Here is a 69963-nt window from a genome sequence, read left to right as displayed (position 1 = left end):
GTTCGTGGAATGCTGATTCATCTGACCACAATACACGTCTCCACTGTGTGATGGTCCATCCTAGATGCCTCCGAGCCCGGAGAACTCGACGCCACTTCTGGACATGGTTAACATGATGCTTCTTTTTTGCACAGTAAAGTGTTAAGTATAATTCGTGCAGTAACTCTGTATTGTAGAGCTGATAAAGGTTTGATAAACTAATCCCTCACCCATGTGGTTATATCAGCTAGTGTTGAGTGGAGGTTCTTGATGCCGTCTGAGGGATGGAAGATCACGAGCGTTCAGGTTAAGCCCAACTTTTTATGATTTGGGGTTGTGTAGTGTTATTATAATGCAGCAAAATGAATCAGACAGACACAGAGACCTTGGCTGGTACGATCTTAAGTGGGTGATCACTGACCGTTATAAAACCAGGGTACATTTTCTCCCGGAAATCTTGCGCCTGTGTTTTTAAGACCGTGTTCCCGTCATGGTCAGTAAAGGTCACCTGACCCTTTACTATATCTAGAACCACACGGACTTTCTTAATGCCGGGCGACATAGCTTCAGCTTTAAGGCTAGAAAGAGATAACGGGCAGTTTGACTGGTTTTCTTCTTCTTTGGCAGATTCTTTGACAACTCCAAGAAACCAGTACTCACACTGGTCTACCTCCACCTCCCAGGCGTGAGTTCCCGAGTCGTATCCCTCCGAGCCCAGGATGTGCCAGTGGTGTTTATTTTTTTTTAGATTTGGAGCTGTGTGTAATGCTGGTTAGATCTGGAGATACTTCCACGTTTACCTTTTTGGTGTTTGGGTCCAGAATGACAGGATCTGATGGAGGGAAAAATAAACATTTTATTAACATTTTATTATAAATAATACTCAAGTTAATAAAACTCAAATGACTCCCAGATACCCAAATAACTTCCAAATACTCAAATGACTCGCAGATACCCAAATTACACCCAGACACCCAAATGACTCGCAGATACCCAAATGACTCGCAGATACCCAAATGACACCCAGACACCCAAATGACACCCAGACACCCAAATGACTCGCAGATACCCAAATGACTCGCAGATACCCAAATGACACCCAGACACCCAAATGACTCGCAGATACCCAAATGACACCCAGACACCCAAATGACTCCCAGATACCCAAATGACTCGCAGATACCCAAATGACACCCAGACACCCAAATGACTCGCAGATACCCAAAGGACATCCAGATACCCAAATGACTCACAGATACCCAAATGACACCCAGATACCCAAATGACTCGCAGATACCCAAATGACACCCAGACACCCAAATGACTCCCAGATACCCAGACACCCAAATGACTCGCAGATACCCAAATGACACCCAGACACCCAAATGACTCGCAGATACCCAAATGACACCCAGACACCCAAATGACTCGCAGATACCCAAATGACTCGCAGATACCCAAATTACACCCAGACACCCAAATGACTCGCAGATACCCAAATGACTCGCAGATACCCAAATGACTCGCAGATACCCAAATGACACCCAGACACCCAAATGACTCGCAGATACCCAAATGACACCCAGATACCCAAATGACTCCTGGACACCCAAATGACTCCCGGATACCCAAATGACTCCCAGATACTTAAATGACCCAAATGACTCCAAGACACCCAAATGACACCCAGATACCCAAATGACTCCTGGACACCCAAATGACTCCCGGATACCCAAATGACTCCCAGATACTTAAATGACCCAAATGACTCCAAGACACCCAAATGACCATGAAACACAGAGATGGTCGATGAAATGTAACCCTGCCCCCTGCACAAACACACTTCCAGACCAGACACTCACATTACCCAAAATTCCCCAAACACACTACAAGAACATGGGTTCGCAAAGCAACTCATGGATGAAGCTTGTGGATGTCCACAAACCATTGAAAAAAGTGACCCCGCACTCACAGACGTCCTTCATCTTCTCCCACACTCTGAATCTCAGGTTCCTGGAATGTTTGACCTCATCAATCCTGTGTCCTGAGGGGAGCTGTGGATCTGGCACTGGTAGCTTAAGTCTGAAACACACACACACACACACACACACGTCTTTTTACTTTATGAACTAATTACAAAGATTGTGATGTCCGATCTCCAGGTCTCTCCCCAGATGCCGCAGAGTCTTGGCTTCGACTAGACCACTCGAGGACATTCGGACACCTGGTCTGAATTTTTTATCTGTAAATATTTACCCAGAAAGGGCCTGGGTTTGAGTCCCAGATACCCAAATGACTCCCAGACACCCAAATGACTCCGAGATACCCAAATGACTCCCAGACACCCAAATGACTCCGAGATACCCAATTGACTCCCAACTGACCCAAATGACACCCTGACAACCAACTGACCCAAATGACACCCGGACACCCAACTGACCCAGATGACATCCTGACACACAACTGACCCAAATGACTCCGAGATACCCAATTGACTCCCAACTGACCCAAATGACACCCAACTGACCCAGATGACACCCTGACACCCAACTGACCCACATGACACCCTGACACCCAACTGACCCAGATGACACCCTGACACCCAACTGCCCCAGATGACACCCTGACACCCAACTGACCCAGATGACACCCGGACACCCAACTGACTCTCAGATACCCAAATGACCCAAATGACACCCAGATACTCAACTGACCCAAATGACACCCAGATACTCAACTGACCCAAATGACACCCAGACATCCAACTGACCCAAATGACACCCAGACATCCAACTGACCCAAATGACACCCGGACACCCAACTGACCCAAATGACACCCGGACACCCAACTGACCCAAATGTCACCCGGACACCCAAATGACACCCGGACACCCAAATGACACCCGGACACCCAACTGATCCAAATGACACCCGGACACCCAACTGATCCAAATGACACCCGGACACCCAAATGACCCAAATGACACCCAGACACCCAACTGACCCAAATGACACCCGGACACCCAACTGACCCCCAAATGACACCCGGACACCCAAATGACACCTGGACACTCAACTGACCCAAATGACACCCGGACACCCAACTGACCCAAATGACACCCCGACACCCACCTGACCCAAATGACACCCGGACACCCAACTGACCCAAATGACACCCGGACACCCAAATGACTCAAATGACACTTGAACACCCAAATGACTCCCAGGCACCCAAATGACCAAAATGACTCCAAAACAAACCCAAATGACTCCTGGATGTATTTAATTTTATAATTTAATTTTAATTTTAATTTAATTCCTAATTGATGTATTTACAGAAACACGTTACCTTGTCTCTGTTTCTTTGAAGGTCTAAAAAAGAGAAAACACGACCGTGAGGGATGATCCCATCTTTCTTACAAGGCAAAAAATAAGAAACCCAAACAAAAACACGTCTTACACGAATAAAATGACTGTTATCACCACCCACGATCGTCTTAAGGTCCTGTAGCCGTTTAGACAGATCAGAAATCCACCCTCTGATCTCCACGATCTTCTCGTCTAGCATACAGATCTTCTCCTTTTCTTCCTTTCTTAGCGCATCTACTCTGTTTTTTTGCTCCTCTGTGAGGAACTCATGAAGCTTCTCAAACTCCTCATTGATCTGCTTCTCTACTTGCTTGGTCTGATCCTGAAAAACACAAGAGTCGCTCGTGTAAAGGGTTCGTTTTTTTCCCTCCAAGCACAAAAAGGTAAAATGTAAATACCTGAAGTTCTGGAATCTTGGACTCATAAAGAGATTTTTTACTATTCAGGTCTTCTAATTTTGTTTCAAGTTTCTGCAACGGACGTTCAAGTTGATTCTGCAAATAAATGATGAACAGATCTGATTAAGTCTTAAAGGTGCTGCACACATGTCGGAGGGGGCGTTAACTTTATATTCTGTAAATATATCAGTTATACAGTGAATTTGATTCTACCATGTCCGGGAGTCATTTGAGTCATTTGGATCATTTGGGTGTCCAGGTGTCATTTGGGTCATGCAGTCTTTTCTTTCCACGACGAACGGCTGTTATGAAGCTCGTTTCAAATGACTCGTAAACAAGAAGTTGGTGGAAAATGGTGGAATACCCTACGTAGTGCACTTCACAGGAACAACCGGGGTGAATGGAACGCTCCTACAGAATCGGTGCTAATGGTTGAAAGACGCTTTCTGAACCAATCAGAGCTTCTGATTGTAACTGTTAGTAAGAAATGCTGTTATTTGCATTTATTCAGTTTGCGTCACACAGATGACGTGGTAATGAAACGCTCGATCGGCTTTCTAACCACTTCCTGTTTTACTTCACCACCGGGAAAAGTTTGGAGGTTTTTAATTATAAGCACGTTTACAAAATAACGGATTCTGTTCCTAATGGGACGCACGCTTATAAATGTAATAGCATCTGGAAGAACAGAAGCTCAGGTAAGCAGCGGTTATGATTGTTTTTGCTGTGTTTGGGATTTTGGCCACTGTGCCGTGATTTATCGAGCGCTTTTGTTCTGTAATGAAAACAAAACGTATCAGTTGAAGCTTTTAACCGGAACCTTCTTGTTACAGAAATTACATTCATTTACACAATGAGGAGGAAAGTAAAGACACAAAGTAAAACGGCTAAATACACTCGCTAATCTGTTGTTGTTTTTATCTGAACTTACAGATTATTTCTTTATTTCTACGCTACATTTACAATATATGTTTTGTGTAGATTATATTGACTCGGACTTTGTGACTTGTGAACATCTCTGCTTAGTGGTGGTGGGTCTCCAACCAATGAGCTTCTGGTCAATAGTTCGGTACCCTAAATGTGTCAGTGTGCTAACACTGTCCATTCTGACATATATTCTAATATATAAATATTAAGGTATCGCCACGGCAGATCTGGTCTGCATACCTCCGGAGGTTAGCCAATCACGTCCGTGCACACGCCCATCCATGCGATACCACTGAATCCACAGATCTCGGCAGTAGTGGGCTAGTGCAGTTTGCAGACCAAAGAAAATTACACTCATATTAAATCTTTAAAATAATTGAACTCTAAATGAATACGTCACCCTGTAGTCCTCCGCCACTTTGGGGATGGTGTAGAAGGTGTGTTTTCGATGGTCCTGATCCATACAGTTTGAACACACCAGCTTTTGGTCATCATTGCAGAACATCACACATTTCTCAACATGAACCAGACACACCAGACCTTCATTCTCTGCTGAGTTCCTGCGCTTTTTAATCTCCTCGCAGACGGCCTTAAGGTCCTGGTTTCCGATGTAAGGCCGTTTTGCTGCTTTGTTGCAACGCCGACATTTATTTTCCCCCTTCTGATTCAAGGTTTTATCCAGACAGGCCCGGCAGAAACTGTGACTGCAGGGCAGAATCACAGGATCCGTGTAGATTTTTTTACAAATACCGCACCTAAGGTGTTCCGACAGGTGTTCGTTGGTCGACTCCATGGCGGAGCGCTACGATGTTTTGACAGGAATGTTTTCCTCTACAGGTTTCACTTTTACTGAAATGAAACTTAGAGCACCGGACTATTCAACAAATGACTGACAGCTAAAGTTAAAGTTACCGCCCCACCTTAAAAACCGGAATAACCCGGAACATGCTGGAACTTCCACCCTTCCCAAAAGGCTTGGCTCAAGAGTTAAGAGTGTCTTTTGGAACTGTGCCAATTCTGAGGTCAGACGCAGATCCTAAAGGTGTACAGTGGGGTTACGCCAAGACTCGGCACCGGCCCTTGTGGTTCCTCCATACCAAAGTCACCAAACCAAGTCTTTATGGAGCTCCCCAAACCTCCTGAAACAATCAGTGGTTAGTGTGGCTACAACTCCTGAAGTTGAAGGCAACTGGACGTTCTAAAAGCTATTGGGGAGTTCCTGGTATTAACCTCTAGTGGGGCGTCACTTGGAGGTGAGACCCTCAAAAGTCGTTGATCCTATTGACTCCCATGTTGGCAGGGTGGGTAAACATCTCTCAAACGAGCCACACCTTGGCCCACAATCAGCGATTATTGTGGCTATAACTCCTGAAAATGACAATTAGAAGTGGTGACCACATTCCCTTGGTTATTGACCTGCCTGGAGTAAAATTGTGGCCCCTTTGTGGTCCCATGAAAAATGCAACCGAATCGGCTGGTATTGTCTTGGCATTGTGACGCCTCCCGTTCTATTTCAGGAGCTGCAGCGTGGGGTCGTTTGCATCCGAGGTTCCTCGTCAGTGAAAAGAGGAAGTTGGCATTTCATTTTTTTTTTGTTTTTTGAATATGCAAACGAGGACACAAGACTGTCCGGTTACGGCAGCAGAGATCCAGTGACCCAGTGGTGGGTAAGGTGGCCGGACATTCGGTGCGGATGAAGATCAGAATGGAGATCCTGCTCATCTTCATCCTCTTGATGGTCTTAGGTAAGGACGTCCACGTCATTATGCAATATTATCAGCACGAGCGCTGAACGATGGGAAGCTGTGCTCATATCTATAGTTGATCTTCCGGTAGGTTCTGAAGCCTTTGATACGGTGACGGTGTACGCAGGAGGAGAAGTTCTCATCTGGTGCAAATACAACTCCAAATACCAAACTGAAAAAAAAAATTTCTGTAAGGATAATTGTTCTGAAAAAATATGGATGGAAGCTAATGAATGGACGAATACAGGTAAATACTCACTGCTTGATGACAGAAACTCCAAAGAGCTCCGGGTGTTGATGAAAGCGCTCAGTGTAAATGATTCTGGGACATACCACTGTGGGGTTAATGACACCCACTGTGATGTTAATAACAGGTTATGTACAGTACAACTGAATGTTATAGCGGGTAAGTATTGCCAGGATTTTAACTAGTTTAACACGCAGCGTTAATAAAATGCGATGTAGTCACACAACCAATTTTGGTTCAATTTTTTCTTTCATTTTTGGAATGATTCAGAAACCAGGCGTTATTTTCACCCTTGGTGTGGGTGCTCAGGACCACGCCCGGTATCTGTTCTAGATGGCTTTGTAATGCCAGGCTTGTTCTCACACATGGGTAGCTTCTGGATCGTAGCTACGGACACCGGACAAAGATGTTCACTGGGGTCAGGGGTCTGTGCAGGCCACCAGAGTTCCACTGGAGTCTTTGCTTGGTGGACAGGGGCACAGTCATACTGAATTCTGTTGTCCCAAAGTGTGGTGCATATATGAAACACCTGAGATCAATAACTAAACGAAGTGTCCACATACTTTATCTCCTGTTAAGGACCTGCATTGTCATTTCACCACATATAATCTGACCTGAATGTTGATGATTGACAGATTCCCAGTTTGAGAAGATCATCAATGTAACGGTTCCCCCAGGAGGAGATATGAACATCACCTGTCCATTTCCAAAGGACCTCACCAGCTGCCCAAAGTTCTTCTGCAAGATTTTGGACGGTGGTGAATTTGCTAATACAACATTGGTTAAAGACCTGGGCAGGTTTACTTTTACCGACAAAAAAACAACCTTAAACGTAACCTTAAAAAACGTGAGTACGCTGGACTCTGGCAGATACTGGTGTGGAGCAGAATACTGGGAAACCAATCATGGATACAAGCTCTACACCACGCAGATCAACCTCAGCGTCAGCGGTGAGTATAAAAGACCAAGTCTGAACATCGTGGTGTTCTTGAGATCCCTGTGACTGGATGACCACACTGGATGAGTGTGGTCACCCAGATCATGGTAGTCTTGTTTGTTTGGGTTCTAAAAGCTATGTGGGAGTTCCAGGTATTTAACCATTTGTGGGGCGTCACTTTGAGGTGAGACCCTCAAGAGTTGTTGATTCTAATGACTCCCATTTTGGCAGGTTGGGGCAACGACTCTCAAACGAGCCACACCTTGGCCATTGTGACCCTACAAGAGGTTAAATACTTGGAACTCCCCATTAGCTGTTAGAACTGAAGAAGCCTTTTGGATGTCTGTCTTCAAACCCAAGAAAGACATCCAGTTGCCTTCAACATCAAATATTAGCAAGGTACCTCAATGTTCCTCCATATTCAGGAGGCTATTCTTTCCAAACACCTTTAAGGTACACTGGAGGAGACAAGGAACCACCCTAGAACAAGGAAAGTGGTACCAAGACCAGGCAGACTGGACCAAAACCTAGCGATTAATTTCTTTACACAGCACTCAAGACTTGGTGACACCAGGAGGAACTCTAGTGGAGGAACTCTAGTTGAGGAACTCTAGTGGAGTCAATTATTAACAGTGCCTGAACGTACGAATAACCTTTTGACTGAACATGCAAACATTCCCACAAAGACTCCCATTGTTTTGTAACCGGTTGATAAACGAGCAAATGGATGGGTGTCCACGATCTTCTGGCCATATCGTGTCCTTCTTGGTCTTTCGTTTGAGCTCCTGGTTGATTGTGTCTTTGATTGTCTTTGTTGAGTAGATTGAAACCTAGATTGCAATATGAAGCCTAAAGTCATTATTCATGGCCAGTGGTTGTGACTGTTGGACTTCCGCATCCTTAGGCGGCATAGAGGAACACAGTTAGTACGTTGTTCTCTGCTCTGTGGTTCCGATGAACAAATGTATTCAAAACGTTAAATGAGGAACTGTGAGGAGCCTAAATTAGCAACAGAACTAGATAAATATCGACCACACCCAAATTAGAGCCATCATCTTCAGCTGAAGTCTTGTATCGAGCAAGAATGAAGAAAAATTCTATGAGAACGCCTGGCTCACAGTCTACAATTCATCACAAAGGTGTTTACTTGGGTTGGGGTCAGGTAGCTGTTCAGGCCACTAGTGTGAGTTCCTCCATGCCAAGCTCATCCAGTTACGTCTTGAAGGAGCACACTTTGTTCTAGGGGGTACAGTCAGTCAGGCTTTGCTTTTTAGTTAGTTGGAAGCATATTATTATATGACTGTTAGCAACGGGTGTGGCTGGGGGTCGTCGTTGAGGTACGAAGGCAGTTCTTGAGCAAATCTGTAGGCCTCCCTGAGTCCAACATGAACATGAACAAGGCCAAAACCTCCACTACAGACTAGTCCAAACCCTTCTTGTATGGGGGTCCAAAAGATCGTTCATGGTGATGTACCTGAGGCAAACTGATGGCACCATCGCTGTCCAACTACAGCGTCTCTAATAACAATCTGCCAGCTAAAAGTTTGACTGACCCCTAGTCTTAAATCTGCTAAACTAACCTAACCCTCCCTAGATAGGGATCGTAGCTGTTATGGTAAAGACCTGTAATTGAGCGATCTGCACGTTCTAAGCTGTTCCAGGTTTGACCTCGAAGACCACAACGCCCACAACAACCACAACGACCAAAATGCCCACAATGACCACAACTCCATCTAAACCCCATCTCAGACCACACCAGCTTCTCCTTTAACAGGTGAGCAACCAAACCTACCGTATCTCATGACAGGTCGTAGTTTAAACAAAACTTCTAAATTTCATGAGCATTTCCTTTGATTTTCACTGACTCCTCAGCTTCAATGATGGCCTTTGTGATTGTCATTCTGCTGCTGCTTCTGATCGGTGTCGCGGCTCTCGTTGTGGTCATCAGGAGAAAGAGGATGTCAGGTACGACAGATGCTCGTCATCCTCTTGGGTCTCGGAGTGACCAGCACAATTTAGGCTATTGAACGATAATCCTATCCTATCCTAAAGCTACCTTAATCTAGAAGACCTCCACTCTGACGAGGGAGGCTGGAGATTGAATTGGACTAGCCACAGATTAATTAACTTGTTAACGAGTCTTTAGTTAATGAGTATTTTTTTCACTAGGTGCCTCCCCGTCTCTGTCTCTGCATCCTCCCTCGGGTCCAGGAGACAACCAAGCGGTAAGTCAAAGAGATCACAAGCGACACATAACCTTAACTGCCCTACATTCATACACTACATGGCCAAAAGTATGCAGACACCTCTCCCGATGAGTAGACTCAACAGCTCTAACCTCAACCCCGTTTACCACCCAAATGTGAGCCAGGCAATCGGCACCTGACCTCACAAATGGGCGCGACTTCTCGCGAACAAAAGAGCAAAGGCTGTTATAGCTGCAAGGTGGTGGGAGAGAGTTGTTGGCAACTGTATACTAATCATTTGGAATGGGCTTTCCAAGAAGCTCAAGAACAACCAGATCGGAAGAGCCGACGGTAAGAAGAGGAAGAAGGCGGCTAAAGGTATTTAACGGTCACCAGGGGTCGGGATCGATTTGCTGGCTTGACCCACAATTTGACAAAGGAACCCCTTGGAAGACCCTTCTTCAGGGCACTCAAGGAGGATGGAGGTCTCTGCTGAGTCTGGTTCCTCTCAAGGGAGCTTTTAGTTGCCACTGCCACCCTTGGCTTGCTCAACTGGGGTCTTGGTCTCTTGGTGCTGGATGATGTGATGCAGTCAACCGAGATGGTGATAGTGTTGTGGGGGTGACTACCTGCTGTCAGTTTGCGATCTAAAACTCAAGTCGTAGCCTACCAAGCCCTACCAAGGCCCTTAATTCTTAAGACTGTCTTCTGCAACTGTAATGTAAGTTCTAAATCTTTCCCCCTCAGGTGTTCCCCCAGTATGAGGAGATTAAAGACACTGGATGGTTATCGACTCCAACCATTTACTCCATCGCTCAACCACCTTCGGATGCTCCTCAAGACGTTCGTGACGGCACAGCGTCACTCGCAAAGACCGTCTACTCGACGACTCAGATGCCCCAGATTACCTCCGCTTCCTCCTCCGGCGACGACGCTCCCGGCAAGGGAGTGACCTACGAGACGGTGACTTTTGGTCCTCCTGCCAACAAAGCCGACGATGATCCGAAGGTTCTCCTCAAAGGAAACGATGTCTCGTGCGATTACGCCACAGTTAAGGTTTAAGGCTAATACGGTTCATACTGAGGGGGTAGACCCTCACAACCTCTTCATTTATGTTTAGTCTAGGGTGTCTAGGGTGGAGGAAGACAGGGGCGCCAATCCATTCCCAACCCGCCCGCCTTTTCTAGTCGTATCTAATTCCCCTATCGCATTTCACCTCTACTGCAGCAGAACCTCTGTGATCGAGAGGTGCTGTACCACTTCTTTTCACCAGCACCAGGCAGGTTCATGTGGAGATCCGTGTCACTGTCCCTATAGGCGCCCCCGGTGAGATTCAAACTCTGGGTGCTCCGGTGCCCTGTGATGATGGATTGGCGCCCTCCTAGCTTTCCTGACCCTTACCAGGATAACGTGGTGGTCAAACGGACGATGAACTTGCACATTTCAATATCAAGTCCCTGGACAGTGGTAGCTCGGTGGGGAGAGCTCCGGGTTATCAATCTAAAGCTGGTGGGTTTGAATCCCAGCTCTGCCAAGCAGCCACCGTCAGGTCCTTGAGTCCTTGGCTCTTAACCTTCTTAACTTCTTAGATAAAATATGTATTTTATTATTTTTATTGTGCCGTTTTACTTCTGTTTATGAAATATAAATGACAAATAAAGACTTTCTACTCCATTCTCGCTTCAATTCCCTCCGTGACGCATGAAAAAACGCATTTATTTATAGTTTTGTGTTCAAAGTCATGCGTTTTCACTTTGTCCGCATTTCGACACTTCCTGAGATTGCTCAAATCCCAACCCTGAAGTAAGAGGAAGCTGCCGGCACAATCCGACAGAGAACACAGAGCGACGTAATCCAGCCATTTCTACGGTTCACTCGCCAGGATGAAGATCCTCGTCTTGGTGGCGTTCATCCTGATCCCAGGTCAGTCGTATACGTCCGAACCTGAGACCCCGGAGCTGTTGATTGACGAGCAAACCTCCAAAAACCTTCGGTTCTGTTTCTGTCCGCAGGTCCCGCCAGCTGCTTCAACGTGTTCGGCTACGCCGGGGGTACCGTCGTGATATTCTCCAGTAACCAACCGTCTGGAACGTCCACCGGGTACTTCTGCAGGAAGAAACCCCACAGCGGGTGCGAATACCTGATCGAGGCTCCGACCCAGGACGGCACGTGGGCGCACAAGGAGAGGTTCTCCCTGCTCCGCTCGGACGGACAGTGTACCCTGATATTCAGGCGGTTGGAGGTGCAGGACGCCGGGCTCTACCAGTTCGGGGAGACCGGAATGTGGAGTCATAACATTACGCTGAAAGTGATAAGCGGTACGTAACGTTTGTATGATTTCTTGTTGTTATTAATTGTACCAGCACAGGGGCAGAATTCAACCCCTCTGTGATGCCAAGTCTTTGTTGCTCCAAGACTTGCTCCAGAGTTCTGTGAGGAGCCTCCCCAGAGGGGTGTCCTGATATTTTGGCCATATATAACAGCTTTAGCACTGCAGAGAACTCAAACTAGCGAGTTCCAAAGGTAGGGGGGAGGTTCTGTAGTCCGGTCGAGGAGCCAGCTTGTCTCTCGGTAGGTGGGACGGTTCTCGGTAGGTGAAAAGATGTGCCCGGCAACTGCGTGAGCGATAGTCCTAACTCTCCTCGACCTGTGTGGGGGCGGTGCAAGTGGCAAATGGGAATGATTGGGGCAAGATTGGGGTCTGCACTCAAGACCTCCTGACTCTACCCTCCTGGTCAGGTGTCCTGATACTTTTGGCCAGATAGCACTGCAGAGATCCCAAACTAGCATGTTCCAAAGGTAGAACCAGCTGTGCCTGAGGGTGGGGGGAGGTTCTGGTGTCCGGTCGAGGCGCCAGCTTGTCTCTCGGTAGGTGAAAAGATGTGCCCGGCAACTACATGAGCGATAGTCCTAACTCTCTTCGGCATGTGTGGGGGCGGTGCAAGTGGCAAATGGGAACGATTACCTCGGTTGGGGCAAAATCGGGGTCCGCACTCAATCCGGGTTAGTGCACCTCCCAACGGCTAGCCTGCTCTGGCCACACCCTTGGATGTTCGGATGCCCGGATCTCACCTGTACCGGGGTAAGTGTACTTGTCTTCTTATCCTTCCAGCGCTTGACCCCGTCCCCAAATCCTACGCTCATTTATCTGCCACGTTTGACAGATCCGTGCTGCGGCGGTTCCCAAACGGTGACGGCGTTCTTGGGGGAGACGGCGACCATCCGCTGCTGCTACCCTGCCGAGTTCCAGGCGAAGACCAAGGCCCTCCTCAGACTGGACGGTCACTCTACGCCCAGGATGATAATGACGTCCGATGGCAGAGGGGACGGTCTGGGGTCCCGAGCGTCCATCTCCGACGACAGGCAGGAGAACGTCTTTAGCGTGAGTATCAGGAATGCCAGGGAGGACGACAGGGGCGACTATTCCTGCGGGGTGTGGACCGAGCGCCGGACCATCCAGGATTTGTCTCTCTTTACGGAAGTTCATCTCCATCTGACCGGTAAGACCCACACTCAGTTCCTCAGACCCCGGACAGGGAGCCAATCAATCGCGGGACCCCGTCTACTCCTTGTCCCGCCCTCCTCAGACACAGCCAACAGTGTCCGTATGTAATATTTAACGCATTTTCATTTAATGTCCCTCCCGAATTTAGTCATATCCCATTCCCCAATGGTATTTCACCTCTAGTGCTGCAGACCACTCCGCCCCCTTCGACAGGTGTGCATTCTCGACCGCTTCTTTTCACCGGGGAGGAATACCCTGCGGCACTCCCACCCTCAGACGAGCCGGTCACTGTCCTCAAAGGCGCCGGTGTCGGTAGCAGAGCTGGGAATCAAACACCAGCTGGCGCTTTATTTAGAGGCTAAGACATGAGCTAAGACATGCTAATAACCATTAATGTTGTGATTTTTTGTCTTTTTTCCCGGCAAAAAAAAAAATTCCAACGCCAACGACTCCAAACCAAGCATTGGAAACACACCAGACAGGTAAGACGTTACCTGACAGCTACTTTTGCTAATTTTCTTTCATGCTAATCATTCCGCTAAATGGTTAAAATTTGTTGCACGGCTAGCTAAGCTAGTCCGTGGTGAACGTTACCACTTGTGTTGTCGACAGATTCCTCCACGCTCATCGCCATCGTCGTCGCGGTGTGTGTTTGTGTGAGTTTTCTGCTGACGGGAGGTTTCGTGCTGATCTACAAACTGAAACGCGGGCAAACACGAGGTACCCGCACACACACACTTGACTAAAGCTAATAGCTAATAGCTTAATCTTTCTACAGTAAGATGGAGTGTAATTACAAGAAACTAAAAAGTATTAATGCTAATTTCTTTCGTTCTACAGATTCCGCCTCTGACACCCACCAGCCCGAAACAAGAAACACGGTGAGTAAACGCTTACGTGAAAAAATTAGCGTTAATTTAACGGAAAATAGCGGTCCTCCGCCCCCTAGACGTTCACACACTGATCAAATAACCTAACCGCAGCGGTCTTGGAGGACCGGTCACCTTGACATCAGTCCAAACACCAGCCAGCAATCCAACCTAAAACCAGACCAAACACCAGCTCAAAACTAAACCAAACACCAGCTCAAAACCAGTTAAAACACCAGCCCAAAACTAGTTCAATCACCAGCTCAAAACTGGTCCAAATACCAGTATAAAACCAGTTTTAACACCAGCCTAGAACTAGCCCAAAACCAGTTCAAACACCAGCTCAAAACCAGTCCAAACACCAGCCCAGAACTAGTCCAAAACCAGTCCAAAACCAGTTCAAACACCAGCCTAAACACATTCCAAAACTAGTCCAAATACCAGTTCAAATACTAGTCAAAACCAGCTCAAAACTAAACCAAACACCAGTATAAAACCAGTTTTAACACCAGCCCAAAACTGGTCCAAACACCAGCTTAAAACCAACCTAAACCACTATAAAGCCAGCCAGGAAACCATTCCAAACACCAGTCCAGAACCAGTTCAAACACCAGCTCAAAACCAGTCCAAGCACCAGCTCAAAACTAGTCCAAAACCAGTTCAAACACCAGCCCAAAACTAGTCCAAACCAGTTCAATCACCAGCCCAAAACTAGTCCAAAACCAGTTCAAACACCAGCCTAAACACCAGCCCAGAACCAGTCTAAACCATAATAAAGCCAGCCAGGAAACCAGTCCAAACACCAGCCTAAACACCTTGTCCGCAGGCACTCCCGACTGTGACTGCTAGGGGCGCCCAGCCAGCCAGTAGCAGCACAGATTATGTTCCATAACCTCCTCTGTTTGTGTCGCTTTCATCCAACAGCAGAACCAGAACATAAGGACCTGCGCCGTCTACCAGAACTCGGACCCCAACCAAACCGCTTCCTGTTACCAGAGCCTGGAGCTGGAGACCAGGACAGATTCGGTCTACCAGATGCTGGACCCCAGAACCAAATAATACTCCAGGTCTGTCAGGGACCAGACGTCAGCTAGCAGGTGACCTCAACACTGATTTTGAGACTTGTGGCTTGAGTCCATTTGATAAAAAACCTTTCATCTGGAGGTCAGTCTGTCCCATTGCCCCCCTAGATATATAGGTCTCCTACTGACCCCCTAGATATATAGGTCTCCTACTGACCCCCTAGATATATAGGTCTCCTACTGACCCCCTAGATATATAGGTCTCCTGACCCCCTAGATATATAGGTCTCCTATTGACCCCCTAGATATATAGGTCTCCTACTGACCCCCTAGATATATAGGTCTCCTACTGACCCCCTAGATATATAGGTCTCCTACTGACCCCCTAGATATATAGGTCTCCTGACCCCCTAGATATATAGGTCTCCTATTGACCCCCTAGATATATAGGTCTCCTACTGACCCCCTAGATATATAGGTCTCCTACTGACCCCCTAGATATATAGGTCTCCTACTGACCCCCTAGATATATAGGTCTCCTGACCCCCTAGATATATAGGTCTCCTATTGACCCCCTAGATATATAGGTCTCCTATTGACCCCCTAGATATATAGGTCTCCTATTGACCCCCTAGATATATAGGTCTCCTGACCCCCTAGATATATAGGTCTCCTATTGACCCCCCTAGATATATAGGTCTCCTACTGACCCCCTAGATATATAGGTCTCCTACTGACCCCCTAGATATATAGGTCTCCTACTGACCCCCTAGATATATAGGTCTCCTGACCCCCTAGATATATAGGTCTCCTATTGACCCCCCTAGATATATAGGTCTCCTACTGACCCCCTAGATATATAGGTCTCCTACTGACCCCCTAGATATATAGGTCTCCTACTGACCCCCCTAGATATATAGGTCTCCTATTGACCCCCTAGATATATAGGTCTCCTACTGACCCCCTAGATATATAGGTCTCCTGACCCCCTAGATATATAGGTCTCCTATTGACCCCCTAGATATATAGGTCTCCTGACCCCCTAGATATATAGGTCTCCTATTGACCCCCCTAGATATATAGGTCTCCTACTGACCCCCTAGATATATAGGTCTCCTACTGACCCCCTAGATATATAGGTCTCCTACTGACCCCCTAGATATATAGGTCTCCTATTGACCCCCTATATACAGTGTATCACAAAAGTGAGTACACCCCTCACATTTCTGCAGATATTTAAGTATATCTTTTCATGGGACAACACTGACAAAATGACACTTTGACACAATGAAAAGTAGTCTGTGTGCAGCTTATATAACAGTGTAAATTTATTCTTCCCTCAAAATAACTCAATATACACCCATTAATGTCTAAACCACCGGCAACAAAAGTGAGTACACCCCTAAGAGACTACACCCCTAAATGTCCAAATTGAGCACTGCTTGTCATTTTCCCTCCAAAATGTCATGTGACTCGTTAGTGTTACTAGGTCTCAGGTGTGCATAGGGAGCAGGTGTGTTCAATTTAGTAGTACAGCTCTCACACTCTCTCATACTGGTCACTGAAAGTTCCAACATGGCACCTCATGGCAAAGAACTCTCTGAGGATCTTAAAAGACGAATTGTTGCGCTACATGAAGATGGCCAAGGCTACAAGAAGATTGCCAACACCCTGAAACTGAGCTGCAGCACAGTGGTCAAGATCATCCAGCGTTTTAAAAGAGCAGGGTCCACTCAGAACAGACCTCGCGTTGGTCGTCCAAAGAAGCTGAGTGCACGTGCTCAGCGTCACATCCAACTGCTGTCTTTGAAAGATAGGTGCAGGAGTGCTGTCAGCATTGCTGCAGAGATTGAAAAGGTGGGGGGTCAGCCTGTCAGTGCTCAGACCATACGCCGCACACTACATCAAATTGGTCTGCATGGCTGTCACCCCAGAAGGAAGCCTCTTCTGAAGTCTCTACACAAGAAAGCCCGCAAACAGTTTGCTGAAGACATGTCAACAAAGGACATGGATTACTGGAACCATGTCCTATGGTCTGATGAGACCAAGATTAATTTGTTTGGTTCAGATGGTCTCAAGCTTGTGTGGCGGCAATCAGGTGAGGAGTACAAAGATAAGTGTGTCATGCCTACAGTCAAGCATGGTGGTGGGAATGCCATGGTCTGGGGCTGCATGAGTGCAGCAGGTGTTGGGGAGTTACATTTCATTGAGGGACACATGAACTCCAATATGTACTGTGAAATACTGAAGCAGAGCATGATCCCCTCCCTCCGGAAACTGGGTCGCAGGGCAGTGTTCCAGCATGATAATGACCCCAAACACACCTCTAAGACGACCACTGCTTTATTGAAGAGGCTGAGGGTAAAGGTGATGGACTGGCCAAGCATGTCTCCAGACCTAAACCCAATAGAACATCTTTGGGGCATCCTCAAGCGGAAGGTGGAGGAGCGCAAAGTCTCGAATATCCGCCAGCTCCGGGATGTCGTCATGAAGGAGTGGAAAAGCATTCCAGTGGCAACCTGTGAAGCTCTGGTAAACTCCATGCCCAGGAGAGTTAAGGCAGTTCTGGGAAATAATGGTGGCCACACAAAATATTGACACTTCAGGAACTTTCACTAAGGGGTGTACTCACTTTTGTTGCCGGTGGTTTAGACATTAATGGCTGTATATTGAGTTATTTTGAGGGAAGAATAAATTTACACTGTTATATAAGCTGCACACAGACTACTTTTCATTGTGTCAAAGTGTCATTTTGTCAGTGTTGTCCCATGAAAAGATATACTTAAATATCTGCAGAAATGTGAGGGGTGTACTCACTTTTGTGATACACTGTATATAGGTCTACAATTGATCCCCTAGATCCTGTAAAATAATATTTTAATTTTTAATGATGCACAATAGAACAGCAGAACTGAGATTCCAATTAACGCTCTATTAAAAACAGGCTTTATTTATAAGATTCCAATATAAAAAACGTCTTCCAGGATATTTATTTATATAAATATTTTATTTATTCTTTTAAATAATTACTCCACCACCATCCTTCATTGATTGCTTACACATTTTAAGAGGTATTAAAGCCCCAAAAAAGAACAAAAACAATGTTCACATCCTTCTACAACATTAAACCCTTCTTTTTTGTATTTCAGATCATCGTCCAGCTTCATGACCCAACTGTCCCTCAGCTTCACCTCACGGATGGCCGATCTTACGTTCTCCTCCAGAATTTTCTCCTCATAACTTTCCTAAAACAGAATCGTCCATCGTTTCCTCGACTGAAAGGCGTCCGGGTTGAGCAGTCCATGAAGAAATCCAAACCTTGTACTGCTGACGGTCTTCAAACCACTCAAATGGTGAACATTCGTGGAGTCTCCAGCACCGTGGATGGACCTCCAGTCCACAGTCCCTCTTATCCGGGCCTGGGACGTGCACTAGAGGTCCACAATGGCTAGGTTCATGTACCCACCTGCACCTTCTGTATTTGTGAGCCCAGTTTACCAAAAACTAAGATCTAAGAACATCTAAAGAACTCAACCAAACGCTTGAAGACGAAACCAAACCCACCACCATCACTTATTATATTAGCTATAAATTCGTCTAGAAAGACACCCTTGTTTTTTCCTTCATTTGACAAAACTCAGTGTACTTGTTATGTTTGTTCTGCCACTAGAGCGCGCCAGAGTGCCATAATCTACTCTTCTAACCAAAAAAGGAAAACCATCGTAAAGGTATAATCACTTATCGAGTCAAAGACATGAGCACAGGAGAAGGGCGTGGTTATGCATAGCTAACAATGTACTCTTGACTTAACGGAAATAAAAGTCTTTTTGTTTCAAGATTTGTACCTCAATGAAAGACCTATATATCTAGGGGGTCAATTAGAGACCTGCATCCAGTGTTAATTTCGTTGACGAATGATTTTCGTCATAGTTTTCGTCAACGAACCTTTTTTTCATGACGAAAACGAGACGATGACTAAATAAAAACTACAAAAAAAGATAAAAACTATGAATCGACACTTTCGTCAACGAATAAAAACGAGACGAAAATGTTTGGCAGGGACGACATCCAATCAGAACCGATTTAGTTTTGTGGAAGGTAGGGACAAGTTAGAAAGAGATCCAATCATAACTACTTTAGCGTATGTGGAGGGGCGGGACAAGCCGGGTAGCCATCCAATCAGTACTAATCTTTTGCAGTACCGCGGTAAGAGCACACTCGCACACATTTGATCTGAACCCGGGAAGACCAGACCAGCCTGTGAACTTTCTTTACTCATGGAACCAGATTAACTCCACAATGTTAACAGGGAGAAAGAGGAGAGCTGATATATCTGGACACATTTCTCATTTAATGTCGTGAAAAACAAGACGATGTGTGTAAACCATGTGGGGCGACGATCTCGGGTAAAAACACAACAGATCTGAAACATCTGGCACCGCTGGCAGTATAATGGCAACATAATGTCACAGCTGCTTTATGGTACCCAGTTTTATAAAGAATGTAATATACAATTTGTTATGAACAATGCATATATGTTTCAGGCAGAGCAGAACTACTGGTCATTAATATTGTGTTATTGTTATGCTCAATAATCAGGTCAGTTAAATAAAGATGTTTAAAATAAGTTAAATCTGGTTTTGTGTGTATTGCACATTCAAACATTAATAATATTCCATAACTGGTTAAAAATGTTTCATTTTGTGTAAGTGTATATAATGACTTCAATAATTTAAGGGAACTGATGAAAAAGCATTTACATTTTACACCCTTTATATTTATTTTAGGGCGGAACGGTGGCTAAGTGGGTAACACTGTCGCCTCACAGCAAGAAGGTCCTGGGTTCGAACCCCAGTTGGGGCGGTCCGGGTCCTTTCTGTGTGGAGTTTGCATGTTCTCCCCGTGTCTGCGTGAGTTTCCTCCGGGTGCTCCGGTTTCCTCCCACAGTCCAAAGACGTGCAAGTGAGGTGAATTGAAGATCCTAAATTTGTCCATGACTGTGTTCGATATAAACTTGTGTAATGAATAACTACCGTTCCTGTCATGAATGTAACCAGTGTGTAAAACATGACGTTAAAATCCTAATAAACAAACAAATATGTATTTTAGTCGACTGAATCGACTGTAGATTTAGTCGACTATAGTCTTATGACTAAATTATGACTAAAACTAAATCAAAATTTGCTGTCAAAATTAACACTGCTGCATATCTAGGGAGTCAATGAAAGACCTAGATATCTAGGGGGTCAATGGGAGACCTACATATCTAGGGGGTCAATGGGAGACCTACATATCTAGGGGGTCAATGGGAGACCTACATATCTAGGGGGTCAATGGGAGACCTGCAAATCTAGGGGGTCAATGGGAGACCTGCAAATCTAGGGGGTCAATGGGAGACCTACATATCTAGGGGGTCAATGGGAGACCTACATATCTAGGGGGTCAATGGGAGACCTGCAAATCTAGGGGGTCAATTAGAGACCTGCAAATCTAGGGGGTCAATTAGAGACCTGCATATCTAGGGGGTCAGTTGGAGACCTACAGTGTATCACAAAAGTAAGTACACCCCTCACATTTCTGCAAATATTTTATTATATCTTTTCATGGGACAACACTATAGACATGAAACTTGGATATAACTAAGAGTAGTCAGTGTACAACTTGTATAGCAGTGTAGATTTACTGTCTTCTAAAAATAACTCAACACACAGCCATTAATGTCTAAATAGCTGCAACATAAGTGAGTACACCCCACAGTGAACATGTCCAAATTGTGCCTAAAGTGTCAATATTTTGTGTGACCACCATTATTATCCAGCACTGCCTTAACCCTCCTGGGCATGGAATTCACCAGAGCTGCACAGGTTGCTACTGGAATCCTCTTCCACTCCTCCATGATGACATCACGGAGCTGGTGAATGTTAGACACCTTGAACTCCTCCACCTTCCACTTGAGGATGCGCCACAGGTGCTCAATTGGGTTTAGTCCATCACCTTTACCTTCAGCTTCCTCAGCAAGGCAGTTGTCATCTTGGAGGTTGTGTTTGGGGTCGTTATCCTGTTGGAAAACTGCCCTGAGGCCCAGTTTTCGAAGGGAGGGGATCATGCTCTGTTTCAGAATGTCACAGTACATGTTGGAATTCATGTTTCCCTCAATGAACCGCAGCTCCCCAGTGCCAGCAACACTCATGCAGCCCAAGACCATGATGCTACCACCACCATACTTGACTGTAGGCAAGATACAGTTGTCTTGGTACTTCTCACCAGGGCGCCGCCACACATGCTGGACACCATCTGAGCCAAACAAGTTTATCTTGGTCTCGTCAGACCACAGGGCATTCCAGTAATCCATGTTCTTGGACTGCTTGTCTTCAGCAAACTGTTTGCGGGCTTTCTTGTGCGTCAGCTTCCTTCTGGGATGACGACCATGCAGACCGAGTTGATGCAGTGTGCGGCGTATGGTCTGAGCACTGACAGGCTGACCTCCCACGTCTTCAACCTCTGCAGCAATGCTGGCAGCACTCATGTGTCTATTTTTTAAAGCCAACCTCTGGATATGACGCCGAACATGTGGACTAAACTTCTTTGGTCGACCCTGGCGAAGCCTGTTCCGAGTGGAACCTGTCCTGGAAAACCGCTGTATGACCTTGGCCACCATGCTGTAGCTCAGTTTCAGGGTGTTAGCAATCTTCTTATAACCTAGGCCATCTTTGTGGAGAGCAACAATTCTATTTCTCACATCCTCAGAGAGTTCTTTGCCATGAGGTGCCATGTTGAATATCCAGTGGCCAGTATGAGAGAATTGTACCCAAAACACCAAATTTAACAGCCCTGCTCCCCATTTACACCTGGGACCTTGACACATGACACCAGGGAGGGACAACGACACATTTGGGCACAATTTGGACATGTTCACTGTGGGGTGTACTCACTTATGTTGCAGCTATTTAGACATTAATGGCTGTGTGCTGAGTTATTTTCAGAAGACAGTAAATCTACACTGCTATACAAGCTGTACACTGACTACTCTAAGTTATATCCAAGTTTCATGTCTATAGTGTTGTTCCATGAAAAGATATAATGAAATATTTGCAGAAATGTGAGGGGTGTACTCACTTTCGTGATACACTGTATATATCTAGAGGGTCGATTGGAGACCTACTTATTTAGGGGTCTGTTACCCATGATCAAAATTAAAAAAACATAGGATAAAAAACAAGACCACTAGAAAACAACCAAACACTAATTTTGAATGCCTCTCTAGAAATGTCAATTCCTTCTCGGGGGTGATGTTTACCTTCACGGGGACGATGCTCAGGGGTGTTTCTTTCTCCTGCGAGGTCAGGAAGGGACACAAATCCGTCCCGAAGGGTATTTTGTTAAAACGACACAACACCCAAACTCTGCTAGCATCCGAAATCGACAGCGACCAGTAAAGTGTGTTGTCGTTCTTGCGCGGTACCAGCTTCATCCGTACGGTTTTGGGCGGGCTGTTCACCTGTAGCAGTGTGCTTCCTGGAACCTCGGCGTAGAACAGATCCCCGGTCCTGCACAGACCCCACATCGAACATTCTACCACGTTGTTCCATCCGAGTGAGCGCCGATAAACCCCGAGCTTCCAGGACTTGTTGTCTCCCACCTCTACGTCCCAGCAGTCGAAGTTGAAGTTTTGGGCTATCGAACCCAACACCCTGAAGTCGTCACCTTTTTCCTGCAGTGGGTTGGGGGAGTAGAACCTCCAGGCCGAGCGCCTCACCGCCGTCAGCTCGCCGGACACTGACATCTGGGGCGGAGCCGAGTTGGGGTCCAGGATCACGGGGTCTGCAAGAAAATGGATTGAAGGTCCTTTCCGATAGCAAGAATGGGTAGCAGCCATATACGGGCACAAATTCCCACACACGGACGTACTTAGGTACTAAAGTCTACTCACAGCAGGGACAGACGTCCTTCATTTTCTCCCAGACGTTGTATCTCAGGTTCCCCATGTGTTTAACCACGTCGATCAGAGATGCCGGATCGAGGTGTGGATGTGGCCGATACTGAGCCCTGGAAGGCGCACGTTTACCAAAATAAATAAATAAATAATCAAAAACATACTTTATTTATCAAAGTCTGAAGACGTACCTCAACAGAATGTCGTTGAAATTCTGAAAAACAGAAGAGAAGAACGAGATTACAACCAAAATTAGGTTTCCTTATGAAGCCCCTACATATCTAGGGGATCAATAGGAGACTCAATACTTTTGTCCAAACCAAGACCTCACCCTCAGGAACGTGACGTCATCATTCTGGAGCTCTTCCTCCACACCCATCACCCTGTCAGAGAGAGCCTGGAGTTCCCATTTAACCAGTTCCTCCTGCTTTTCTCGCTTCTGCTGCTCCTCCACCCTCAGTTCGCTCCTCCTCACCTCCTGCTCCACTCTGAGGAACTGGTGAAGCTTCTCGAACTCCGCCATGATCTGCTTCTCTGCCTGCTCGGCCTGAGACTGGAAAAGAATCCACAGATGAATTAGGGTTTGGCTTTAGCTCTTCCACTGCTGGAGTAAAAGCAAGATCTTCACCTTGATGTATTTGGTGACTCTACACTCCAGGGCTGAACCCTTCCTCAGAGACTCCAGAGCTTTCTCAGCCGGAAGAAGAGCAGCTCGGATCTGATCCTGTAAAAACATTGACTAATATTAACATGACGTAACACTTCAGTGTTACAGGACGATGGTCATTACAGACACAATCACAAAATTAAATACTTTTATTTATTTAATTACACACCTTTAAATAAAAAACATTACAAACATTAATGTAAACAATAAAACAGGTATTTTGAGTAAAAATTATTAGTAGGTATGAAAATAAATTATTATTATTATTATTATTGTGTTATAATTATTATATTTGACATTATTATTAAATTCATTATCATTATTATTGCTGTTATTATTATTTATTTTTTACATTTATTATTATGATTATTATTATTATTAAATTTGTTATTATTATATTTTCATTATTATTATATTCGTTATTATTATTATTATATTAGTTATTATTATTATAATATTCGTTATTATTATTATTATATTTGTTATTATTATTATTATATTTGTTATTATTATTATTATATTAGTTATTATTATTATAATATTCGTTATTATTATATTTGTTATTATTATTATTATATTAGTTATTATTATTATTATTATTATTATATTCGTTATTATTATTATATTCGTTATTATTATTATTATATTCGTTATTATTATTATATTTGTTATTATTATTGTTATTATTATTATTATTATTATATTCGTTATTATTATATTATTATTAATATTATTATATTCGTTATTATTATTATTATTATTATATTTGTTGCTCTTTTTGACAGTTTAATCTAATAAATAAATAAATGAATGAATGAATTAAGTCATCAGTTAATTAGGTTTCGTTTCAGATGAAAGGAGAAGCTCCAGAAGTTCTCACACCAGAGTTCATTCATTGTTTAATTATTGAATTCATTAAATCTATCCTGAGATGAACCGACCTCCCGCCCAGAGTTTCTGCTCTGCACTTGTTATTTCCAGGCGGCTCTGGACGCAGGTGGACCCTGATCAGGTGGGAGTCATTACTAAAGGTAATTAGAGGAGTTCCACACTCACCTTGTGCTGCTGTACAGCCTGAGTTAGAGGCTGAACCTTGTGGGCTCGGTGCTCCTGGTTCCTGCACTCCTTACAGATCAGCTCCCGGTCACTCTTACAGAAGAACCTGATCTTCAGTCCATGGCGTGGACACGGGACCCCTCCATAGTCCTCCTCCTCGGTTCTCCTCCTGTCCTTCTCCTTCTTGTAGGACTCGCAGGTGCTCTTCAGGACCAGGTTGGACACGGGGTTCTGGTGGGTGCTGCGCAGACACACCGGGCAGGTTCGGCTGACCGGAACCTGGAGGTTTGGCTGGTGATCGATGCACTGGCGGCAGAAGGTGTGACCACAGAGGAGCATCTGAGGATCCCGAAAGATCTCACAGCACACCGCACAGGAGAGCTCGTCCTCCAGAGAAGAAGCCATGGTGAGAGAGAGAGTGGAGCTGGTGTACAAACTTCTGCAGCTTCTCTGTTCTTCTGAAACGAAACCCAAGAACCAGGGAAGAGATAAAGAGCCAAGGGAGCGTCTGAAAAGTGCCCGAAGCGGAAAAAACTCTCGTTACCTACTGACATGCACCACCTACTACACCTGTATTACAGAATAAAAGTCCTACTGTATAAATTATTATTATTACTATTATTATTGTTATTATTATATTGATATTAATAATATTGTTATTCTTCTTCTTATTATTATTATTATTATTATTACTATTATTATTATCATCATTATTATTCTTATTGTTATTGTTATTATTATATTGATATTAATAATATTGATATTCTTCTTCTTATTATTAATATTATTACTATTATTATTATTATTATTATTATTGTTATTATTATATTGATATTAATAATATTGTTATTCTTTTTCTTCTTATTCTTCTTCTTATTATCATTATTACTATTATTATTATATTCGTTATTATTATATTTGTTGTTATATTATTATTATTATTTTATTTCTTCTTCTTATTATTATTATTGTTATTATTATTATTGTTATTTTTGTTATTATTGTTGTTATTATTATTATTATTATTGTTATTTTTGTTATTATTGTTGTTATTATTATTATTGTTATTATTATTGTTATTATTATTATAGACGGATAAATTGTTAAAAAATACACAGAATCTAAATAATTATTATTATTGTTATTATTATATTGATATTATTATTATTGTTAATATTATTATTGTTGTTGTTGTTATTTTCATTATTATTATTGTTGTTGTTATTTTTATTATTATTTATTATTATTATTATAGACGGATAAATTGTTAAAAATAAAAAAACTGAATCTAAATTATTATTATATAATAAAGATGTCATACTTAATAATGACATGTACCATCTACTACACCTGTATTACAGAATAAAAGTCCTACTGTATGTACTGTTTTCATTTATATGTGAAAACTGTTTATAAAACGAATAATTGTAGTCTAAATATTTATATAATAAAGTTCTCATGGCTAATAATGACATGCACCACTTACTACACATGTATTACAGAATAAAAGGCTTGCAGTATAGGTACTGTGATCATTTATTTGTTTAAAAAAAAAAAAAAAAGTTCTGCTGTTGTGGGGTGGTACGTGGGTGCCGCACAGCAGCTAGGACCCAGAGATCTGGGTTTGAAGCTCCTGCCCTCAGGGATCGTCCTGTATCTGAGAATCTGCCTGCCTGTTGAGTCTGTCAGTGTGCGCATGCGCGGCACAGCAGGCATGTAACCAGAGACGTTCCTGCACATTTTTTAGGAGCTGCACTTCAATGGATGAGTGTGCCACACCGACCCGGACCAGGTTGAGTTCGTTCAGGCTGCTCTTTCCCGTCTAGTCCCGCCATGATCCGGCTCGCCCTGCTGCTGTCCGGAGCCTCGGCGCTGCTCATCACCCTCATCACCCCGGGGTTCGGGTATTTTATGGAGGAACGCTGGAGCCCCGAGTCTTCGCTGCTGGCTCCGCGGGTGCTCATGGCGCTGGTGTGCCGCAACTCCGAGCACTCTCTCCCGCATGTTCTGGGTGCTATCGACCGCCTGAACTACCCCAAAGACCGGATGGCTGTGTGGTGAGACTTGATTGCATTTATTTGGTGTTGCATTATTCTGTTCTGTGTGTTTTCCACTCATTGAATCATTCTTGTAGAAACTGAAATACCAAGGGCGGGTGTGCAAACTTTCGTCCAGTTGATGTTTTTATTAGTATGCTGCATGTTCTTTGCGTGTTCTAGCATTAAATCCCAAAGCATGTTGAATTTTGCGCACTTTCCCAATTAGTCTTTACATTCTATTAATAAGATCCAGGAACTTAAGGGGGTAATAGTAAAGGTACAAAGTTATGGATTTTGGGGGGGGAGGTGAACGGGCTGAGACGTGTCCACATGTATACAACCATCCCCTTCATAGTTTTACCCTGTTCCCCTCCTTTTTCCCCTTCTCATGCGAACCGTATCTACTTCGGCTCCAGTCGGTTCCACTCGGCTATACTCGGGACGCGTCGTTCGGCTCCAGTCGGTTACACTCGGCTTTCCCTCGCTCGGCTCAGCAGCTGTGGGAAGACAGAGCAGCTTAGCGAAAGTGCATGTATTTATGATTAATATACCAATATAAACGAAAATATATTGAAAATGTGAGGTAATTGGGGTAGTTTACAACCTCTTTTATCCACATATTTATAAATTACTTCATGTCTTCTCATGTGAACCGTATCCACATCGGCTCTGATCGGGTGCTGTCGGTTCCACTCGGCTAGCATCATTCGGCTACACTCGGCTTCACTCGGGACGCGTCATTCGGTTCCACTCGGCTTCACTCGGGATGTGTCATTCGGCTCCAGTCGGTTCCACTCTGTGGGAAGTTAGTCTAGTCAGTTACACTCGGCTTTCTCTCGCTTGACCAGCTGTGGAAGGTTAAAGCTACTTAGCGATTGCTAAATTTTTGTTATTTTAAAATAATATACCAATATAAACTCAAATATATTGAAAATGTGAGGTAATTGTGGTAGTTTACAGCGTCTTTTATTCATAAATTACTTCATGTCTTCTTATGTGAACCGTACCCTTATCGGCTCTGATCGGGTGCTGTCGGTTCCACTCGGTTTCACTCGGCTCGCATCATTCGGCTCCAGTCGGTTACACTCGGCTTTCCCTCGCTCGGCTCAGCTGTGGGAAGAAAGAGCAGCTTAGCGAAAGCTAAGTTTGCCCAGTGCTTGCTATGTTTTTTATTGTTTTTAAATAATATACCAATATAAACTCAAATATATTGAAAATGTGAGGTAAATGTGGTAGTTTACAACCTCTTTTATCCATAAATTTATAAATTAATTCATTTCTTAATGTAGAACCACTGTAACAAAACTAGTAAATAAATAAACATTGGCTAATTTTGTATATAAGGTCCTGTGATGGATCAGCAAACCTGTGACGAATGCCCACACTTAAATTGGTGTGTGGACAAAAGTATTGGGACGCCCCTTATACTTATTGAATTCTTGTGTTTTAGCCACAACAGTCGATAATAAACGTGTAATAAATCAATGATATATAGAAAATTATATGCGTACAGCTTTACAACAGTTTAGGGAAGACTGTGCATGACTGTGCCCCAATAAATACATGCTCAACAGATTTGGGATGAACCGGAACACCGACTGATCAATCAGCACCCAGCCGTACAAATACAGGCACAAATTCCCACACACGGACATACTTCAATGCTAAAGTCTTGTGAGAAGCTTTTATGTTGTTTTAGCTAAATAGGTCACTTAGAGGTTTTAATGTCCAACAAGTTCATGGTCAGGCGTCCGAATACTTTCGGTCATAATGTGTATAAGCATGCTTTAGTGCTAACTAGTTCGTTAATTACCTTAAAATATATGGATTAAATGTCTTTCAGTTGAAACGTGTTGCAACCAGGTGCCTGCTACGGAAACGAGATCAGCAACGTAGCATATCAGGAATCCAGATCTGAGTGTGTGTGTGTGTGTGTGTGTGTGTGTGTGTGTGTGTTGTACTTCATTTGAAAGTAAACACAGGGGCATTGTTTGGTCTTGGATGTAGGACCAAACCTCAACGTCATGCGACATCTTCGGAACTGATCTCCCGACCCGAGTGTCTGACCTTTGGGATGCTCTTGTGATTTGAAGGAATTGAAGCCCAGCAATCGTGATTCTAAATCCACAGAAGAGTCTTTCCACAGAGAGTGGAAGTGGGGGTACCTGCCCCACTTGGTCTGGACCAAGGCGGCCCCCAATATACTGAAGTAAAAACGATAAACAAAACATGTTCCCCTCACTGGCTTTTGCGTAACGTTAGGATCCATCAGTGTTCCCATCAGTTGATGATATGATAGGAATGTCTTAGAACCATCACCCCACCCGGGAGATTCGGGCCCCCTCCAGAGTGTTCAGTTTGGACGTGTCTGAAACTGTTACGTCTTGGAAAAGAAAGAAAACTGGGGTTGGTTTGTTTGGGCTAAGTCTGGAAGATCTGATGAGATGATGAGTTGATTCAGAAGCCATAGATGAAGCAGCCAGCTGGAACCATCTCGTACACGAAGCTCAGTCTGAACTACACTGACGTAAGAGCCCAATTTCAGCCCAATTTAGATCTGGAACTATGATGAAGGTTTCTGCTAAAGCCCTTCATTACACACCTTAATCAGGCTGTTTTGTATAAAACGACGCCAAGCAGTTCTGATGAGCTGAGCTGAGCTGCTGCACCTTCTTGTCGGTCTTCAGACTCTTTACCACGTGTGTTTACCCAGGTATTAAGCAGCAATTTACTGGGTTGGTGACACTCCGGTGTTAAAATGTGGAGTAAACAGACCCTGCAGCTACTGGTTTGAGATCCAGAACGAGTAAAGACGGGATTCGCTCAAGTGTCTTGATACTTGAGAGGGTGAGGGATCTATTAGATGTAGGTTCCTCTTAGTTAGTCCTTATGCCTGGAGGACAGGGTCAAAGTGTCTCCCAAACACCAAGGGGTGTCACAGGAGGGGCGAGCACCAGAGTCATCGATGCCGGAGGACGCGAAGGGATCTGTTAGATGTCGAATCGATGGAGGTTCTACGTGGTTCTTGTGTCGACTGCTGCGTGAAGACCTGAGGGACTTCGATAAGAACCGAATTCTTATGAAGTGTCTCCCAAAGAGCAAGGGGTGTCACAGGGGGGATGAGCACCAGAGTCATCGATGCCGGAGGACGTGAAGGGATCTGTTAGATGTCGAATCGATGGAGGTTCCTCGTGGTTCTTGTGTCGACTGCTGCGTGAAGACCTGAGGGACTTATATAAGAACCAAATTTTAATGAAGTGTCTCCCAAAGAGCAAGGGGTGTCACAGGAGGAACAAGCTCCAGAATCATCGATGCCGGAGGACACGAAGCCTGTGGCGTCTGGAATGGACCAACAGATGCCCATGCTAACTCCTGTCCACCGTCGGAAGCACCCACAGTGGGCGCTTCGGCTTTGAAGTAGAACCCTGGAATAACTCTTCCTGAAACGTTCCTAATTCTTTGATTTCTTGATTTCTCTTTCCATCAGGGTGGCGACGGATCACAACGTCGACAACACCACGGCGATCCTGCGCGAGTGGCTCGTCGACGTGCAGAACCTGTATCACTACGTGGAGTGGAGACCGAAGGAGAAACCCAGGTGAACAAGTAGGGTTAAGGCTAGCTTCTCAAGGGCATCCATTAGCCTTTGAAGTGAGATGCTAATTGCTAAAAACTTGAGCATTATACCTGAATATGAATTGTAGAGATGGTAACTCGCTAGTATGTGTTTGTTTAGTATGATTGTTCTAGCTAGTCATAGTATAGCCTAGCTAACTCCTGTTCGACACTTCTGTAAACGTATATTGCCCTCCCTGTTTCCTCGCTAGCGCGTACAAAGACGAGCAAGGCCCTAAGCACTGGACCGACCTGCGCTACGAACACGTGATGAAGCTACGCCAAGAAGCGCTGGAGACCGCGCGGCAGATCTGGGCCGACTACTTCCTGGTACGTTGCTTCAGAGGCTAAAATAGCTCGGAACGGACGGCTACACTAGCGCTTCTTCACGAGCCTAGCGAAGTTAGGTCTACATGTCAGCTTAGCAAGGCTGGCGCGAGGCGAATTTGAAGCATCTTCGCCCGGAGGTCTGGGACGTGTTAGCAATAGCTAGCTAAGGTGTACGCTAGTCATTAAAGCAAGTCTTTGCCTGTCTTTCTACCCAACGCCCGTGTTCAGCTACGTTTACGACTGTCATTGCCTCTCTCCAGCTGGATCTGTTAGCGCAGGTCAGTCTGGGGTTAGCATTGACCTAAAGGCTAATGGGATGGGATTGGTCACGTCGGTCATCGTCCATCCATCTCCTGGAGCTTTGTTTCTAAACAAAGCTAATTTAGCATGCTGTGCCTTATGTTGCGTTCTATTTTTGCTACCGCGTACTCTCTGATTAGCTTCTTCTTTCAAAGCCGCTGTTCTGTAGGGTTGTAATCTGTGTGTGTGTGTGTGTGTTTGTACCCGGTTCCACTACAGTGACCGAGCGTACGTGTTTACTTGGATCAGTGACTAGTGGAAGGACGCATGGATCATAGGCTAGAACGTAGACAGGAGATCAAAGGTTGGCTGGATGGAAAAATGGATCATGGGATATCTTTGAGATCATTAAATAAATGGACCGTTTGTGGATTGTAGATTGTTGGATGACATCTTTACCACCTGCGGATTATGACGGGGTATTCCTCTACTGTGTGTAGGTGGTGGACTGTGATAACGTCCTCACGAATCCTGACGTCCTGTGGAAGCTGATGGAGGAGAACAAGACCATCGTGGCTCCCATGATGGAGTCCAGAGCCGCCTACTCCAACTTCTGGTGCGGCATGAGCTCTCAGGGCTACTACAAACGTACGGCGGACTACATTCCCATCAGGCGACGGGACAAGAAGGGCTGCTTCCCAGTTCCCATGGTGCACTCCACGTTCCTGCTGGACCTGCGGAAGCAGGCGTCCGGCGAGCTGGCCTTCTACCCTCCGCACCCCGACTATACCTGGGCCTTCGACGACGTCATAGTGTTCGCCTTCTCCGCCCGCGTGGCAGGTACGTGGCGTCTCCTCGCAATGTCGCTTCTTGGATCTTTCGATGTTCTCATCGCTCTCGTTGTCCTCTCTCCAGATGTTCAGATGTACGTGTGTAACACAGAGAGTTACGGCTACTTCCCCGTCCCTTTGCATTCCCAGAATTCCTTGCACGACGAGGCTGAGAACTTCATGCACACCCTGCTGGAGGTGATGGGTAAGTTTGGTTTTCTACCCCCTCTAGGGACAGGGTGCCAGTTTGGTCAAGTTAGGAACAATTTTAGGAGTACCCAGAGGGAACCACACGTACAGGACCACCAGGACCACCGGGTGCAGGGGGAGCCTGGTGTCGACAGGGTACCAGTTTGTTCAGTTTAGGAACAATTTCAGGAGTACCCCTAGGGACCTGCTCGTGCAGGGGGAACCCGTGTCGACAGGGTAACAGTTTGGTCAATTTCAGGAGTACAAAGAGGGAACCACACATACAGGAATATCAGGAACACAGGGTGCAGGGGGAACCCGGTGTCAACAGGGTACCAGGAGTACCCCTAGGGAACTGCTCTTGCAGGGGGAGCCTGGTGTCAACGGGGTATCAGTTTGGTCAATTTCAGAAGTACAAAGAGGGAACCACACATACAGAACCACTAGGACCACCAGGACCACTGGGTGCAGGGGGAACCCGGTGTCGACAGGGTACCAGTTTGGCCAATTTAGGAACAGTTTTAGGAGTACCCCTAGGGAACTGCTCGTACAGGACCTCCGGGTGCAGGGGGAACACCGTATCGACAGGGTACCACTTTGGTCAATTGAGGAACAGTCTTAGGAGCACCCCTAGGGAACTGCTCTTACAGGGGGAGCCCGGTGTCGACAGGGTATCAGTTTGGTCAATTTAGGAACAGTTTTAGGAGTACCCAGAGGGAACCACACGTAAAGGACCAGTAGGTGCAGGGGGAACCCGGTGTCGACAGGGTATCAGTTTGGTCAATTTCAGGAGTACAAAGAGGGAACCACACGTACAGGAACACTAGGACCACCGGGTACAGGGGAACCCGATGTTGAAAGGGTACCAGTTTGGTCAGTTTAGGAACAATTTTAGGAGTACCCAAAGAGAACCACACGTACAGGGCCACTGGGAACACCGGGTACAGGAGGAACCCGGTGTCGACATAGTACCAGTGTGTGGTGCCCGGTGATGCCCTGGCACCTTTCGGTTAGTGTTTCTGCCTGTCGCAGAATATTAATCTTAAATTTCCCGCCATTTCTTTTTCTCTCAGTGACTGGTTCTGCCGTGGAGCCATCGGTGCACCTCACCGTTCCTCCTAAACACCCCGATAAAATGGGCTTCGATGAGGTAAGTCTTACCCAGCTACTTGTTGCCCCTTGTTGCCCCAGTTCCCTTGCTGGCTAGAGAACCACAAATCAGACGGACAATGCGTTTCTCTTCCATCTCTAGAAGGAACGCTCAATTCCTATTGGTTATCGCATAATTTCCCGCCCACTTCTTTTCGCCAACGTTTGAGCTGCCACCGGTTGCCGGAAATCGCAGCTCTGGTTGACGATAAAGGCCAGAGTGAAGTTCTATCTAGACTCGCTTCTAGGAGCCCGAAATCTTGCTGCTCACTCTTTCACTGCTCACAAGTGAAAACATGACAGACTCCCTGGCCTAATGCTTAAAATGTGCTGATACCAGGGTGTGTGTGTGTGTGTAGGTGTTCATGATTAACCTGCTGAGGCGTCCTGATCGGAGGCAGCGGATGTTGAGGACCCTGTGGGAGCAGGAGATCACCTGCAAGGTTGTGAACGCAGTGGACGGCAAGTACGTCTCCCTTCAGACGGAGGGTAGTGACCGCTAGTCTCCGGTCCTTGTCGCTGGAGCTCTTCGGCCACGCCTGATCCTCGACGTGCTGATTGGCTACTTCTCTACCAGCCTGTCCTTGTTCTCTTTCTCAGGGCGCTGAACGAGAGCCAGATCCGGGCGCTGGGGATCACCATGTTACCCGGGTACAAGGACCCGTACCACGGCAGACCCCTCACCAGGGGAGAGCTCGGCTGCTTCCTGTCTCACTACAACATCTGGAACGAGGTGTGTCTGTGTCGTCTGCTTTGAACCAGCACACACACACACACGTATACACTGTATGGACAAAAGTATTCAGACACCTGACCATGAGCTTGTCGGACACCCCATTTCCAACACTAACTGTTGTGTGTGTGTGTGTGTGTGTGTATATGTGTGTGTGTAGATAGTGGACCGTGGACTGAAGGTGTCTCTGGTGATAGAAGATGATCTCCGGTTCGAACCCTTTTTTAAAAAGAAACTTCTGACCTTAATGAAGCAAATAAAGAATCAGAAACTCAACTGGGATTTAATGTGAGTCCGCGCGCGCACACACACACACACACCAACATTCACACTAACACACAATAAGACATACACACACTAACACGCACTCACACAAGAAAACATATACACATACACACACTGACACACAGTAACACACACACACCTACACTAACACACAATAACACACACACACACACACACTAACACAATAACACACACACACACCAACATTCACACTAACACACAATAAGACATACACACACTAACACGCACTCACACAAGAAAACATATACACACACACACTACCAACAACACACTAACACACACGATAAGTCACACAACACACATTAACACACACTGACACACGACACAATAAAAACACAGTAACACACACACACCTACACTGACACACAATAACACACACACGTGCACACTAACACTCACACTAACACACACAACACTTACACACAAACACACACAAAGAACGCATATACACACACACTACCAACAACACACTAACATGCAGACACACATACACTAACACACAACAACACACAATAAGACATACACTCACTAACACACACTCACACAAGAAAACATATACACATACACACTACCAACAACACACTAAGATGCACACAACACTACTAACACAACACACAATAAAACACTAACACAAAATAACACACAAACACATACATACACACAGACAATAACACAAACACACAATAAGACAAACACAACTACACACACCAACACGCTATAGCACACACACAATAACACACACAATAACACACAACACTAACACACAATAACACACACACAACACACTAACATGCAGACACATAAACACACAGCAACACAATAAAACACTAACACACAATAACACACACACAACACACACACTTGCGCACACTAACACTCACCCTAACACTCACCATATCAAACACACATTCACACACACACACAACACAATAAAACACTAACACAAAATAACACACACACAAACACACAACACACACATTCACACACACACACAATAAAAACACAGTAACATACACAATAACACATAACACACCTACACTAACACACACAATAACACACTAACATGCAGACACATACACTAACACACAACAACACAATAAAACACTAACACACAACAACACAATAAAACACTAACACAAAATAACACACACACAAACACACAACACACACATTCACACACACACACAATAAAAACACAGTAACATACACAATAACACATAACACACCTACACTAACACACACAATAACACACTAACATGCAGACACATACACTAACACACAACAACACAATAAAACACTAACACACAACAACACAATAAAACACTAACACAAAATAACACACACACAAACACACAACACACACATTCACACACACACACACACACACACACACACACAATAAAAACACACTAACACACACAATAACACACTAACATGCAGACACATACACTAACACACAACAACACAATAAAACACTAACACAAAACACACACATGCGCACACTAACACACACAAAGAACTCATATACACATACACCTACACACACACTACCAACAACACACTAACACACACGATAAGTCACACAACTCACATTAACACACACTGACTCACACTGACACACAACACAATAAAAACACAGTAACACACACACACCTACACTGACACACAATAACACACACATGTGCACACTAACACACACAACACTTACACACAAACACGCACAAAGAACGCATATACACACACACACTACCAACAACACACTAACATGCAGACACACATACACTAACACACAACAACACACTAACACTCACACACAAACACTCACACACAAACACTCACACTAACACTCACACACAAAGAACGCATATACACTTACACTTACACACTACCAACAACACACTAACACACACGATAAGTCACACAACACACATTAACACACACTGACAATAATAAACACATTTACACTCTCACAATATCACACACATACAATAACACACACACTAACACTCACACACACTCACACAATAACACACACACACACACTAACACAATAACACACACACACACAAACATTCCCACTAACACACAATAAGACATACACACACTAACACAAGAAAACATATACACATACACACACACACTACCAACAACACACTAACACACACGATAAGTCACACAACACACATTAACACACACTGACACACAACACAATAAAAACACAGTAACACACACACACCTACACTGACACACAATAACACACACACGTGCACACTAACACTCACACTAACACACACAACACTTACACACAAACACACACAAAGAACGCATATACACACACACTACCAACAACACACTAACATGCAGACTCACATACACTAACACACAACAACACACTAACACTCACACACAAACACTCACACACAAACACTCACACTAACACACACACAAACACTCACACAAACACTCACACTAACACACACAACACTTACACACAAACACACACAAAGAACGCATATACACACACACTACCAACAACACACTAACATGCAGACACACGTACACTAACACACGACAACACAATAACACACACACACAAACACTCACACTAACACACACAACACTTACACACAAACACACACACTAACACTCACACACAAAGAACGCATACACTTACACACTACCAAGAACACACTAACACACACGATAAGTCATACAACACACATTAACACACACTGACACACAACACAATAAAAACACAGAGTAACACACACACACCTACACTAACACACACTTACAACAACACACTAACATGCAGACACATACACTAACACACAATTACACACACATGTGCACACTAACACTCACACTAACACACACAAAGAACGCATATACACACACACTACCAACAACACTGACACACACAAACACAACACCTACACACACACTGACAATAATAAACACATTTACACTCTCACAATATCACACACATACAATAACACACACACTAACACACACACACACACTAACACACACACACACACTCACACACACACTAACACACACAGTAACTGAAGTGTGTAGTTGTTATTCCCTCGTCTCTCTCTCAGTTACATCGGGAGGAAGAGGATGCAGGCCGACCATCCCGAGAAGCCGGTGCCCAACATCCACAACCTGGTGGTGGCCGACTACTCCTATTGGACGCTGGGCTACATGATCTCCTTACAGGGAGCCAATAAGCTGCTGAGGGCGGAGCCTCTGAGCAAGTTGCTTCCTGTGGACGAGTTCCTTCCGGTCATGTACAACAAACACCCGGTGTAAGGACTGCACACGTTAACGCTAACACTTTATTTAATTCCCTAAACTGCTGTAGGCTGAATGGGCGGGGCTATGAAGTAACCGCCCACTTTTCCCTTCTGCCCCCGTAGGGAGGAGTACACGTCCCAGTACGAGCCGCGCGACCTGCAGGCTTTCTCCGCCGAACCCCTACTGGTCTACCCCTCCCACTACACCGGCGACCCCGGCTACGTCAGCGACACCGAGACGTCCACCGTGTGGGACAACGAGACCGTCCGCACCGACTGGGACCGGGAGCGCTGGGAGGACAACCGGGGCATGCACGTCCACGCCCGCTCCGAACTCTGACCCCACCCTGACCGGCGGGGGCGTACTGGTGCCGCGAATTTGAAACTTCAGCTAGCCATGCTATCGATTTAGCCAGCTAGCACGGCGCTGTCGTTTTGATACGGACGATACAGACCACATAAATAAAGACACACGGAGACGGTGGAAATAAACTGACCACTAACAGAACCAGCCTGTGACCGAGGACTGAAATACTGAGACCGGCGGCTCAGGAAACGTTTACGTATTTATAAGCTAAATGTAGCGCTTAGTATTAAAAAATAAAATAAAAAATTTTACAATACAATTTTTATTAGAAAAATAGAAAAACAAACATGAGTTTTGGACCAAACGTTTTTATTTTATTTTTTATTTTTTTTGCTTTTAACCACGTTTGTTTTGGAGACGAGATGTTATTTTTGTTCTCAGAATAAACTCAAAAATAGCAAAAAATGTTGTTAAAAATAAAATTTTAAGGATTTTTTTCTCTACTATTTTTACAGCATTATTATGATATAAAAATATTAATTAAGCACGAGAAATAATGTAAAAAAAAAAAGGTTTAGTATTTTTTCTCTACTGTTTTCCCCCATTTATTTTTATTTGTATTTTTTGCTTTTAATCATGTTTATTTTGGAGATGTGATGTGATTTTTGTTCTCAGAATAAAGTCTTTCACATAAAAATAAACTAAAAAAATAGCAAAAAATGTCTTTAAAAATAAAAGCACGACAAAAACAATGTAAAGAATGTTGAGTATTTTTTCTCTACTATTTTTCCAGCATTATTATGATATAAAAATATTAAATAGACACAAGAAATAATGTATAAAATGTTTTTTCTATTATTCTTACACCATTATTTTTATTCCTTTTAACCACGTTTATTTTAAAGAAGTGATGTTATTTTTTTCTCAGAATAAACTCAAAAATAGCAAAAAACATTTTTAAAAATTAAGCACGACAAATAATGTAAAACATGGTTTTGAATATTTCCCACATTCTTTTTTATTTTATTTTTTTTTATTTTAACTTAGCTTAAAATAAAAAATGTTTATTTTGTAGAAATTATGTGACAAATAAACCTGACAAAAATATAAAAAAAACATTAAGCACAACAAATAATGTAATAAATGTTTTTTTTTTCTATTCTTTTCCCCCCGTTATTTTGTATATTTTATTTACATTTATTTTGATGATAAATGTGATGTTATTTTTTCTCAGAATAAAATGTACATAAAATATTAATTAAGCACAACAAATATTATGTAAAAAAAAATTTGTATTTTTTTCTGCTATTTTCCCCAGTAATGTTTTTTTTGGCGTTTTATTATTAAAACCATGTCTAATATATTTTGAAAGAATAAAGTTCTAAAGTATTTTATGTTGGAATATAATTTTGTTTATTATTATTTTTATAAGCTGGGAGTCAGATTTATGAACCCGAGTGTAAATTGTAGCTTCGATAATTTTTTACTTGATTAATTTTTATATACACATATAGGAATGGAAAAGATTCCGAGTCAAGGGTTTATTACAGTCGTGAGTCTCTCTCTCTCTCTCTCTCTCTTTCTCTCTCTCTCTCTCTCGCTCTCAGATTAAAGCTTGGACTTTATTCTGGGCTGAGGCGGATTATAGGATCTTTAACCCTTCAGTTCAACCACAGGGTCTGGTGTGTACACTATATGGCCAAAAGTATTTGGACGTCCGACCATGGGCTTGCTGGACGTCCGTGTGTGGGAATTTGTGGCCATTCGGTCAGAAGAGGGCAGCGCTTGTACGGCTGGGCGCTGATGTTGGTGTTGGTGGAGTTGAGGTTGAAAACCAAGAGCTTTTCCTCAGTGGCTACATTTGAGGGTTGGCGCAGGGTCAGCAATTGTACGCCGCCCCTGGAGCATCAAGGGTCCAACAGTGGCTGAATGGCAAAGCTGGGATTCGAACTCTCAACCCAAAGCTCTACCCACTACACCTTCCATTTCAATTCCTCCCAAAGACCTTCAGTGTGGTTGAGGTCGGGACTACGTGCAGGCCACAGGAGTTCCTCCACACCTCGTTAAACCATGTCCTTATGGGTGTTGCTCTGTGGAACCCCTAAACCTAATGGTTCGAACTACAGGGGGAATTAATCTACCAATCATCACCTAGACGGGGCGTCCACATACTTCTGACCGCTTGGTGTAAATCCCGTCTGCTCCTCTCTCCCGTCCGTCAGGTTAATAGGATTAACAGCTTGGCAGGACTGACCTCCTTCCAAACCCTGAGTCCGTCCTGTGATCCCGTCTCGCCGCGAGCCGGACGTGGCGTCTCGGCCGGTACCAAAACATGCTGGAAGTAAGACCCACTCTTGGAGGGAAGTAGGATCTAGGGTCATCCTTGCTCCACCGAAAGGTAAGACAACCAACAAACCCAGAGCCGGTCCAGGGTGGACCAACTCAAGACTTGCTCGAGAGCCCACAAGCTCTCGAATGGCGTCTTAAGTCACTTTTACTCTTCAGGTTCTGTCATGGTGGACCTATTCCTGGGTAAGGTTCTGGTGAAGAACAACAAGGACCGGGACGAGCTGGACACAGATCGCGAGGTCACCCTGAGGCTCCAGAACCGCATCGTGATGCTGTTCTTCGGCTCCGGGGAGTGTGGAAGGTGTCAGGACTTCGCTCCGACCCTCAAAGACTTCTTCAAGAGGCTGACGGACGAGTTCTACGTGGAGCGCTCGGCTCAGCTCGTCCTGTTTTACATCTCGCTCGACGCCTCCGAGGAGCAGCAGGAGGAGTTCCTGAAGGAGCTGCCCAAGCGCTGCCTCTTCCTGGCCTTCGAGGACCCCTACAGGAAGTACGAGCTCCTACGGTTGTTCGGTTGTGCTTGATAGATCTAAGTAACCCTTGGTAGGTTCATCCTTCTCTGTGGGTTTCCTTTCTCAGAAAATTAGAGGCCATGTTCGAGGTGAAGGACATCCCCACGGTGGTGGTGCTACGACCCGACTGCTCCGTCCTCTCCCCGAACGCCGTGACGGAGATTCGAACCCTGGGAACGGACTGCTACCAGAACTGGAGGGAGGCGGCCGAGCTGGTCGACCGCGACTTCCTGATGAACGAGGAGTACGATGAGAGCGAGCGTCGCAGCTTCACCGACGTCATCCGCCGACAGAAATACAAAGTGGAGGATGAAAAGAAGAAGAAGAGGAACGAGGACCACAGAGAGGACGAGGGAAACGATGGAGGACCTTGGAGTTAGGACTTTATTATTTGTGTTATTGGAGTCTAACTGGTGAAGCTGGTGGGAGATCCTAATTTACGCACAGCAGAGTTTTTACTGTCCAGTTGTACATTAAAAGTTTTGTATGTTCTTCCTCTAACTGTGTGGGTTTATTCCAGCCTGAATTCTGTTTTTGTTCTACTGACTAATAATAATAATAAAGATAATAATAATAATAATATAATTAAAATTTATAATAATAATAATGATAATAATATTATTAAGAATAATAAAAATAATTAATAATAATAACAAAGATAATAATTAATTAATAATACTAATAATAATTATTATAATATTCATAACAATAATAATAATGATAATAATAATAATAATGATAAAGATAATAAAAGATAATAAAAATAATAAAGGTAATAATAATAATAATAAAAGTTAATAATAATAATAATAAAAGGTAATAATAATAAAAAAAGTTAATTATAATAATAATAATTAAGGTAATAATAATAATAATAATAAAGGTAATAATAATAATAATAAAAGTTAATAATAATAATAATAATAAAGGTAATAATAATAATACAGGTAATAATAATAATAATTACGATAATAATAATAATAATTACGATAATAATAATAAAGGTAATAATAATAATAATAATTACGATAATAATAATAATAATTACAATAACAATAATAATAAAGGTAATAATAATAAAGGTAATAATAATAATAATAAAGGTAATAATAATAATAATAAAAGTTAATAATAATAATAATAATTAAGGTAACAATAATAATAATAAAGGTAATAATAATAATAATAATAAAAGTTATTAATAATAATAATTAAGGTAATATAATAATAATAAAGGTAATAATAATAATAATAAAAGTTAATAATAATAATAATTAAGGTAATATAATAATAATAAAGGTAATAATAATAATAATAATTAAGGTAATATAATAATAATAATAATAAAAGTTAATAATAATAATAATTAAGGTAATATAATAATAATAAAGGTAATAATAATAATAATAAAAGTTAATAATAATAATAATTAAGGTAATATAATAATAATAAAGGTAATAATAATAAAGGTAATAATAATAATAATAAAAGTTGATAATAATAATAATAAAGATAACTAATAATAATAATGGTAATAATAACAATAGTAATAATAATAATAAAGATAGTACTAATAATAAAGATGATAATAATAATAAAGATAATAATAATAATAAAAAATAATAATAATAAATCATTTCCAGCATGCTTTTATTTGTCATCTGTAGAGTTTTGACGGTGCAACAAGTTTTAAAAATGACAGAAATGTATCAACCGTTCGTCATAATGTGCAAAATCAAAACGGAGTTTATATAAGATAAAAATCATTCGTTATTTAAAGTATTAAAGCTTCTCATGATCAGAAGCAAATCATCTTTATTCAGTCCCTCAGATTCTGACCGAAGAACTGAAGTAAATACTGTTTAGTAATACTGCATATATCTGTCCATACGCGTCTGTCCATACGTGTCTGTCCATACGTCAGTCTTCTAATAGTGTTTGAGATATGGCCAAAAGTATTTGGACACCGGACCGTGAGCTTGTTGAAACACAAGAATTCGATCCTCAGGTGAACCTCAGGTGGGCGTTGGGAAGTGTTGGAGCTTCCTCTTATGGTCGAGCAGCGTGGACGAGGAGGTGTAGCACTTCCCGCAGACGGCGCAGCAGTACGGCTTCTCTCCGGTGTGCTGCCGGTGGTGGCTGGTCAGGTGACCCAGCTGCACGAAGGTCTTGTCGCACAGCGAGCACCGGTACGGCCGCTCCTCGGTGTGCAGCCTCAGGTGGTTCCTCAGGTTGGAGGCGTTCCGGAACTGCTTGCCGCAGGTCACGCAGGGGTACGGCCTCTCGCCCGTGTGGGTCCTCTGGTGGATCTGGAAGACGCTCAGGCGCGTGAAGTTCTTGCCGCAGTGCGAGCACTGGTACGGCTTCCACCCGGTGTGGGTGCGCAGGTGGTTCTGGAGGACGTCCAGCCGGGTGAAGGTCTTGGGGCAGTACGAGCACTCGTAGGGTTTCTCTCCCGTGTGGGTGCGCTGATGGATCTGGAGGTTGTCCAGGCGGGTGAAGGTCTTGCCGCAGGCGTGGCACTGGAAGGGCTTCTCGCCCGTGTGCGTCCTCTGGTGGATCTTCAGCGAGGACGCCTGGCTGAAGGTCTTCTCGCACTGGGTGCAGTGGTAACGCCGTTCTCCGCTGTGGATCCTCATGTGCCTGTAGAACGTCGAGGAGCTGGAGAACGTCTTCCCGCATTCCGGGCACGACCTGAGCTCCTTCGCAGGAGATACCTGGCTGGAGTCACCTGAAAAGCCCAGAGTGGGAATCCATCAATGACTTGCATCAAACACAACACGCCTCCAGTACCTCCATCCACCAATCACTTCAACACAGTGATGGGGACTCGAGTCCGCAAAGACTCGTGACTCGACTCGGACTCTAGCCTAAAGACTCGTGACTGGACTCGGACTCTAGCCTAAAGACTCGTGACTCGACTCGGACTCTAGCCTGAAGACTCGTGACTCGACTCGGACTCTAACCTAAAGACTCGTGACTCGACTCGGACTCTAACCTAAAGACTCGTGACTCGACTCGGACTCTAGCCTAAAGACTCGTGACTGGATTCGGACTCTAGCCTAAAGACTCGTGACTGGACTCGGACTCTAGCCTGAAGACTCGTGACTGGACTCGGACTCTAGCCTAAAGTCTCGTGACTCGACTCGGACTCTAGCCTAAAGACTCGTGACTCGACTCGGACTCTAGCCTAAAGACTCGTGACTCGACTCGGACTCTAACCTAAAGACTCGTGACTCGACTCGGACTCTAGCCTAAAGACTCGTGACTCGACTCGGACTCTAGCCTAAAGACTCGTGACTCGACTCGGACTCTAACCTAAAGACTCGTGACTCGACTCGGACTCTAACCTAAAGACTTGTGATTCGACCCGGACTCTAACCTAAAGACTCGTAATTCGACTCGGACCCTAGCCTAAAGACTCATGACTCTAGCCTAAAGACTCGTGACTCGACTCGGACTCTAACCTAAAGACTCGTGACTCGACTAGGACTCTAGCCTAAAGACTCGTGACTCGACTCGGACTCTAGCCTAAAGACTCGTGACTCGACTCGGACTCTAGCCTAAAGACTCGTGACTCGACTCGGACTCTAGCCTAAAGACTCGTGACTCGACTCGGACTCTAGCCTAAAGACTCGTGACTCGACTCGGACTCTAGCCTAAAGACTCGTGACTTGACTCGGACTCTAGCCTAAAGACTCGTGACTCGACTCGAACTCTAGCCTAGAGACTTGTGACTCGACTCGGACTCTAACCTAAAGACTCGTGATTCGACTCGGACTCTAGCCTAAAGACTCGTGACTCGGACTCTAGCCTAAAGACTCGTGACTCGACTCGGACTCTAGCCTAAAGACTCGTGACTCGACTCGGACTCTAGCCTAAAGACTCGTGACTCGACTCGAACTCTAGCCTAAAGACTCGTGACTCGACTCGAACTCTAGCCTAAAGACTCGTGACTCGACTCGGACTCTAGCCTAAAGACTCGTGACTCGACTCGGACTCTAGCCTTAAGACTCGTGACTTGACTCGGACTCTAGCCACCAATCTCAAATACTTTAGGCCATACAGTGTACTCGGGGAAAATACAGTAAGAAACCACTTACCTAAAAAGGTAACATTGTTCTCGTTCATCTCCAGCGATGGGCCACGCCCTTTCCCACCGTGATACGTCTCCTCAGATTCGGCCTCATACCGATACCGCAGCTCTGAACCGTGACTCAGCTCCGCTTCGTCCGGTTCCACTTTAACAATCACCAACGAAGCGCTATCGTTATGGGCGCCGTACTGGTCCTCCTGCTCGGCCGCTTCCTGTCCGGTCCGGGTCGCGTTCCAGTCGTCCTCGGTATCCGGCTCGGATTTGATCACCACCGAGACGATGTCGGTGTCCTGCTGGTAGGTGCGCCGGTGCTGGTGCAGCCACGTGGACGTCGAGGCTTCGGGCAGAGCCTGAAATTCCTGTTTACAAAAACAATTGAAGGTTTCCAGTCAATTAGCAAACTGCAGCGTTGGTGTAGTAGTGTCTGTCTAGGAGACGGGGCGGCAACACGTTGGTAACACCATAGCAACCGGGGGAAATCTGCAAAAGCCAAGGTGTTGAGGGGCTGGGATAGGCTCCAGGTCACCCCCTGTGGTGCTGTGTTGGGTTGGATGGGTGGACGTCACCACCTATGTGACGTCCGTGTTACCCGTTGGTGTGCATCAAAAAGTGTAAATAAATAAATGAATGTCTGATTGATGCCCTTCAATGTTCTACATACGGTCTGTCTAGTATCTGTCTAAATAACGAAGGATAGAGGGAGGTTTGGGAGTATTGTGAGTAATGTGAGTATTGTCAGTAACGTGAACCTTGCGGTGTTGTGGGAACACACACATCAGTGCACCTTTAGTGCAGGTCACAAGCCCTGAACCGTGAGAAATTGGTAACTGCCTCAAAAAGGGCATCTGGCGTCAAAATAAATGAATAAATATATAAATAATAATAGAACACACGGACGAACGGATCCACCGAGCTCTCCACAAACAAAATACGAACCTGCGTGGACAAAACGTCAGCTGACGCCTCATGAGTCCAGTGGAGTTGTTCTTTATCTTCACGTTTCTCAATGTAAACTTCACTGTGCACTGATTTATTGAGCTCCATCATACACTCATTGGTGAACACACTCATAAACAATTATATACACTCGTATAAACACTTATAAAAACTCTAAATAACACCATATAACAGTATATAATAATAATATATACATTAATAATAAACTACACTGCACTCGATGTGCAAAACTGCACTATGAGCAGCTCATACACGCATATAACATTTGCATCACGTATATACATGTTAATAATGTATAAAAAGTGCGCGCTTATGAAATATAATCGATAATATAAAGAAAGATATAAAATAATATAGCGGTTATAATCGGATCCACGTCGCTCTGCGCTCTGTTGTTTCTTAAGCTTCCGCGTTCTCGGGGAGAAATACCGCCGCGTGATTGGCTGCTCCGCCTGTCAATCAAAAATCTCGGCCTCTGATTGGCTGAGTGGACGCTTTGTTTATTAGTGAGAAAGCCACACAAAGCGGATCAGATTTCTTTTGTTTTAATTATTATTTTTTTATTTTTAATGTTATTTTTTAATATATATTTACTACTATATATACTATATATATAATTCACTTCTCTTTATTCTACTTAATTCGGATTAAATACCTTTCCTTAAGGGTCGAACATTCACAACTCAGTCCACTACGTCAACCACTAAGCTCATTTCTTTCAATTAATTAATTAATTATTTAATAAATTTTTAATATTCACAAAATGTGCTGCATAAATATTCACCATCATATAAAACTGGACTTGACACAATATATAATATTATAATGACGCCTTTATTCGTCTTTACGTCTACACATGTGCGGTACGTTTACATTTTTAGCATTTAGCGGACGCTTTATTTATACAGTCTGAGCAATTGAGGGTTAAGGGCCTTGCTCAAGGGCCCAATGGTGGCAACCCGGCAGCGGTGGGGCTTGAACCTATGACCTTTTGATTACCAGTCCAGTACCTTAACCGCTAGGCTACAATTGCTCAACAGTCTGCATATCTTAGCATGTTTGGACGCTTGGACGCCCTTGGAGAGGACAGGGTTAAGGGCCACACTCAAGGGCTCAACAGTGGCAACCTGGCAGTGATGGGGTTTGAACCAATGACCTTTTGATTACTAATCCAGTACCTTAATCCCTAGGCTATAACTGCCCAACAATACCATTAAAAAAACTGCATATCTTAGCTTGTTTGGACTCTTGGGCGCCCTTGGAGCGGACAGGGTTAAGGGCCACGCTCAACGGTGGCAACCTGGCAGTGGTGGGGTCTGAACCGGCAACCTTCTGCTTACTAGTTCAGTACCTTAACCGCTAGGCTACAACTGCCCAACAGTATAATAAATAACCCAAAAAACTGCATATCTTAGCTTGTTGGGACACATCCAGTCAAAATTGTATGCGTCTCCAGGGTGTTACTGTGTGCTTTGCGCCTATTGAAAAGCCGTGATAGGCTCCAGGTCACCCCCCTGTGGTGCTGCACAGCTCGAGCATCCCGGGTATAAACTTACCCTCTGTTCACCACCCATGTGATGTTCCCCATGGTCCGTCTGTGTTACCCGTACGTGTACATCGAAAAGTGTAAATAAATAAGTGTTGAATTTATGTCATGCATTCTATGAAAGCTCTGGTTCCACCGTGTCCCTGACCTGGATGGATAAAGTAAACATGGGAAGGATGACCTGGGTTCAACCCTTGCATAAGGACAACCACACCTTCACGTCTTTATAGTCCAGACAATCCATCAACTTGTACATTCCAGTCAGGAGTCTGAGGTCTCCAGGACCACTTTAACTCCCCGATGCATGAGGGTAAACAGGGGGTAAACCGGCTCTGTGAAGTGGGCGTGGAACGTGTATATGTGTATCAGCGTGCTCGGGTTCACGGAGACCGTGTAGAACGACAAAACGCCGGCCGGCCAATCCAGATACACCGCGATCTTCTCGAAATAGATGTCCTCCGGCGCCTTGTCGAAGGTGAACTGCGGGCCGTTGTGCATCGCCGTGTAGGTGTACAGGGAGCAGCGCAGGCTCCAGGAGTTCTTGTTGTGACCGGCCAGGCACACGTTGGCCTCTCCGATCCGGCCGATCCCTTCGTACGTGACTCCCAGGTTGATCCCGAAGACGCTCCCGCCCCACTGCACCTCCCAGTAATGTCGACCGGATAAAGCCTCCCGGCACATAACCTGCCTCCAGCTCTGAAACCTGTCGGGGTGGTCGGGGTACGGCGTGTCCTCCAGGCTCCAGACCACCGCCGTGTCTCGGTCGTACAGACTGAGGGATCGATGCGCCGTGTTGGGGTTCAGTGTGAGCCGACACTTGTCTGCAGAAATAAGAGGTTAATGATTTTAGACGTTGCCATTTTCCGTTCCTACCAAATCTTATGTACAAGAGCTACCATACTGTGAGGGTAGAGGCTGACACTTGCTTCATCTAGATCCTCTAGATGTCTTATAAGTGTTCAGGATTGACTACAACTGGTGACTTCTCTGGTGTCCAGTATACACTTAAAAATACACTACCCTGCTATCTCCGGGATTCAAGCCCCGGACACTATCAGGCATTTTGGCAACTGCGCAGTTGGTCAGTGCGCTCTCAGTGCCGGTCCCAAGCCCAGGTAAAAAAAAAAAACGAGCAGAAATAGGGGTCCGTCCAGTCGAAGGAGCTTGTTTGGAAGCGGCCATGGAGCAGAAAATGGTTAAGGGCTCGAACTCCCAACCTTTCAGTTGATAGCCCAAAGCTCTACCCACTAGGCTCCCACTGTCCCTGTTTGCCATCATTGTTCAGACCTCTGCCCCAAAACCCCTGCACCTGAACTCACCCAAAGCACCTAAAGTCAGTCCTTAGAAGAGGTGTCCTCATACTTTTGACCATACTTACATTTCTGTAAGCTTGTCCTCTTCCGGATCACTCCAATGTCCGCTCTAAACAGAATCATAGAAAGGTCACTGTTAGCTTATCAGGAACGAGGATTTAATACACAATAATAAACACGTCGTGAAGTAAATGACTGGCACGGTGGCATCGGCGGTAACGTCTACTGACGGGATGGTGGTAACAGTAGTCGTTAGATAGTCGTGCTAAGGTGGCGGAGAGGTAAAATGCGCCAGCCCTTGGCCGTTCGGGTGCCTCTCTACGCAGGCATGATTGCCTATGTTTGACGATCGGGTCAAGGTGGCCCGACAGCCAACCAATTGAAAGAGGCATTTGTTTCGTTTTGTGTGGGATTCCATCACAAATATTAGGTTGTGACATGGTCTCTGGATGTCTTACAAAGGATTAGTAATAAAAGGTCGCTGGTTCAAGCCCCACCACTGTCAGGTTGCCACTGTTGGGCTCTTGAGCAAGCCTCAATCCTCAATAGTGTGGATAGTATCATTTACATTTACACTTACATTTTCAGCATTTGGCAGATGCTTTTATCCAAAGCGACTTACACAATGAGCTGAACGCGATGAGCAATTGAGGGTTAAGGGCCTTGCTCAGGGACCCAATGGTGGCAACTTGGTGGTGGCAGGGCTTGAACCGGCAACCTTCTGTTTGCTAGTCCAGTACCTTAACCACTGAGCTATCACTGGCCCAGTATCCAGTCATAGTTGGATGTCACTTTGTAGGGCAGTTGCAGTCTAGCGGTTAAGGGACTGGACTAGTAAGTAAAAGGTCGCAGGTTCAAGCCCCACCACTGCCAGGTTGCCACTGTGGGTGCAGCCAACCTAAACACACCATTGGCTTAGAGGCCTTACTGGGGCCTGCAGTTTGGGGTGCACAGGGACAGGGTGGTGTTAATATTTGGGACACGAAGTCAGGGGATGCTGTCAGACAGGTTTAGATTTCCCAAGCAGCAGGTGAGGAGCTGTTCTTACTTCAGCTCCTCCAGTCTGTAATCCGTGGTTTCCAGTATGGACACGATCATCTTCACGCCCTTTTCTCCAGGCTGGTTCTGACTCAGATCGAGTTCTCTGAGCTGAGAGGAGTCCGACTTGAGAGCCGACGCCAGAAACGAACACGCCTTCTCGGTCAGGAGACACCCGCACAACCTGGAGGGAATACCAGAAAACGTCAACACGTTGATCAGTTGCAGGTTTTTCAGTGTAAACACGTTTGAAATTTGATCCCTGACATTGGGATGGGGGCGTGTTCCCCCTGTGTTCCATAAGCGGACACTGAGGAACATGAGGACACCGATGATGGTAGCATGTGTCCAACATTCGGAATGCTTGGAACACTGGGAACATTCAGAATACTTAGAATACTGGAAACATTTGGAATTTTGGGAATACTGGGAACATTTGGAATTTAGGGAACACTGGGAACATTCTGAATTTTGGGAACATTGGGAAAATTTGAAATACTGACAACACTGGGAACATTCGGAATGCTTGAAACACTGGGAATATCCGGAATGCTGGGAACACTGGGAACATTTGGAATGCTGGGAACACTGGGAACATTTGGAATTTAGGGAACACTGGGAACATTCTGAATTTGGGAACACTGGGAAAATTTGGAATACTGATAACACTGGGACCATTCGGAATGCTTGGAACACTGGGAACCTTTGGAATTTTGGGAACACGGGGAATATTTAGAATACTGAGATCACTGTGAACAGTCGGAAATTTGGGAACACTTGGAACATTCAGAATGCTGGTAACATTCTGAATTTTTGGATTGCTGGGAACATTTAGAATATTGGGAACACTGGTAACATTCTGAATACTGAGAACACTGGGAACATTTGGAATGCTTGGAACACTGGGAACATTCGGAATGCTGGGAACAGTAGTAAGTAATCATGTCTAGGAGACATGAGAGTTTGCTTACTTGAGAGTCTGGAGTTTGCAGTGTGGACTCTTGAGCCCTTGAGCCAGCAGCTCTACTCCAGCATCTTGCAGATCGTTGTTGCTCAGGTCCAGTTCTTTCAGGTGGGACATCCTGGAGCTGAAGGCGCTTGCTAGGACCTTACAGCTCAGCCTGGTCAGATTACACTCGTTCAGCCTGGTGAGAAAGAACAAATATTTCTGAGTACACTGCCACAAACGAGAAAAGGAACTCAAAGAGTACAAAGAGTAACTTACAGAGCTCTCCGAGAGGCGAGAACCAGCGGCATCATTCGTCGCAGCCCCTCGTCTGACTTCAGATATCTCCTCAGATCAAATTCGATCAGCTCCTCAGCCGACATGAGCAGGAGGTAGACGAGGGCCGAGCACTCTGTGGGACTGAGCTGATGGTCCACCCGGGTCGACACGTAGCTGTCGATCTCCTCCACCAACGAGGTGTCGTTCATCTCGTTCAGGCAGTGCAGCAGGTTGATGGTCCTCTCGGGCGAGATCTTCTTCCTTACCTCCTTCCTGATGAAGCGTATCGTTTTCTCAAACCCTCCTGTCGGGACGAGTTGCGGGAAGATCGTGCTCAAAAGGAGCTGATTGGACTGCAAGGAGATACCCAGAAGGAAGCGTAGGAAGAGATCCAAGTGTCCCGTTTGGCTCCGCAAACTCTTCTTGATGGCCAGTTTGTGCAGATCGGATAAGCCGTTTTTCACCTGCCATTTAATTTTCTTGACTACGTCTTGCCCAAGGACGTTCTTCCTCTTCGTGCTGTACGAGTAAAAGACGTACACGGCGGCGAGGAACTCCTGGATGCTCAAATGCACGAAGCTGAAAGCCTTGGACCTGAACAACGTCTTCTCCTTCCTGAAAACCTCAGTGAACATCCCGGAGTAAACGGATGCCGCTTCCACGTCAATGCCGCACTCTTGCAGATCTTTCTCGAAGAATATGAACTTCTCCCTCGTGAGGTTCTTGTACGCCAGCTCCGCCAGCTTCAGGATCTCCCACGAATGATCAGCGCCTTTCTCCGGGCTTCCATGGTACCTTCTTGGGTACTTTTGAAGTTTGAGGTCCGTCTGGTACAGCATGAAGTTAGTGTACATCCCAGTGAGAGTCATCGGGACGTCCTCGTTCTCCTGTTTCTGAGAGACGTCATCGTTGTCTATCATTTGTTCGAGGACGGTCGCGGATATCCAACAGAAGACCGGAATGTGGCACATGATGTAGAGGCTCTTGGACCTCCGGATGTGTGAGATGACCTTGTCGGCTCGTTTTCGATCGCTGATTCTCTTCCTGAAGTATTCCTCCTTCTGATCGTCTCCAAAACCCCGAACCTCCGTCACGAGCTGCACGAACTTACTGGGTATCTGATGGGCGGCGGCCGGTCTGGAGGTTATCCAAATGCGGGTGCTTGGGAGCAAGTTTCCGGCAATGATGTTGACCAAGAGCAGGTAGACCGTTGACACCTCGGTCGCGTCACATATCATTTTATTACTCGCTAAGTTCAGGGCGAGGCAGCTCTCGTCCAGGCCATCGAAGACGAACATGACGTTACAAGCATCCAGCTCGTCCATGTCCTCGACCCTCAAGTCCAACACGTGGTAGAAGTAACAGAGTAGCGTGAACAAGCTGTACCGCTCTTCCATAATAGGGTTCAAGTCTCTAAAAGGCATCAGGAAGACAAAGTCAAGATCCTCGTTGGTTTTCCCTTCAGCCCATTCAAGAGCGAACTTCTGCACGGACACCGTCTTCCCTACTCCTGCGATCCCCAAGGTCAACACCGTCCGCCGATTCTGAGAGTCCACGCCGAAGATCTTGTTGAACTTCACCGGAGTATCCTCGCTGATGACCCTCGACATAGCTTCAATCTGCCAGATTTCATGTTCCTGGCTTATGCCTCCGGTGTGCCCTTCGACGATGTAGAGCTCCGTGTAGATGTCGTTCAGCGCCATGCTGCAGCCTCCCTCCGAGGTCCCTTCGTAGACCTTGGCACAGCGCTTTTTGGTGCAGGACTTGAGCTCATTGCGGACGTTGTGGTGTCTTCTTGCCTCTGCAATGCAACACATCAAGGACTCACAGTTTATATAAGCTTTTAAGCTCTGACACTTTCTTCTCCTGCATCGTTGCACCTAGAACTACAAAATCTAGTCGTGTCCGGTTACCCGACTGATGTTCCGAGACACCCTGAAAGCATGCAGTAGGGTTGAGGTCCCTGAGCAGGTAACTGGAGTTCCTCCACACCCGACTCATCAGATCTAGACCTTAAAGACCTCTCTTTGTGAGAACCTCCCTCAGAATCATTGCCTCCAAAAAGGGGGCCTCCTTAAGTCTAAGTATTTTCCCTTGAGCCATTAATATTAGGACACCGGAATTTCCCTAAGCAAGAAACTTTCACTTCTCTGTTGTTCTAGCAGCACATAGCGGAATTGGCTGCCAGTTGCTGGTCTCAGCTGTTTTTGGTTCCTAAATACTCCCAGTATGACCAGAACCATTTTTGAATCTGCAGCTAATTCTACATGGGCCGTTTGGGTGGGTCAATGGCTGGGTCCATTAGTGAGTATTGCGTTTACCCACCATTGGAATGCCATCACTTCCACTTTCCTGAATTCTTGAACATCTAGACGTGGATCATGGATGGTGTATTTGAATACTTGTGCCACTCGAGAGTTCTAGTCACCATACATCTCCCCAATGAGCACAGATGGGTCACAATGGGGGCACGGTCAAAGAACATTGAATTAGTGATGCACTCATATAGTCATGGTAGGAAATCTTACCTCCACAAACACCGGAACCCTTTCCTAAGATCGGAAAAGAAAAAGACGTTAAGCATTGTTGTTGGGTTCACTTACAAATCAAGGGCACTTTAATAGGAACGACTGGAGCCCAACTGTTCCTTTGTACACTGTTCTGTTCTCATGTACTGGCCTCTTTTAGGGACATCCACCCACCCCACCCAGCGCTCCTTGTAAATTTCTGACAGTTTCGGACACACTTTCCACATCCATTTCCAAGTTAGCATCGAGTTCTGAGAAGCCAAACATCATATAGGCAGCTGGGGTGCTTTAAATGGGGTGCAGGGGGTCAACAAAGTGTACAGAGCAACAGATGGGCAACCTTGGTAAAGTGTATCAAATATCTGTGAGTAATAAACAAGGTAAACTGTTTAGCCTTCCTGTTTACTGGGGTACAAATACACAGGGAGACATGAAAGTACCGGTTTCTCCAGTGCTGGTGTTGAAGTTAAAGGTAACTGGAGCCGAAAAGGTGCTGCTGACCAGCGAGGGAGCATTTACTATCCCTCTGGTTGCGGCTCGGAAGGAGCTCCGGAATGTCGTAGATTCTGTAAAAGAAAAACCAAATGCATCTGTGAGGCGGCTGCACTATTAAATAACAACAACAATAATAACTACAAATAGTTCCAGGACTTCAGGTTTGGCCCCCAGAATATGAATAGAGATGGGTTATGAAAACAGATAGGTTCAGAAAACATGTGGGTTACGAAAATAGGTGGGTTCAGAAAACGAATAAGTTACGAACAGCAGTGGGTTATAAAAATGGGTGGGTTATGAAAACAGGTGGTTTATGAATAAAGGTGGGTTATGAAAATGAGTGGGATATGAATAGAGGTGGGTTCCGGGACTTCAGGTTCTGCCCCCAGAACATGAATAGAAGTGGGTTATGAAAATGGGTGGGATACAAATAGAGGTGTGTTATGAATAGAGGTGGGTTACAAATAGAGGTTGTTTATGGGTTATGAAATTAGGTGGGTTTGAATAGCGATGGGTGATGAAAAGAGGTTGAATACAAACAGAGGTGTGTTATGAAAACGAGTGGGTTATGCAAATGGGTTATGGTAAGTTATGAAAACGAGTGGGATAAAAATAGAGGTGGTTTGTGGGTTATGAAATTAGGTGGGTTACAAATAGAGATGGGTCATAAAACAGATTAAATACGAATAGAGGTGTGTTATGAAAACGGATGGGTTACGAAAACAGGTGGGTTATGCAAATGGATGGAATATGAAAACAGGTGGGTTATGAAAACAGGTGAGTTACAGGTAGAGGTGGGTTATGAAAATGGGTGGGTTACGAAAACAGGTGGTTTATAAATAGAGGTGGGTTATGAAAACTGGTTGAATATGAATAGAGGTGTGTTATAAAAACGGGTTGGTTATGAAAATGTGTGGGATATGAAAACAGGTGGGCTGATCAAAAGACGGCTTGTAAGGTCAGGCACTCGTTTTTATAACCCACCTCTGTTCATAACTTACCCGTTTTCAAAACACACCTCTATTCGTAACCCATCTGTTTTCGTAACCCACCCGTTTTCATAACACACATAAAGCTATGACTTTATGGTGCAGGTCATTAACACAATGGACAGTAGACGTGGTCTTAAAGCAGCTATACAGAGTCCAGGACCGACAGACCATAAAACTGTGGGCAAGGAAAGAGTCCCTTAGAGGTAAAGGAAGAAACCTCGAGAGGAACCAGACTCAGCCTGGACCTCCATCCTTCTTAAGTGGCAACAACAGTAAAAATGGGCCAAACCCAACATATTATGGTTTTAGCTGATCGTTTTGGCCTGGTAAGGGTCCAGAATATTTGGTCTCACCTTAAATACAAACCGTTTGAAACTATAAATGCTGAAAGGGAAAAAACAACAGACTTAAGAGCATTAAAAGCTTGATGTTTTGCCTAGTTGAGCCGAACTCAGCAATTGGAGGCGTCTACAAACTTTTGTCCACGCAGGAAAGTGTAATACAAACAAACAAACAGAGGTTCCTACCTGTTCTGCCGTCGGTCTCGGAGATCTCCTCCATTCTGCTGCGAACATCTCCAAAATCTGCTCCCACATCAGACGTGAACCTTCACACTGCCGATGTTTACACACGTGAGGCCCAGCGCCGGCCGAGAGCGACCGAGTGCAAAGTGTACACTGGGCGTGTCGAAGACTTCCTTACACTCACGGCATTGCGAAACATCCTGTGAGGCGTGTGGTGAGGGGAGAGGAAGGAACTGTGGTAACTTCCAGCAAAGAAGTGTCTCGTAAACCTCAGAGCTCTGACCACACCTTCCCTCGTCTGACATAACAGAAGATGAAAGCTCAGCAAGTTCCTCCTTACAGATGATCACGGCAAGCGCCTCAACACCGAGAAGACCACCAAGTACATGGAGCCAGGCCAGATACAAGCCAGATGCTGAGGTGGCGCCGGATCACAGGGGTGCTCTGCGATCGCCGTATGCCCAATTGTCTTAGGGATCGTCGTACGGCCCTCTAAAACACGAGCAAGTCCTCCATGGCATGGAGATGCGGATGCTCAGGTGGAGCCTGGGGCCAACATGAATGTTCGGAAATGTCCGGGCATCACCCCCATCCAAGGGAAGATGAGAGAGGTGGGGCTGGACCCCCAAGGAGACAGCCAAAGATACAATGGCTGGACCATACCAATGCAGACATGAAGATCGTCAACGTGGCCTCCGAATACACCCTAGACCATGCCGAATGGAGAAGACTGCACATTTTCCACACCGTCTTAACTTCTTCTGATTCTGGGTTGTACGGTGCTGGCGTGGCTTCGCTCGTCCGTCATCGGCTTGCACGTCTTAGATTAGAAGGGGAAGTGTGAAGTGTTTCATCACCCACCAACGGCAGGACCGAGCACAGTCCGACGCCGCCACGGAGTTTAATCGACACTTTTTTGGGCTTCGATTTCAAATCAAAATGAGGATTCTTCTCATCTTCGGTCTCGGCCTGATCTCAGGTAAGGAGATGCTTCTAAAAAGGTATCCTCCTGGGTTCTGTAGTGCTTTGCTTGACGTCACTTTGATTGTGATCCTACAGCTGGAACCGCTGGTGTGCCAATCAAAGTAACCGGATCCGCAGGGAGCTCGGTCCAGATCAGATGCCCCTACGAAGCCGGTAGTGAGATTCAAAGGAAGAGTCTGTTGAGAGGTGACTACCCTCCTCTGTTTATCAGAGAAGCTCCTGTCCAAGATCAGAGGTTCTCTCTGTACGACGACACAAGATCCAGAGTCTTCACCGTCACCATCGCTGATCTGAGACCGGACGATGCAGGAACATACTGGTGTGTGGTCGGGAAAATATTCCATAATAGTTTCAAGGAGTTTCGGCTACAGGTTGAAACAGGTGAGTGTCATCGAGTGGGGAACTACTTACTTACTTACCCTGACGAAACTAGTCCCAGTAAATATTAAGACCTAGAAATTTAGAACCTCTTTCCATCCTTCAGCTTATCCTGACAGAGGAACTGTGCCACCTCCTACGACCCGCACATCAGCGCCTGCAGGAACCACACCTACAACCACAGGTAGGTCCTTTTCACCTGACCTCTTGTCCCTAACAAGGACGGATTAAGGATAGTCTGGGCCCCTTTATTTTTCTGTTATGAATGATTTGTATTGTATCAATTCATCTGCCAGGCTCATGTTCAGATCTGAAGGATATGCTGCAGCGAGTGAGTTAGCCTTTAAAGTGAGCTCACTGTTGGACATATTGTCAGGCATGAAAAGAACATCAAATAGCTCAGTTAAGTGTGTGTATGCATTCAAACTGCTTGAAATTGCTTGTCTTAAATTTAAATAATTGCAAAATTGCTAAATTAATTTGTGTCTCTGCGCTTAAGAGAAATTGAACATAATAATTTTGAAACAATACAAATTCAGAAACATTAAGTAAGGGCCTGAATCGCATATTTGCAACAAAACGTCTGTTATGAGATATGGTAGCTTGCCTGGCAATTTGTAGGTCCCTAGAAAGTCAAGGAGCCATGGTAAACCACTTCTATGGAAGTCAAGGGCCCCATAGCAGGGGCCCTCGTGATCAAGGGCCCTCTAATGGTATGCCCTGCTCTTCTCTAGGGCCCCCTGGTAGGGGCTCTCATAACCAGGGCCCTCTAAAAATATGCCTCCCTCTTTCCTAGAACCCCTAATAGCCAGAAGTCGAAGTCAGAGCAGTGCTACAACGCCTCATCCATTTTCATAAGGGGCCCAAAAGCTTGGCTAGGGCCCCCAAAAGCATGGCTAGGGCCCAAAAGCATGGCTAGGGGCCCCAAAAGCATGGCTAGGGCCCCCAAGAGGCCCTGGGGTCAAAGTCCCTAATAGCCAGAGGATCCTTAAAATGGAGGGCCCTCGGAAATAAAAATATATTGTATCATAAATGTTGATAGGCATCGCAAAATGTTTTGGGCCAGGGCCCCCCCCGGGGCCCCCTGACCTCAAGGGCCCCTGGGCGCTGGCCCCACTGGCCCGGTCAGTAATCCAGCCATGGTCCCTAACGTATCCGTCAATCTGTTTATCAGGGTAAAGTGGATACTCCGTCCGGGTGAGCACCAGCCTATCAAGAGACCTGAGGGTGCCATATGGCTTTGTTTTGTATGACTTTTTGGCTGCTCCCTTGTATTTATTCGGGGTCGGCACCGCAGATCTGGTCCGCATGCCAGACTTGGCACTGTTTGCACCTCCCAAGGTTCCCAAGGCTCCCAAAGCTCCCTAGGCTGTCATGTATACAGTATAATACAGCAGACACAATAGGTTGGCTGCCCAGGATCACATTAACTCATGAAGGGTGTTGTTCTTCCACACAGGTCACTACCTATCCAACGCCCACCCGCTGGCAGAAGAATTCTGTCTCGCCAACTAAATCCGCCCCTACAGGTAGGTCCCAAATTTTTCCGGCTCACACGATGTGATGCTCAATGATTATCAATGAATAAGCAATTTCGCAGTCAAGAACGCCAACGGGCGCAGTGGTAACGTTCATATCGACAAGATCAAGCGCTATTACCAAGCTACGATTGAGAAGGGTCTCGGTCTGGACAGTGGCTATATAAGGATGTAAAGCCTGGACGCTGAAGAAAGAGGAAGACTGCTAAAGATGCTGAAGATGGTCACCACTGAACGAGTGGCCCACATGACCAAATTCCTAAAGGAGATGTAGCGTTGATGAGTTCCCTCACGCAAACAACTATGATAGATCTCAAACCCTTGTGTGTACGGGACCAGACTTGGTCTCCACTTCACTTCAGCAGCACATTCTACAGTGTTTGAAACTCTACCTCCCAAATATAAGGTTTCAATCTTCTATGTTCCACCAAGATCTCCAGAACTTCTCCTGGAGTGCCTCATGTTATGATCCTTCAGCGCCACCTTGATACGACACACCAGCCTCGCAGTTCTTCTCTCGATGTGACCGGTAATACAAAGTCTAGACAATTCCAGATTCTCTGGTGTCTGGATACAGAGCACCAAAAGCCGTCACTGTCCCAATCATTACGGACTGCATTGAGCTATAATGAAGCTACACTCAGTTATTATTAACGCTCTTAATTTGTTCTACTTTCAGAAAATGATCCTACGCTTCAACGTCCAACACAGACCAAACGGACTCCATCTACCAGAACCTGGACCAACACCAGAGTCCGAACCCTGCACGTCACCACGTTATTTTAATGTTTGGTGTTTTTACACGTGTGTTTTTTTCCTCCTAGACGTCAAAAATAAATCTTACCTTACTAGTCTGACCATCATCTGCACCTCAGACACCGATACTGGGAACATCTGCGTCACAAATGTCCTCAAACGGGTCACAGAAAGGACACAACGATCTGAATTATTTATTCAATTCTGAGTCCTGGTCTTGTACACTAGGTGGCAGCAGATAGCTTTTGGTTGCAGACCAGGATGGGTATGATGATCGTGGAGGTGGACAAAATATCGGAAACCTAACAAGTATAGCGCCAATGTTTTTCTCTTAAACAGCTTCTTATTTCGTTCTGAATAGTCTTAAAGAAGTGCTGAATGGGTAAAATGTTGGGACATTATTCCATTGATTGATTATTGATGATAATAATAACAATAATAATCAATAAAGTACTAATAATAAAACATAATAAAGTATGTACCATGATATTACTCCGGATTACAGGAATACAAATGGAACAATTCGAGCTTGGACCTTGGTAATTTGTCCTCTACTTACATTAGTATTTGGGCGTCGCCACAGCAGATCTGGTCCTCATACGTCGCACGCCCTTCCTGATGCAACCTTCTCATTTCTGGGCTTGGGACGTCCCAAAGGCTAGACCACTTTAGCCACCACTTCCCCCTGTCATCAGCTATTTTTATTAGCGTTTGTGCTACAGCTTTACTCCCACACACTTCACACTTGCTGAGCATTTAGTCAAAAGGGGAAGTGAGACATTTCTCACGGACAGCAGTACAGAGCGCAGTCCTAGTCCTAAAAAACACAACGTTTTATACCTTTACTTCAAATCAGGATGTGGATTCTTCTCACCTTCTGTCTGATCTCAGGTAAGGAAATGCATCATCAGTACTAGCGGTAGAGTGTAGAAAGTGTTAGTGCCGGGTGGAACGCGTCATATGTTTTAGCCTTCCTTATTTATGCTGGTTTGAGCAACAAAATGTGAAGAGTTTCCATCTCTGAGCTGAGAGATTGTCAGAGCTAGGAACTCGTCCAAGGACTCGATAGATGTGTGTTAAACAGTCTGACTGCCTGGGGTACAAAAGACTTTCTCAGCCTGTCTGTAGAGCAGGACAGAGACAGCAGTCCATCACTGAATACACTCCTCTGTCTGGTGATGGTGCTGTTCAGAGGGTGCTGTGTATTGTCCATATTTGATAGGAGTGTTTTTAGAGTTCTTTCCTCAGCCACCTGCATGAAAGTGTCGAGCTCTGTGCCAATCACAGAGCCAGCTTTCCTTACCAGCCTGTCCAGTCGTGTGGCTCTTTCTTCTTCATGCTGCCTCCCCAACACACCACAGCATAGAAAAGAACACTGGAGACGACAGACTGGTAGAACATCAGCAGGAGTTTTTTTTTTTTTTACAGATTTTGAAGGACCCAAGCCTCCTCAAAAAGTAGAGACGGCTCTGTCCTTTCTTGTAAATTGTGGCTGTGTTATCTGTCCAGTCCAGTTTATCATCATTGTAGGTCCTGACCACCTCAACGTCAGCCCCCTCAATTGTGATAGGTCGAAGATGGGGCTTGTGCCTCCGGAAGTCCACCACCATCTCTTTAGTTATGGAGGTGTTCAGCTGTAGATGGTTTGACGTGCACCATGACACAAAGTTATCCACCAGGCACCTGTACTCCTCCTCCTGCCCCCCGCCCCAATACACCCCACAATTGCAGTGTCGTCTGAGAACCTCTGCATGTGGCATGACTCGGAGTTGTACTTAAAGTCGGAGGTGTACAGGGTAAACAAGACAGGGGAAAGTACAGTCCCTTGTGGTGCACCAGTGCTACTGACTAATATATCTGAAAAGCAGTCCTTTGGCCTGACACACTGTGGTCTCTCTGTGAGGTAGTCTACGATCCAGGTCACCAGGAATGAGTCCACCCCCAACTTTGACAGTTTGTCTCCCAATAGGAGTGGCTGGATCGTGTTGAACGCACTGGAAAAATGGAAGAACATAATTCTCACCGCTCCGCTTCCCTTGTCGAGGTGAGAGTAGGCTCTATGTAGCATATAGAGGATGGCATCCTCTACCCCCACCTTCTCTCGGTAGGCAAACTGCAGTGGGTCCAGTGCATGATGGACCTGCGGTCTGAGGTGGTGGAGTAGCAGTCGCTCAAACGTCTTCATGATGTGCAACGTCAGGGCGACTGGTCTGAAGTCGTTTGGCACGCTGGGGTGTGCTTTCTTGGGGACTGGGACGACATATGATGTTTTCCACAGTGTGGGAACTTTCCCCAAAGGTCTCTCTGTGTTCATACTGCTTACTGAGCTACAGTAAACTGTCGAGCGTCTTTCCTGCCCCAACATGACCTGAGCGAGCTCTATAAAAGCAGAGAAACTCCGGTGTCCATGACAGAGCCCTGACCTCAGCCCTACTCCACAGTTCTGGAACGAACCGGAACATCAAACCGGAACATCGACTGATCAATCAGCACCCGGCCACAAATTCCCACACACTTCCATACTGAGGTCTTGTGAGAGGTTTGGTTAGGAACTAGGCATCACTAGGATTACTGAGAGTGTCACACAAAAAAGTTCTATCAGGTTTCTATAGAACTTTGCTTGACGTCATTATGATTTTTATTCCACAGCTGGAACTGCTGCTGAAATATATGTAACTGGATTCATCGGCGGCTCAGTCCAGATCAGATGCCCCTACGAAGCCGGATATGAATATTCCACAAAGTATCTGTGCAGAGGTAAATGTTATACGCTGTTGATTAAAGACATTCCTGTTGATTCCAACTTTGCTAAAGATCAGAGGTTCTCTCTGTATGATGACACAAGATCCAGAGTCTTCATCGTCATCATCACTGATCTGAGACCAACCGATAGAGGAATGTACTGGTGTGCGGTAGAGAAAGCATTTGGTGATGCGTACACGGAGGTTCAGCTACGAGTTATAACAGGTGAGTGGGGGATAAATAAAAAATTTTAAGGTGTAAATAATAATGAGAAAAATCTGGGTGACCACCGCCCGCATCGAGTGTGGAAGTAAGCAGAACTACTTACCCTGCCGAACCTAGTGCCAGTCTTCCACAGATACGATCATTTCTTCCCATCCCTCAGCTCATCCTGACAGAGGAACCGCGCCACCCCCTGAACCCGTCACCACGACCCGTACATCAGCGCCTGAAACCACAGAAACCACACCTACAACCACAGGTGGGTCATTTTCACCTGACGACACGATAGGTTGGCTGCCAAAGATCACGGTTAACTCTGGTTTTCCTCTCACACAGGTCATGACCAATCCACCGTCCACCCGCTGAATTATTCCTTCTGTTCTGAGTCCTGGTCTCGTCTTGTACATTAGGTGGCAGCAGATAGCTTTTGGTTGCAGACCAGGATGAGTCTGACGAGCGCGGAGGTGGACAAAATATCGGAAACCTGCATGCATCACTATGACATTACTAGGACGTAATAAGTACAGCGTCAGTGTTTTGCCTCTTTCTTCATTCTGAATGCTCTTATAGAAGTGCTAAATAGGTCAGATGGGGGCACATTCTTTAAAAAAAGATATGATGATATTGATGATGATAATAATAAAACATAATAAAGTGGAACCATGATATGATATTGTTCCTTCCATTCTGAGTCCTGGTCTCATCTTGTACACTAGGTGGCAGCAGGTAGCTTTTGGTTGCAGACCAGGATGGGTCTGGATTAGGGTTAGGGTTTCGCTTCTTCGTTAGTCCCGAATGCTCCTAAAGAAGTACTTAATGGGTTAAACTTTTGCCAACCCCCCCCCAACAAAATGTTGACAAAAACAGGCCAATTTTAACTTTGTTGAAATACAGTGTATCACAAAAGTGAGTACACCCCTCACATTTCTGCAAATATTTCATTATATCTTTTCATGGGACAACACTATAGACATGAAACTTGGATATAACTTAGAGTAGTCAGTGTACAGCTTGTATAGCAGTGTAGATTTACTGTCTTCTGAAAATAACTCAACACACAGCCATTAATGTCTAAATAGCTGCAACATAAGTGAGTACACCCCACAGTGAACATGTCCAAATTGTGCCCAAATGTGTCGTTGTCCCTCCCTGGTGTCATGTGTCAAGGTCCCAAGTGTAAATGGGGAGCAGGGCTGTTAAATTTGGTGTTTTGGGTACAATTCTCTCATACTGGCCACTGGATATTCAACATGGCACCTCATGGCAAAGAACTCTCTGAGGATGTGAGAAATAGAATTGTTGCTCTCCACAAAGATGGCCTGGGCTATAAGAAGATTGCTAACACCCTGAAACTGAGCTACAGCATGGTGGCCAAGGTCATACAGAGGTTTTCCAGGACAGGTTCCACTCGGAACAGGCTTCGCCAGGGTCGACCAAAGAAGTTGAGTCCACGTGTTCGGTGTCATATCCAGAGGTTGGCTTTAAAAAATAGACACATGAGTGCTGCCAGCATTGCTGCAGAGATTGAAAACGTGGGAGGTCAGCCTGTCAGTGCTCAGACCATACGCCGCACACTGCATCGACTCGGTCTGCATGGTCGTCATCCCAGAAGGAAGCTGACGCACAAGAAAGCCCGCAAACAGTTTGCTGAAGACAAGCAGTCCAAGAACATGGATTACTGGAATGCCCTGTGGTCTGACGAGACCAAGATAAACTTGTTTGGCTCAGATGGTGTCCAGCATGTGTGGCGGCGCCCTGGTGAGAAGTACCAAGACAACTGTATCTTGCCTACAGTCGAGCATGGTGGTGGTAGCATCATGGTCTTGGGCTGCATGAGTGTTGCTGGCACTGGGGAGCTGCAGTTCATTGAGGGAAACATGAATTCCAACATGTACTGTGACATTCTGAAACAGAGCATGATCCCCTCCCTTCAAAAACTGGGCCTCATGGCAGTTTTCCAACAGGATAACGACCCCGAACACAACCTCCAAGATGACAACTGCCTTGCTGAGGAAGCTGAAGGTAAAGGTGATGGACTAAACCCAATTGAGCACCTGTGGCACATCCTCAAGTGGAAGGTGGAGGAGTTCAAGGTGTCTAACATCCACCAGCTCCGTGATGTCATCATGGAGGAGTGGAAGAGGATTCCAGTAGCAACCTGTGCAGCTCTGGTGAATTCCATGCCCAGGAGGGTTAAGGCAGTGCTGGATAATAATGGTGGTCACACAAAATATTGACACTTTGGGCACAATTTGGACATGTTCACTGTGGGGTGTACTCACTTATGTTGCAGCTATTTAGACATTAATGGCTGTGTGTTGAGTTATTTTCAGAAGACAGTAAATCTACACTGCTATACAAGTTGTACACTGACTACTCTAAGTTATATCCAAGTTTTATTTCTATAGTGTTGTCCCATGAAAAGATATAATAAAATATTTGCAGAAATGTGAGGGGTGTACTCACTTTTGTGATACACTGTAACTTCAAAGATCATGAATGTTCCTTTCACCTTCATATGTCATTTCTGTTGTACTTGACTTTATCAAACCACTTTTTGACATCACTGAACTGCTCCTTCAATCAGTCTGCTATTTAAAAAATATAAAAATAAAATAAAATTTTCAAACACTTTGCAAAAAAGATAACAAAGTTCAATCTGTGCCAATTTGTGAGAGTTCAAGTCTTATCACTGTGTTGGTGCCTGTTTTTCTTTTTTATCCCTGTCAAATACCTCTCCGTTCTGTACATCTAGACCAGGAGTGTCCACACTTTCCTGGCTTGAGATCTACTGTTTCAGTCTACAGGTCATCATGATCTACTGTTTACGGTCCCCTCATCATTTTTCAAAAAAAAGCTTTGAAGCTGTTTAAAATGCGCTTCAGTTCCTGATGATTTGTTCTGAATGGTGTCGGTCAGGTTTATCTGGACAGGAGCTGCTGATGCTCAAGCAGTTTTTCAGGTGTTCATCAGTAAGGATGGACCCATATTCACACGTCATTATTTTCATGTGGGAAAAGGCTGTTCCAAATTGTCCAGCAGAGGCCCTCGACTTCATATAAATGTCAGATTGTAGGTTAAAACTTCTCCCTCAGAAAACGTTCTAGATCAGCGCTGCTTTATGCAGGATGAGGCGTAGTCATGGTAACAAACCACACATGAAACAATCAGTGGCCACATTTCCTATCAGTCAGGCTGAGCTGTTTGAATGAGGAACGATCTACCAGCGTGTACAGAGCTCCTCGGATCTAGACTCTCTGTCAGAATGAATCCTGACACCTGAAAATACGGTTTGTTTATCGACCACCGTAAAAAAAATTCCGACGTTAAAACATTGGTTCCGCGCTTAATTTCAGTCAGACGTGCCCCCCTGCCATGCTTCTGCGCCCCCCAAGGGGCTCATTCCAAAGTAAATCGTATGAAATATTGATGATAATAATAATAATAATAATATGAATTAATAAAGTACTAATAATCAAACAATCCTTAAATGTACCGATGAATGTAGTAATAAGCAGAGGTGACCACATTCATTTCTTCTCACGTCTGGGCTTGGGACCTCCCAACGGCCAGACTTTCTCTTGGACCGGTCACTTTACTCTCCCACACTTTGCACATGCGCTCGCTTGGTGGTTAACGTGTCTTACCAACTCAGAAGAGGAAGTGTGACATGTTTCAGTACCCACTAACAGCAGAACACATCGCAGTGCCAGAGACGGACTGACCGACGGTGACGGAGTCTGGACTCAATAAACTCATTATTTCGAAGGAAGATGACGATTCTTCTCACCTTCACCTTCTGGCTGGTCTCAGGTAAGGAGATGCATCTATAGATGATCACTAGTGAGTGTTCTGGGTGTGGGAACCAGCCTAGTTTCAGGATTAACCCTGCTGGTAATACTGGTAATGGCGGAGCATTTGATGTTCTTGTGAGGTTGAGAGGTTGAGGGATCTATTAGGTTCCTAGTAGTTCAGGTGTTGAATGCTCTAGATCTCATAAGCTTAAAGACCTGAGGGACTCTGATCAGGAGCAGATGGTTATGGCCGGACCATGGGGTGAAGCATCTCCCAAACAGCAAGGGGGAGAGGTCTGAGAAAGGACGTGCCACCAACCGTCGAGAGATTGTTGGGCGGCCAAGACTCTTGAAGGCTGTGAGAGAATCTACTGTGACTCTTCTGTGTACAGATCACATAGTGCCCGTGCCCACCTTACAGGTGGTATGTCCATTTTCTGATTGATTGGGGATAAACTGGGACAGACCCCATGTGCTTTTCCAAACTACTGTATGTCCAATCAAGTTCCAGACATGTCTCAAGGGTCATTAAAGCAAACAGGATTCACCTGACCACAATTTAAAGGGTCTGGAGCCTCTCTTCTTTGGATCAGCCCACAAACTTTCAGGATGTTCCTTACATGGTTCCTCTGGTTTCTTGAATATAATCACTATTTTATCCTACAGCTGGAACCTCTGCGCTAATCACAGTAACTGAATCCAGCGGGCACTCAGTCCAGATCAGATGCCCCTACGAAGCCGGATACGAAGACTACAAGAAGTATCTGTGCCGAGGCGACTGTCCAGTCATGAGCAGTGGAGACATTCCGGTTGAATCTGGGTCTCCTCCTGAAGATTGGAGGTTCTCTCTGAAGGATGACACAGGATCCAGAGTCTTCACCATCACCATCGCTGATCTGAGAGCAGACGATGGAGGAATGTACTGGTGCGGGGTAGAAAGAAGTGGCTACGATATTTACACAGAGGTTCTCCTGCAGGTCCGAACAGGTGAGTGTTGGAACAAGGGAAACTATCCATGGTTCGAGTCCCCGGTGGTTGAAAATGCTAGCAGCGTCATGCAGCTTCACTCACACACATCTCAAACATGCACTCGCTAAGTGGTCAGAAGAGGAAGTGAGAAGAGTGGCCTAATCTCAGATAAGCAAATGCACCCAAAGATAACCACCAATACCAGCGGTAGAGTCTAGACAGCGTGAGCATTCCGGCTAGGCCTATTTACAGAATAAGGCTAGTGCTAAGGTGTTTAGCCTCCCTCGTTTATGCTGGTTTGAGACATGACTCAAAGAGTTTCCATGTCGGCACAGGAGCTCTGATGTCTGACCGGCTTGGATCCGAGCTAAGAACTCGTAAAAGAACCATCCTTTTTGGTCACCCCAGACCTTGCGCATTAGCCAAGTGTTGCACGCTGATAGTCACAAAGAACCCTGGTTCTTAAACCGGTTCTGAACCGACTCACGTTTCCACCACAGGACACGTTTTTAGAGTGGGCTTGATGGTTAGAACCAACCAGGGTAGTCGCGAGAAGCTCCAGCGTCCTGCACAGAGCCAATCGACCGCTCTGGGATGAAGCGGAACAGTGTCCTGCACAGAGCCCTGAGCTCAGCCCCACTCTGGGATGAACCAGAACTGAAAAGGTTCGAGTCTCAGCCTTGCTGTCGTCCAGCAGGACGCCCACACAGACGCTGACCAGCCCGTCCAGGGGAGGGGGGACTGTACGGGACTGTAGGGATGCTCGCTGGTTGATGGTTCCACAACTATCCCTTTTCCACCGACGCCGATCCAGCTCCGTTCCGGTTCGCGAACTTGCATCAAAGCACTGGGTGGGTAATCCAGAGGTTGCTGGTTCCAGCCCCACCACTGCCAGGTTGCCACTGTTGGACCCCTGAGCAGAACCTTTAAGCCTCAGCTGCATCGCAATGATTAGAATGTAATTATTTCAATTTCCACCCCTCAGGTGACCCTAAGAAAACAACCGTGTCACTTCCTGCACCCTCCACCACGCCTCCTTCTGTCCGCACATCAGCACCGGCTACGTCCACTCTAGGAAGCACAGGTAGGTCGTTCTCGCCTGAACACTTTTCAATTACGTGTCCGCCGTGTCGTTCATCACGTACAGTACCTGTTTTAATTTTAGCTCCTGCGAGGAACGATGGCGCCCTGACCGGCGCTCCTTCATCCTCGGGTATGTATGGTATAACCTCGGCACAGAATGAAAACCATCAGCCTGCCAGTCGAACCACGCTGCTAGGCACCGCGGCTTAGCGAGCACCGACGGCTTCCCGAGAACGAACGAGCTAGACAGGGTTGAGGGCCTTGCTCAGGGGCCCAACGGTGGGCGCATAGCACAGCCTGGATTCCAACCAGCCCAAAGCGATGCCCACTGGGCTCCCACTGTCCACTGATGCTGATGTCCCGGTTCATCCCAGAGCTGTTCACTGGGGCTGAGGTGATTTTAGGTGGTTGCTAGGTTGTTGCTAAGGTAATTTAGGTAGTTGCAAGAAACTCCAAAGTGATTTCTTGCAACTACCCGGGTTATCATAACAACTGCTTAGCAACAACCTAGCAACCACCTGAAATATGCTTTTACTTGCCAAGAACATATAAAATGTTGAGCATGTTTACGACTATAGCGTACACATGAGGTTAACCAATCAACTAGTGGATATAACTGTAACTGCTCGGATACTGTAGCCTGGATCAGACGTTCATACATTATCACTGTGCTTTAATTCCAGCTCCCGTTCACACCGTCGTCGTCCCAGTGGTCGTCATGCTGCTTCTGACCGGACTTGTTTTATTCACTGTTCTATATAAACTACACAAGAATAGAGGTACTACAAAACACTACACATGTCACTGGACACACGTGGACACACGGAAAGATACATCATTCAGAACCGAATTGATATTTGTTCCTGTTTTCCTCGCAGGTCAAGAAGAACCTCCAAAGATCTCCAAAGAGGTGAGTACGAAGCCTTGGGTTAATCATGATGCCCTCAGAATAAAACGCTAAACTTCTTACTGTTCCAGGCGGATGAGGTTGATGGAGATGACCCCCCTGTTGAAGCAACCTACCAGAATCTACAGAGAAGAACCGACGATCTGGACTCAGTTTACCAGAACCTCCGGCCTTAAATAAAATTTTACACACATGCATGAATGTTTATGTCTGTTATGTTTCATTAGGCGTCTTGTCCTCTAGATTGTAGCAAACGCCCACTGAGAAGCAGTGCAACACATCCGATTTTATCCACTACACGGCTTTATTCTTAGTTCTGATCAATTTATTCAAGTACTGACTGGCTTGTGGTTGGATCTTGGAGCCTTTTTAAGAAGTTTCCTAAGTAGGGGATTACTCTCCTTGGAGTCAAGACGCCCCTTTGAGATGGTTTGGGCATCTTGCAAGAATGCCTCCTGGTCAGCTCCTACTAGAGTTGTCCCAGGCACCTTCACAGACACCCCAGGACCCACTGGTGGGACTGTACTGTCTATCTTACTGTCTTACAGTTGGCTTGATGATGTCTGGGGATCCCCCAGGAGGAGTCTGGGCAACTGGGCAAAGTCACCAAGAGAAGTAGACGAAAACTCTTAAGCCCTGTTCCTGTTCCACACAAAGCCAGGTTTGGAAAGTCAACCTGGTGTAGAAATGCACAGCAACATCAACTGCAAACCAGACACCAGATAGGGCTTCTGGAAATCCTCCAAGATGAGTTTAGGGAGACTTTCTCAACCTGTTTCCACCTCAACCGTCACCAAGAACTGTAGACAGAAACTCAGTTTGACGTCCTCATGAAGATTCCCAAGAGGTTTCCACAAACTGCTAAGCTGCGCTGTTTTGAGGATCTCGATTGCGAAGCAATATGCAAGCAAAGAGTTCCAGGCATCTCTCTCCTCTGGTGGCATCCCCAGGTCTAATCCCTCCAGCAGGTCCTGGGTCGGCCTCCCGGTCAGCCGTGCCTGGTACACCTCCAAAGGGAGGCGTCCAGGATAAATATATGATGCCACACCTATTCTGCAGAAGCTGAATATGCAAATTGGGTAACATCTACTTTAGGAAGTTCATGAGCAACACAGCAGAACGACAACGAGGTCAC

General features: G+C 45.2%; 8 protein-coding genes and 1 long non-coding RNA gene across 10 annotated transcripts; 4 read left to right on the top strand and 5 right to left on the bottom strand.

The window, feature by feature from the left end:
* Positions 1-346: 346 nt before the first annotated feature.
* Positions 347-5466, bottom strand: LOC134328506 (zinc-binding protein A33-like). Its single transcript, XM_063009597.1, has 6 exons — positions 5074-5466; positions 3747-3842; positions 3440-3670; positions 3329-3351; positions 1952-2061; positions 347-735 (listed from the first exon to the last, which is right to left on the bottom strand). The coding sequence occupies exons 1-6, from the start codon at positions 5464-5466 to the stop codon at positions 347-349; spliced, it is 1242 nt and encodes a 413-aa protein (XP_062865667.1).
* Positions 5467-11629: 6163 nt separating this feature from the next.
* On the top strand, positions 11630-19020 carry LOC134328301 (polymeric immunoglobulin receptor-like). Of its 2 annotated transcripts, none has more exons than XM_063009396.1 (8): positions 11630-11711; positions 11801-12106; positions 12953-13288; positions 13755-13775; positions 13906-14013; positions 14134-14174; positions 15090-15259; positions 18334-19020. In XM_063009396.1, exons 1-7 carry the CDS (start codon positions 11672-11674, stop codon positions 15219-15221), a joined length of 984 nt encoding a protein of 327 aa, XP_062865466.1. In that variant the 5' UTR covers positions 11630-11671; the 3' UTR covers positions 15222-15259; positions 18334-19020. The 2 variants fall into 2 exon arrangements, with proteins under 2 accessions (XP_062865466.1, XP_062865465.1); XM_063009395.1 differs by having other exon boundaries at positions 15087-15259.
* trim35-1 (tripartite motif containing 35-1) lies at positions 18808-25249 on the bottom strand. Its single transcript, XM_063009596.1, has 7 exons — positions 24841-25249; positions 23746-23841; positions 23449-23670; positions 23309-23331; positions 23115-23230; positions 22441-23005; positions 18808-18883 (listed from the first exon to the last, which is right to left on the bottom strand). Exons 1-7 carry the CDS (start codon positions 25243-25245, stop codon positions 18808-18810), a joined length of 1503 nt encoding a protein of 500 aa, XP_062865666.1. The 5' UTR covers positions 25246-25249.
* Positions 25250-26358: 1109 nt separating this feature from the next.
* Positions 26359-27915, bottom strand: LOC134328303 (uncharacterized). Its single transcript, XR_010014730.1, has 3 exons — positions 27887-27915; positions 27512-27675; positions 26359-27376 (listed from the first exon to the last, which is right to left on the bottom strand). It is a non-coding gene; the product is annotated as an uncharacterized LOC134328303 (long non-coding RNA).
* LOC134328302 (procollagen galactosyltransferase 1-like) lies at positions 26674-38278 on the top strand. The gene is made up of 11 exons (XM_063009397.1): positions 26674-26897; positions 30367-30477; positions 30707-30824; positions 31565-31904; positions 31980-32099; positions 33157-33233; positions 33592-33698; positions 33833-33965; positions 34126-34253; positions 37379-37585; positions 37697-38278. The coding sequence occupies exons 1-11, from the start codon at positions 26674-26676 to the stop codon at positions 37911-37913; spliced, it is 1782 nt and encodes a 593-aa protein (XP_062865467.1). The 3' UTR covers positions 37914-38278.
* A 1944-nt stretch (positions 38279-40222) lies between these two features.
* On the top strand, positions 40223-41332 carry nxnl1 (nucleoredoxin like 1). The gene is made up of 3 exons (XM_063010706.1): positions 40223-40278; positions 40386-40719; positions 40809-41332. The coding sequence occupies exons 2-3, from the start codon at positions 40394-40396 to the stop codon at positions 41119-41121; spliced, it is 639 nt and encodes a 212-aa protein (XP_062866776.1). The 5' UTR covers positions 40223-40278; positions 40386-40393; the 3' UTR covers positions 41122-41332.
* Positions 41333-42374: 1042 nt separating this feature from the next.
* LOC134328300 (zinc finger protein 771-like) lies at positions 42375-46108 on the bottom strand. The gene is made up of 3 exons (XM_063009394.1): positions 45774-46108; positions 44845-45196; positions 42375-43472 (listed from the first exon to the last, which is right to left on the bottom strand). The coding sequence occupies exons 1-3, from the start codon at positions 45906-45908 to the stop codon at positions 42757-42759; spliced, it is 1203 nt and encodes a 400-aa protein (XP_062865464.1). The 5' UTR covers positions 45909-46108; the 3' UTR covers positions 42375-42756.
* Positions 46109-46609: 501 nt separating this feature from the next.
* LOC134328504 (NLR family CARD domain-containing protein 3-like) lies at positions 46610-56263 on the bottom strand. Its single transcript, XM_063009595.1, has 10 exons — positions 56234-56263; positions 55564-55753; positions 55459-55515; positions 53885-54010; positions 53445-53468; positions 50917-52717; positions 50663-50836; positions 49702-49875; positions 48719-48762; positions 46610-48161 (listed from the first exon to the last, which is right to left on the bottom strand). Exons 1-10 carry the CDS (start codon positions 56261-56263, stop codon positions 47602-47604), a joined length of 3180 nt encoding a protein of 1059 aa, XP_062865665.1. The 3' UTR covers positions 46610-47601.
* A 45-nt stretch (positions 56264-56308) lies between these two features.
* On the top strand, positions 56309-59499 carry LOC134329478 (CMRF35-like molecule 3). The gene is made up of 5 exons (XM_063010768.1): positions 56309-56434; positions 56515-56820; positions 56924-57001; positions 58277-58346; positions 59035-59499. The coding sequence occupies exons 1-4, from the start codon at positions 56395-56397 to the stop codon at positions 58330-58332; spliced, it is 480 nt and encodes a 159-aa protein (XP_062866838.1). The 5' UTR covers positions 56309-56394; the 3' UTR covers positions 58333-58346; positions 59035-59499.
* Positions 59500-69963: the final 10464 nt, after the last annotated feature.

Source organism: Trichomycterus rosablanca, chromosome 15, assembly GCF_030014385.1.
Source record: "Trichomycterus rosablanca isolate fTriRos1 chromosome 15, fTriRos1.hap1, whole genome shotgun sequence".
Lineage (NCBI taxonomy): Eukaryota > Metazoa > Chordata > Actinopteri > Siluriformes > Trichomycteridae > Trichomycterus > Trichomycterus rosablanca.
Note: the sequence above shows the minus strand (reverse complement) of the source record. Positions and strands in the feature narration are given on the sequence as shown.

Coding starts and splice junctions, on each gene's coding strand:
- LOC134328506 (XM_063009597.1), bottom strand. CDS start 5,466: ATGGAGTCGACCAACGAACACCTGTCGGAACACCTTAGGTGCGGTATT. Junction 3,671..3,746: donor CCAAGATTCCAGAACTTCAG/GTATTTACATTT, acceptor TGTGTTTTTCAG/GATCAGACCAAGCAAGTAGA. Junction 736..1,951: donor GGAGAAGATGAAGGACGTCT/GTGAGTGCGGGG, acceptor CATTACACACAG/CTCCAAATCTAAAAAAAAAT.
- LOC134328301 (XM_063009395.1), top strand. CDS start 11,672: ATGAAGATCCTCGTCTTGGTGGCGTTCATCCTGATCCCAG. Junction 12,107..12,952: donor TACGCTGAAAGTGATAAGCG/GTACGTAACGTT, acceptor CACGTTTGACAG/ATCCGTGCTGCGGCGGTTCC. Junction 14,175..15,086: donor AGCCCGAAACAAGAAACACG/GTGAGTAAACGC, acceptor TTCATCCAACAG/CAGAACCAGAACATAAGGAC.
- trim35-1 (XM_063009596.1), bottom strand. CDS start 25,245: ATGGCTTCTTCTCTGGAGGACGAGCTCTCCTGTGCGGTGTGCTGTGAG. Junction 23,842..24,840: donor AGGCTGTACAGCAGCACAAG/GTGAGTGTGGAA, acceptor ATGTTTTTACAG/GATCAGATCCGAGCTGCTCT. Junction 23,332..23,448: donor ATGACGTCACGTTCCTGAGG/GTGAGGTCTTGG, acceptor TCTGTTTTTCAG/AATTTCAACGACATTCTGTT.
- LOC134328302 (XM_063009397.1), top strand. CDS start 26,674: ATGATCCGGCTCGCCCTGCTGCTGTCCGGAGCCTCGGCGCTGCTCATC. Junction 33,699..33,832: donor GTGAACGCAGTGGACGGCAA/GTACGTCTCCCT, acceptor TCTCTTTCTCAG/GGCGCTGAACGAGAGCCAGA. Junction 37,586..37,696: donor ATGTACAACAAACACCCGGT/GTAAGGACTGCA, acceptor CTGCCCCCGTAG/GGAGGAGTACACGTCCCAGT.
- nxnl1 (XM_063010706.1), top strand. CDS start 40,394: ATGGTGGACCTATTCCTGGGTAAGGTTCTGGTGAAGAACAACAAGGAC. Junction 40,720..40,808: donor TTCGAGGACCCCTACAGGAA/GTACGAGCTCCT, acceptor TTCCTTTCTCAG/AAAATTAGAGGCCATGTTCG.
- LOC134328300 (XM_063009394.1), bottom strand. CDS start 45,908: ATGAGTGTGTTCACCAATGAGTGTATGATGGAGCTCAATAAATCAGTG. Junction 45,197..45,773: donor CTGACGTTTTGTCCACGCAG/GTTCGTATTTTG, acceptor TTTTGTAAACAG/GAATTTCAGGCTCTGCCCGA. Junction 43,473..44,844: donor GAACAATGTTACCTTTTTAG/GTAAGTGGTTTC, acceptor TGGGCTTTTCAG/GTGACTCCAGCCAGGTATCT.
- LOC134328504 (XM_063009595.1), bottom strand. CDS start 56,263: ATGACGGACGAGCGAAGCCACGCCAGCACC. Junction 55,754..56,233: donor AGCGAAGCCACGCCAGCACC/GTACAACCCAGA, acceptor CTGTTATGTCAG/ACGAGGGAAGGTGTGGTCAG. Junction 49,876..50,662: donor TGCAAACTCCAGACTCTCAA/GTAAGCAAACTC, acceptor TATTCCCTCCAG/GTTGTGCGGGTGTCTCCTGA.
- LOC134329478 (XM_063010768.1), top strand. CDS start 56,395: ATGAGGATTCTTCTCATCTTCGGTCTCGGCCTGATCTCAG. Junction 56,435..56,514: donor CGGTCTCGGCCTGATCTCAG/GTAAGGAGATGC, acceptor GTGATCCTACAG/CTGGAACCGCTGGTGTGCCA. Junction 57,002..58,276: donor AACCACACCTACAACCACAG/GTAGGTCCTTTT, acceptor TCTTCCACACAG/GTCACTACCTATCCAACGCC.